The sequence below is a fragment of the Chionomys nivalis genome, chromosome 20, assembly GCF_950005125.1.
Source record: "Chionomys nivalis chromosome 20, mChiNiv1.1, whole genome shotgun sequence".
NCBI lineage: Eukaryota > Metazoa > Chordata > Mammalia > Rodentia > Cricetidae > Chionomys > Chionomys nivalis.
The window spans coordinates 22958031-23030119 of record NC_080105.1 but is presented as its reverse complement, the minus strand read 5'-3'; positions in this window follow the sequence as shown (position 1 = coordinate 23030119).

Here is a 72089-nt window from a genome sequence, read left to right as displayed (position 1 = left end):
CTTACTTGCCTGAAATGAATCTATCATTTAGATGTACTGCCTTCCGGTTATTCTTATGGATGATGGGTTCTGTCTTCTAGATAAGAATGATACTTGTTCTTTGAATAGATTATAGGCTTGAACAAGGAAAGATGCTGATATTTTACTAAGAAAACAAGTCACTTCTTCCTTAGTACCAGCTGTGCTGAGCAGAACAGTCTTCCAGGCTGAGTAATCCATTCTCACTGCAAATCGAAACTATGTTTCTAAAATCGAATTTTCTAACCCAAAACAGAGCTTCAGACCCCTGTGTCGTGTCTTGTTTTATTGAGTTATCAGCTAAAGAGTTTTCCCATGGAATGCATCTCTGTAACAATTTAAATGTCAATAAACAACTTAAAGTGAAATTATTTTAGAAACATGGACCGTTGATGTCGAGACCTCTAGGAAATCACGCAAGCGACAGAAGCAGCCGGGTTCGTAGAATTTGTATTAAGCTGTCAATGCTGTTTTCTTTTCAGTATTTCACATCATTCAATAAAAGAAGGCAACCCACAATAAAAGAAAATGCTTTAGATATGCATATTGTGAAGAAAGGAAAGTGTGTTTCCTTGTTACATCAGCAAAATATTGGAACACACAAAAAAAATCTAAATCTGTTTCAGCCTTTTCAGAAATTAATAGGAATTCGACATCAGTTATCTGTCATGTGTCTTCTGGATGGAATCATAGAAGTAAAAAAAAAAAATTAGCTTTACTTTCTCAAGTTTGCAGTGTATGCTTAAAAACAATGTATCACACCACTCATTTGCTAATCACATAACTGTTTAGTAATTTTAAAAACTACTCATAAATATATTAGTGCTTATAAATTAGCCCATAAATATATTAGTGCTTGGGACCATATTAAAATTTCTTCTAAACATGTCAACGTTTAGAGTCATTTAAAAACTATGGGACTTACATAAAACAACAGGCTTCCCAGGCAGACCCACGAAATCGCCTGTCTTAAACATGGTATTTTTACACTTTAATGACTGCATTATTTTTTTGTACTTCTTTTCCTAAAAAAAAAAAAAAAAAAAAAAAAAAAAAAAATTGAAGAAGTCCGGCTCTCTCAAGGTCCGGTTACATAGTGGACGCTGAATGCGGTAAGGAGCGGTCTACTCAGTTGCGGTTTGATCTGACGGAGGACAGCATTTTTAGGAGCCCAAAACGCATCTGTTTTACACATCAGGTATAAAGATTATCATGGTAATAGGATGCAAATGGTGAATTAAAGACAATGAAACTTAAGGATGCAACTTGAAGTGATTTTAAGCACACGCTTTCGATCATATTTAACAGCTGATACTGAAAGTCGTCCTCAAAGGAGCTTTCATATTTTAGAAACCGCAAGTCGATCTCATGTCAGGGCTTACTCTTTAGATGGTAAGAATGGAGGAGAAAGGGGACCACTACTGCTTTGCCGCAGGAGAGGAGGGGAATAGTTTACAGGCAGCTGTTTGCCAAAGAAGGGAGGTTGTGATTTGTCCCTTCCCGATGAAAAGCAAACCTAAAATTCCAAGGGGTGGAAGGCTACTTTCTGATTTTTCTAGAATCCAGAATCGAGACAGGGAAACTATGTGTTAGAGGAACTGCAGGGCTATTGTTTTCTTCTCTGCTTTTAAGCAGGTCATAATGTCTGTCTTCAGTCCTTAACAGTGTCCGGTATCCTGATCCGCACCCACAACATCCCCTTGATTCAGTGGCTGCTTCCTGCACACTTTGCTGCCAAGCCACACGCTGCCCCTCACGCATGGTACACGCGGCAGGCTGGAGGGGCACACAGGTGGGGTTTCTTTCTGCTCCTCCATGTGGGGATGCTTCGCTTTACTGTGAGAGGTCTCCTGGAGAACACTGTCAATTGAGGAGCAACTGAGATCGAGTCTTGTTTCTGGCCTCCGCTTTGATCTGAATTTGTTATCAGGACTTCAGAAGTCCAGCGGATTGTTGAGAATCAGCCTGTAAACGCTAGGCCAAGAACTGTCATGCCAATTTTTCTTTTTGTAGTTTTAACCTAGGGATCTCCATGGAGGTCACACAGTCGCTGCCCATATGTTACATTTTTCCTTCTTACAGAGCAGAGACAACTGTCCTACATTTCAGGCAAAAATAGAAACAGGAAGGCTTTGAAAGGCATTTGGCTTGCTTATTAGAAGGGGGAACTCTTTGCAAGCTGTCTATTTTGAAATGCTTGAGGAGATGAAAAACGGTGATTATAGATAAGGCAGCAGAGTGGGGAAATGGTAGCTTGGGTGCCTTTCAGAGAGTGTAGTTGTGAATTAACCACGCCATTTTTAGCATTCTGTCTTCTCATTTCAGATCTCGCTTCCTTTCTAGACTCACCCTTGCTGCCAGCCAATATTTATTGTGCATTTACTATGTGCGCAGTTACACGACACACTAAGCACATACTTTGTAAGTGATTTCCCCTAATCCTCTGCGCTACCAAAGTTTATTTTCGCAATCAATTCTTACTACGGACTGTTCCCCAAGGAGCAAAACTATTTATACAAACCCAACCGGTTTGACTAGGCCCTAAGCAAGACAGATTTCAGTGACAGAGATCTAATATATCATGATACTGATATCAAGATATATTATTTATTTATCTAGTTTGAGATAGGGTCTCCTATGTGTTGGCCTAGAACCCGCTAGGTCTGTGTGTGAGTGTGTACACAAATGCACACACACACACACACATGTGCCTGTGGTGTGTGTGTGTGTGCGTGAGTGGGGCACATCTATGCCACAGTAAACATGTGGAAGTTTGAGGACAACTTTCAGGGCTCAGTTCTCACCTTCCGCTGTGGGTTACAGGACTTGAACTCAGATCATCAGACTTGGGTAGCAACTGCCTTTACCGCCAAATCATCTCGCTGGCTTGAAAGTATAACTTACTAACTAATCAAGGATCCCTGGGACTTCCTATGGGTCTCTGGGTGCCTTATTACTTGGTTACTCTGTCTTCTTGTATTGTTATCGGTAGGAGAGGAAAGGAAGTACAGTTTTCTTAGATAGTGTATCTTTAGTTAATTAAATGAATTCTCTTTCCAGAGCCTCTTCAACTCACCAAGATGAAAAGCAACCCCAGGTTTCTGCTCTTTGCACAACACATTAGACCATACAAAGTACATTATCTTTTCCAAAGATAAAGTTAGAATATGCAGCCATCATAGTGACCCCGTAACGCAACAGAAAGAGCCGTCATACTATGCAATCAGGTTGATGATTATGTTTTATGTGTTCATTGTGGCCTTCTGGGGCATGGCAGCTGTGTGTCCCACAGGTGTGAGAAAAATATCTACATGTTAGTGAAATTTAAAATAGAAAACATTTGTCCATAGGGAAAATAGATTTTGCTAGAAATGGAAAATGAAGGCAATTGTTTTCCTGGTAGAAGCCCAGGTCGCCCTTGGGATGCTGGTGACAGAGTGATTTTTCCCTCACCTGTCTGAGAAGCTGCATGTCCTACATGGGTGGAGGCTCTGTGCTGGTTGAATGAAGCTTGGTTTTTGGCTTTCTGTACATCACTGGTTTTGAACATCCCTCTCCCAACCCAGTTGAAGAAGTCAGTAATTGACTTCCTTATGATATTTTTATCTTTTCGTTTTTACATCTATTAAAAACTTTGGACGGTTTTATTCACATTTAATATTTATAATTGGATTTTTTTCTTTTGTGATCATTTAAGTTATCCCATTTTTTCAGACATTTATTTTGCATTTCCTCTTGCAAAATTTCTCAGTTTTATTGCAGTAACCCATACTGCTGATCCTCGTGTGCTCCCAGTTCTAAGTTAATACACTTTAAAGTCTCTCGGTGAGTGACATTCGTTGTCTTCTTGCCTAGCACCAGGTTCCAGTCACTTTATCTCACAGCCAATGAGAATTTATTTCATCTTTCAAAGGGGGTGAGAATGAGAGTTTTAGTGAATGGAGGTGAAATCCTAACACTATCGAAAGGAGATATCCAAATTCAACACCCAGCTTTCGCATTTTGTTCAGGAAACACACAGTACGTTAGGGACCAGTTCATGCTCCCGATGGAACAGGAAGCTCCACGGGGCCTATGCGCAGAGATTCTTCAGAAAGTGGTAGGCAGGCTGTTGCCAGAGAAATCAGTTCTGACAAAAATTTTTAAAAAAGGATTCAAGAAGTTTAATAAAAATGAGCTTACTTTACAGGATATTAAGAGTAGCATGATCCAAGTTAGAAGGATGAGAGAAGAAATATTCAAGAAATAATTTCACTTTTCATGCCCTCTTCTGCTTACTTTGTTAATCATTATATTAGTACTTGAAAGTGGAAGAAGGTTATAATATTTTTGCCATGCGTTCTCCTTTTTAACTGGGAATCATTTATGATTTCACATTGGAAACATTTATAATAAAAACAAACCCAATATCTAATTTTAAGTGAAATGCAATTAAAGTAAAAAAGGAGAAACTAACGCATATCTTGGCTAAACACAGATTTAATTCTTACATACCTTTAAGCCTACTTTCTTTCTTTCTCTCTCTCTAGTTAATTTTATCCTATAAAACCGTGATTTGATTTTGTAAAGATTGTGTTTCGAGTTTTTCCTGATTATATTCTAACTAGTTACATTCAGTTAAAATTGACTATTCTAAAAATTGACTTTGATAAGCTTTACATTTTGATTTTCTCTGAGAGAGATGGGGAGAGAAAAGGAGGGAGGGAGGGAGAGCGAAAAAGAAAATAAATGTTCTTCATTAACAGAATTCTGGTCTGGTCCTCTTTGTAACAGGGCAATGCTGTTGTCTCATGTGTCTTGTGTCCCGCGACCTGTTTCCTTCACTGCAGTTCAGACTGTAGTGTACGTTTTTGGTTCCCAGACCAGCGGTGACTGGTCCTTCCCCATCCTCGAGAGAGGTGTGCAGACTTGCACACGGAGCTTATTTCCACAGTGTGCAAGGGAAGAAGGGTTTGTGTAAACAGCTGCAGTGAGCGATCAAGGCTTAGTTCTCTGGGGGTATGGGGAAGGCTGCACTGCTTGCCACTGGAGCTGCCGAATGCTTGAGGAATATGGTTTCTCTTTTGGTCTTTTCTAAGTCCTTAAATTTAACCATTTGATAAAGTACCTAAAAAATGTTAATAACAAGCAAGTCCTGTAAAAGGTTGACATCTTAAAATGGGGGCAAGTGAAAACGGTGACACTGAATTGAAATAATGACTTGGATTTTTTAAAATGGAGGTCTATTGTAAAACTTAAAAAACAAGAACGCTTTCAGGCCAAGAAAGCATATCATGTCATTCAGATTTGACTCCCCCTCCTACTTATTAATTAGAGATGCATTGTGACCAAATGGGGTAGACTGTGCTTCCATTCATAAACAGAGAGTCAAGAAAAAAATTTAAACGTTTTCCTTAAATGTTAGCAGCAAAGCATCTTCGTGTACAGGTAGACATTGGCTTGAAAAAAGAAAGGCATTGCTCCCATGGTTACTGAAGTTGGGAGCAAGCATGTTGGAGTTGAACTAAGTGAATTTTCCAGACGTCATTCTGAGCACAAGAACTAAGAATGTGTTTCTGAGTGGAACACACTTACTGCATGAGTTTTGTCTTACAACTCATCTTCTGCTAGACTAATGTGGCGTGCAACTTGAGCATACAGAGTTCCTGTCGAGAGGAGCTGTGCTCATTCTTTTCAAGCACAGACTAACTGGAAGTTACGCCCACCTTAGCAGCAGTTATTGTTTGACCCCACAGAAAGCACTGCCGTTTTCATCATGAAGGAATCTTTATTAATTTAGGATTTTTCCAAAAACATGAAAGTACTGATAAGATGTTCTGGACCCTTATGGAGAAAATCCCAGGTATCTCCAATGCTTCTGACCATTTTCCAGATTACCATGAGCATTTGACCTCTTAGGTTTAAAGGTCTGCGTCCACGGCACACTGCTGCAATACAGTTTTTCTTGACACGACACATTATCAGACTGTGTCAAATCCTAACCCCTGAATATCACCTTATGTGGTAAGGGTCAACTTGGATGAGATTTCTTTCTGTCTCTGAAGAACTGTGGGGATATCAGGACATTGAGGAACTGTTTTCAGGAAAGAAATGTTTTTGATGAAGCTAATCTGGTTTTGATATTTATCTTTGGATGCATTTCTCTCAAATTTGATTTGCCCAATAGCTCGGGGGATGGGTGGCAGAAGCTTACTTGTTTTAGTTAATAGGCGAGATGAAAAACAGCAGCATGTAAGACAGGAAAAGATGGTTTTCAAAAAATTCACATTGTAATTTATTACCAATATTGTAATGATCAAGTCTCAAAATTAGAGTCTAACTGGACTAATCTATCTCTGCCTAATAATTTCCAAAAATGAATGCCAAACCACAGTGAATCCATAGCTACCCACTAAATATACATGAAGGGAGTGTTCAGACGATGGCGCTTTAAAGTTTAGTCAGGGAAAGCCCCTCCTACTTGTCGCTGTGTGTTATAACTTAGGAGCAAAAAAAGAACCAAAGTTAGCAAGGGAATTCTTTAAAAGAAAACGCTAAAAATATTCCTTTAAAAACACAGAGTAAAAGCTGACATTTTCAAAAGAAAAGTGACACTTGGCAAAGCCCCAGTCTCATGATGTGTTAGCTATGTTTAACTCCGATACTTTCTCTTCTTCTTTTTTTCTTCTTCTTTTAACAAATGACTAAACCTGGACCCTGCGTTTCTTGGGCCAAGCCATCATCTTTTATGACACATTTCTACACAAACATACTCCCGCCAAGGTCATCACTCACCTTCTTAAACACCAAAGGATCACAAGCCAACATTTTAATTTACAGAACAAATTTCTACGTGGGACCGAAAGATACGGTGCTCCTACTGAAGACTGCTGCTGGACAAGCGGGAACATATGGAGCGACTCAGGGCACTTGCAGATTCTTTTCTATTTCGCCCATGCATTTACTCTCGCATTCCTGCTTCCTCTTAACCTCTCTCCTCTTTGCGATGGTGCCATCGCTCTCCTTGGAAAGGCTCAAGGGGTTGTTCAAGAGCACCATGTTGGAATGGTGGGTCCTTGCTGTAGCAGCAAGAAGGAAAAATATGCTTATGAACAAACACATTTCTTTTAATTGTTATGCTTCATCAAAAATACTTGGGACCACAGGCACATTCCCGGGCCACTGAATTTAGGAATAAGACAGCGTTACTAGCTGCTGGTTCAAAAAGCTTCACTGTTTAAAAATACTACCGTGAACAACTTTGTTTCCTAAACAGATTTTCATTTCCATGTGCATTTGAAAGTATGTCGCCAGAAATAGCTTTGATCCCTTTCCTTGCTTGTCTGGTTTGTTTTCCCCCCTCTCCCTCCTACTCCTCTCCCTCTTCTCCCTCCTCTTCCTCCTCTCTCTCCTTTCCCTCCTCCCCTTCCTTTTCCTCATTCTCCTCTCCTTCTTCCTCCTCTTGTCCCTCCTCCCCTCCTCTCCTTCCTCCTCTCCCACTTCCTCCTCCTTTACGTCGTCTCCCTCTTTTCTTTCTCCCTCCTCTCCTTTCACCATCTCTCTAATCCTCCTCTTTCCCTCATCCTCCTCCCCCTCCTTTCTCTCTGCATCCCTCATCCCCTCCCCCCCACAAAAAAAACCTACTACATTGAAGGGAATCTTAACAAGAAAAGGAAGGGTAATTTGAAAAATAATCATAATAGAGCAGAGAACACCAATAGGAAACAGAATGTCTGTGTAGGAATGAAGAGAAAAATATTACAAAAAAAGTTTACTAAGGCACATGATCAATTGTCCTTTGGCATATTTGTCATGGGATTATTCAAAATTATGTCCCAAGTTTCCAAACATATGATAAGTGTTTTCATGTCCTAAATAATTTTCTTTCATGGAGATGGATGGCTAAAATATTCGAGTATTTGTCTTGGTTGACTAAGAAAACTTTCTGGAAGATGTCTAAGTTGTGTGTGTGTGTGTGTTTATTCTTTATTACCTTCTTGATTCTGTCCCAGTGTCTTTCACCCACACATACTTCCTTCTTGCTGAGATTATCTGTATATATTCTTTCATCATTTATAAAATAAAGGGGCAGAAAAATAGGTTTTTGTTTTTTTTTTTTTTTCAGTGGCAGGAATTGGGGATCCATCCCAGGGCCTCATGCCTGCTAGGAAAGTGTTCTAACATTGATCTACATTCAAACCTAAACATTTTTGCACAAGTAACTTAATTTCAATAGAGACAGAAGATTCTATTTGTTTTTTCTAACTTTAATTTGTAACGGATGAGAAAAATGCAGTGCCTTTTTTTGTTTTTCAAACAGAAGAGCTAGTTTATATCCATCCATTCAATCGCTACTTCTCATACATGTATTAAGTTTCTGTTGCAATGCAATCATTGACACATGAGAGCTTCATTTTTAGTACCTTTGATAGGATCATGTCTTAGGTTTTTAGCTTCCTCTTGGTTGCCTGGTATTTATATTAATTTGTTCTCAGCTTTTATGTGATTTCCCATTGTATCTTGTATTTTTTTTTTAAAGAAAGAATTATTTTTAACATTCTCTGTTGACAAGTAGAAGCCTGGGAACTGTTACTAGGTTAAAAACATCTTAAATATATTTGGTATGGCTATGTATACTACAGCTGCTCAGGAAATACATGATAATATTGGAATATTGAAAGTTTTTAGATGTTATCCAGTCATGCACACAATTTATTATTTCTATTCCACTATTTCACATTTAAAAATTGAAAAAATTCTTTTAGAGACACTTACTGATACCATTCCAGACCCTTGTGGGGCTGCTGGGTTCACTTAAGTAAGCATTACCCAGAGTGTGAGCATGGGGTCAGCGGAGACTTGTGAGCCTTGGGAACACAGCACCTCATAATCACAGTCATTCTAAGGTTGTCCTGGGCATCCAGGCCTTGCCTGTCCCCTGCAGCCACCAGCGTGCTTAATCAGGAAGATCACAGAGGAAAGGAGGAGTGAAAGCAGAACATTCATTGGCTGCCTCGCCGTGGAGTGGGCATCTGCCCAGGCAGGGGCACCTGAAAGGCAGAGTTGATGAAGGACAAAGGAGAGAAACGAGTGATGGTGACTCAAAGCAACCAAGGTCAAAACCAGACCTCAGGGGTCATCAGGATTAATTCAGTGCCTGTATCAAAGCCCTTTCACTGGATCAAAGGGGGAGATAACTGTGGCGAGAAAACAGACTTGTCATGGAGTTGGAGAAACTTTGAAACAGTGATGGTGTCTCCCAGGTCTCCCATCTCACCCACTCAGCTTCTGTTTTGTTTGTTTTCAGACGTGGTCTTACTGTGTTGCTTGATTGCTCTGGTGGCTGTAGTGGCATTGCATTTATATTTTAATAAATAAAGCTTGCCTAAAGTTCAGAGAATAAAACAGCCGTATTAGCCAGACTTACAGACCAGGCCGCAATAGCACACACCTTTAATCCCTGTAGCCATATTAGTTTGCCATAAAAACTGGGCGGTGCATGCCTTTAATCCCAGTCGTGTGTGTCTATAATCCCAGAACTAGAGAGGATTATAAAATGGGAGGAGATAACTCTCAGGTACAGTCTCCTTCTGAGGTTTCCTGGAGGCAGGATCACCATTTTCTAACTGAGGTCCAGGTAAGAACCAGTGGCTGGCTGCTTTGCTTTTCTGATCTTTGGGTTGAACCCCAAAATCTGTCTCTGAGTTTTTATTAATCATATTTCAGATTACTCTCTTAATTTCTTATCCCCTTACCTTAGCCTCCTGAGGATCAAGGTTTCAGAGGTGCATCACCACCACACCCAAGTTGTACACAAGCATAATCTTTCTTAAACTTTTTAAAATTTTATTGATTTTTATTGAGTTCTACATTTTTCTCTGCTTCCCTCTCTGCCTCTCTCCTCCCCTTTAACCCTCTCCCAAGGTCCCCATGCTCCCAATTTATTCAGGAGATCTTGTCTTTTTCTACTTCCCATGTAGATTAGATCTATGTATGTCTCTCTTAGGGTCCTCATTGTGGGGATTTCTTATAAAATTAGGAAACAACCTTCCTCAAGACTCAGTAATACCACTTTTGGGTATATATCCAAAGGATGCTCAGTTGTGCCACAAGGACATGTGCTCAACTATGTTCATAGCAGCATTGTTTGTCATAGCCAGAACCTGGAAACAACCTAAATGCCCCTCGACCAAAGAATGGATAAGGAAAATATGGTATATTTACACAATAGAGTAGTACACAACAGAGAAAAATAATATCTTGAATTTTGCAGGCAAATGGACGGAACTAGAAAACATCATTTTGAGTGAGGTAACCCAGATTCAGAAAATGACAGTTATCACATGTACTCACTCATAGTGGTTTTTAAAATAAAGCAAAGAAAACCAGCCTACAGATCACAATCCCAGAGAAACTAGACACATAATATTTTTTATTTTTTTTAAATATTTATTTATTTATTATGTATACAATATTCTGTCTGTGTGTATGCCTGCAGGTCAGGAGAGGGCACCAGACCTCATTACAGATGGTTGTGAGCCACCATGTGGTTGCTGGGAATTGAACTCAGGACCTTTGGAAGAGCAAGCAGTGCACTTAACCTCTGAGCCATCTCTCCAGCCCCTACATAATATTTTTTAAAAGAGAAATTTTGTTTTTGACAAATATATATGCCAGAAGTTAGCAATCTCCAGAGGGATAACAGACAAAAAGTCTGTATCATTTAAGGCCTAAACTGACACCACAGGGTTAATTCAAAAGAGCCCCCTTTCCCTGGAGAGAAGGTGGGGATGATTGTTGAGGAAAGGAGACTGAGTTAGTCTCTGACTTTGAATACCCACAGACACTCCTCCTATGCAGCACAAATCACACAAGCAAGGTTCTAAAGGTCCACTTTTACATGCTGATACTTTGACCTCCACTGACTGTTTTTAAATTTCCCAATGCAGCGGGGCAATGATGGCGCACGTTCTTAATCCCAGCACTAAGGAGGCAGAGGCAGGCGGATCTCTATTATGAGTTTGAGGTCATTTTGTTCTACACGAGAAAGTTCCAGGACAGGCACCAAAGCTACACAGAGAAACCCTGTCTCGAAAAAACAAAACAAAATAAATAAAATAATTCCCAATGTGTCACACTGTCATAAAGAGAGCCCTGCACTGTGAGTTTAGGAAAATTTGGATTTGATGCCAGATTCTCTTTATTTATTTTACAGTGACAAAAACATGTTTGCCTATAACTTTCCATTCCGTGGATATTAGTGCTGTGTGTCACTCTGGAGTTCCCCACATTCCTCCCTGAGATCATCCACTCTAAGTCCTTCTCAGCATCACTAAATATGAATGTAAGTGTCTGAGTTCTTGGCTCAGCGTGTCATGTCTTACAAATAACCTGTTTAAACCATGTTAAAGGTCTGTAGGCTGCACATCTGATGGTTGCAGGGTCTTTTCGCCCTCTGGGACACCATGGCTACCTTTTCTAAATTCAGATGCCATTCCCGACTATTTCATCTCTCTTGCTCTTTCTCCACCACAGTACCTAGTGACAAGAGGAGGTCATGATCCAGGAGTGTTTGAGTGCCAGTTGAGAAAGTGGCCGAGTTTCACTTGCTTCTGGCTGCCCACATCTAGAGAACTTGCTCTTCAAGCTACAGACAGAGGGTGAGCCTGGCAGCTCACTTGCTTAGACTGGAAAGGATGCTGCAGAACTCAATTTCTCTAGTGGACTTCATGCGCTTGCACACTGGCCTCCGCGCGTGGTCTCGACAGATTGTTGGAATGTAAACAGAGTGATAGTCCCCCTTGCACAAGGAACTTAGGAAACATTTTGAGGGATTCCAGATTTTCATTTTCTGTTTGTTAAACAGGAGGAGATAAGGAAGACATCTTGAAGAAGCAGTGTTCTCTCTGTGGAATTTTGATACCATAAGCTTTGGGGGAAATGGTTGATCAGCCTCCCAATTGGAAAACAGAAGAAAGCTGGGATTTCAAACCGCTGACATAAGGAAACCCCATTCCTTCTTCTAGTAACAATTCCAATCGAAAGACCTTTTCTTGGCTGGAGCTTTGGATCTTTGTCCAGTTCATGACTGTTGGTGTCAATACCAGACCATCTGTTTGCTATTTGTTTTGTCCATCTGAAGGCTATGAATATAAGGGAGTCAGAGTTATGCTCAGAAGTAGGAACCAATCCTCATGTTCAATCACGTTTATTTATGGGATAAATAAATATGGTCTATGGAGAAAAGAAGATGGAAAAAAACCAAACTAGTTCTTGTAGAAAATTCGTGATGCACCACACATAGTCCCAGATGCTTCTTATGGTTATAACTACCACGTCCTGTTCTACACCTGCCTGCTGTCACTCAGTAGACTGCTTTTTGTCAAATGCCAAAGTGTAAGGAGAAAATCATTCCATTTACAACCCAGAAACTTGTAGGAACTATTGACTCAAATCCAAGCACCAATTTCTAAATGTACTCCTGAGGAAGGTGAGCATGAATTCATGTCTAGGCGAGTTAGCTTCCCTGTTTCACCTTGTACCTGTGAACCACAACAGGTTCTCTAGAGTTATGCAGCTGGATAGTTGTTAAACATGGCAATTTGAACCCATCAGTGCTATGATCCCATTATCCAGTTTCTGGACCATTGGGTAACAGAGATGGACAGCAAGTCAAGCCCAAGTTAAGGGGGATGGGTGAAAGTCAGGCAAACGCAGGGATGCCCATGCCATTTCAGAGTCTTTCCCTTTCTGGCACAGCTCAGCTCAGCATGGATGTGCTCGATTTAGGATGGAAGCCACCGCACCCTGACAAACCTAGGACCACTTTCCAGCCTCCAATCTCGGGTTGAAAATATATTCTTTGCTCATGTATGTGGCAGAAAGTCTTCACAGAAACGAGTTTTACTCAGCTGTAGGGAGACCATGGCTATCCTGTTAGTGGCCACGGGAATACAGATAGATAGGGCTGGCTTTAGCCAGAGGAATTCCTTAACGTAGGGGATTCTCCTTGGGCATGGTAGGGGTCTTGACTTTTGCTGCTGAAAAATAATTTTAGTGTGAGTTGGAATAAATCAGAGCTGTGTTTATTAGGGAAAGATAAAGGAAAGAGATAGCACGGACTTTACATTTGAGCACAGACCTCCAGAGACATGCGCAAGGAGCCTAACAGCTGTGTATATATTTATGTCTTTTAAGTTGCATTGCTCAAAGGATATAATTTACAACAGAGATGGGGCATAAAAAGGGCATGCCTAATCCTCGCGTTTGGGGTTTAAAGGCAGGAGGATAAGATGTTCAAAGTTATCTTCAACTACATAAGAAGTTCCAGGCTAGCCTGAGATACAAGTGACTTTGTATCTCAAACAAAACAGAAAAAAAAAGCCAAACAAAAGACAAATATTGAGCAAAGTTTTGAAAAATAAAGTTTAATTTAAAAGGGAATCTGAATATGAGAGTTATGGTATGATGTTCTATGAGATAAAGTGGCTGGGAGGTTAGTGAATCAGAACGTGAGTGCTGTGTAGATGCTGTGTAGTTATGGGTACTGTGCACTAAGTTGAATATTTCCCATGGTTTAATCTCATTTTGGTTTTCAAAGTTGAAAATCCAGACTAAATGACAGCAAAGGCTGTGAGAAAAGGAAGGAAGAAATGTTCTGTTAATTAGGTAATTTGGGGGTAAGTGAGAAGTGGGGTAAGTGAGTTTGATCTAGGCAGATCCAAGCACTCTGAGTTCCTGGTTGTAATGTCTGTGTCTTTTCTTTTCTTTTTTTAATTAATTAATTTATTTATTAAAGATTTCTGCCTCCTCCCCGCCACCACCTCCCATTTCCCTTCCCCAATCAAGTCCCCCTCCCTTGTCAGCCCTAAGAGGAATCAGGGTTCCCTGCCCTGTGGGAAGTCCAAAGACCATCCACTTCCATCCCGGTCTAGTAAGAGGAGTATCCAAACTGCCTAGGCTCCCACAAAGCCAGTACGTGCAGTAGGATCAAAAACCCATTGCCATTGTTCTTGAGTTCTCAGGAGTCCTCATTGTCCGCTATGTTCAGCGAGTCCGGTTTTATCCCATGCTTTTTCTGATCCAGGCCAGCTGGCCTTGGTGAGTTCCCGATAGAACATCCCCATTGTCTCAGTGTGTGGGTGCCCCCCTCGCTGTCCTGAGTTCCTTGCTCGTGCTCTCTCTCCTGCTCCTGATTTGGACCTTGAGATTTCAGTCCGGTGCTCCAATGTGGGTCTTTGTATCTGTCTCCTTTCATCGCCTGATGAAGGTTACTGTTCAGGAGGATGCCTATGTTTTTCTTTGGGTTCACCTTCTTATTTAGCTTCTCTAGGATCACTCATCCATTGCTGGTGGGAATGCAAACTTGTGCAACCACTTTGGAAAGCAGTGTGGCGGTTCCTCAGGAAATTCGGGATCAACCTACCTCTGGACCCAGCAATACCACTCTTGGGAATATACCCAAGAGATGCCTTATCATACAACAAAAGTATATGCTCAACTATGTTCATAGCAGCATTGTTTGTAATAGCCAGGACCTGGAAACAACCTAGGTGCCCTTCAGTGGAAGAATGGATGAAGAAAGTATGGAATATATACATATTAGAGTACTACTCAGCAGTAAAAAACAATGACTTCTTGAATTTTGCATGCAAATGGATGGAAATAGAAAACACTATCCTGAGTGAGGTAAGCCAGACCCAAAAAGAGGAACATGGGATGTACTCACTCATATTTGGTGTCTGTGTCTTTTCTAAGAGCTGATGCTAGCAGTCCTTCTTAATCCTTTGACTGTTACATTCTCTCTGTCCCTTCTTCCTCAGCGTTCTCTGGTCCGCAGAGGAACTGGCTTAACTGTTTTGTTTAGGACTGAGATTTCCTTGGGCACTTATACTGAGCGCCTTGTGAAGCCATGAGTTTCTGCATTCACCGCCGTTTACTGGAAAGAGGAGCTTTGTTTTGGACTGAAAGCATTTGCGCTGGGTGAGTATAAACATGATAAATATTTGGAGGGCAGCTCTATTATTTGCTAATGTGCTAAGTAACAGAATTCAGTCCCATTTTGTATGACATTTATTTGTGTGTGGGCTACGCATGTGGAGGTCAGAGGACAGTTAGTGTTAATTCTGTCCTCCCATCTACCATGTGGGTTGCAGGGACTGAACTCAGGATGTCAGGCTTGGCAGAAACTGTCATTGTCTGCTGAGCCATCTTGCTGACCTAGAATATTCTGTGTTAAAAGATATACAGTACAGTGCTTAGGTCAATAAACTACTCAATAAAACTATTTCCCTTTTTTCTTCTTTTTAGCTTCCTTTCTGTTTTTCTGCCGGGAGACACCGATTTTTGGCAGGTTTTTTCCCCCAAGATAGCATCCCAAAATAGAAGCCAAAATATCAAAAGTACAATCACCATATAAAGTAAAAAGTATGATTACCCATGTACATGCCTGCACATGCATGTGAAATCCTTTAAAATGCACATGGTATTTCCCACATAATTTCCCACATTATCCCATCATTCCTCTGTCCTGGTTCGCTACCTGAGAAATATTGGGAATAATTATCTTTTCCCCTTCCATACACACCTTTTTAATTTTTCTTGAACTTCCTCTGACTCCCCAAGGTTATTCCTCCATTGACCACAGGTGGAAACAATTTGAGTGAAGGAAGCAGAACAAGACTGTGGGATATCCAGGTACGTACAGAAGCAAGACAGGCTATCTCCATCCTCTGTTACACTTGCTCTTTCACTTGGAGCCCACCCTAGCCCCAAGTACATCCTGTCACTGGCAGGATGCAATAGGAAGCAAACGCAGTAGGTTTTCACGAGGAAGGAACAATAGACATACAAGGTCTATTCTCATTTATGGGAAAGGGCAGAAATGAAAGAGGCAAGTAATTTCTCTACTTCAGGTTCAGGCTTACAACACTTCCACATTGCTGGGAACTTTCAATGAATGCATATTAAAATAGGCAGAAAATATTCCATAGCGTGCTTTAAGCACCATAGAATGTTTACTAGTTGACTATGTAAAACCCGTATTTTTTAAAGCCAGAGGAGTCATGAAACCTCTTGAAATTCTGGTTCTCAGTTTTATAATTAGTCTCTATAGTGCAAACCTGGTCTCTGAATATTTTCCAAGTTCAGAATACTCCACTGATGAAATCATTTTGATCTGTCTTGACAGTAAGCTAAAAGATTTGTTGGAACCGTGTTCAAAGTATAAAGATAGCATAATTACAATAACGTGCATGATAAAACTTCTATAACCAGGTAATCTCTTGACAAATCATCATGTTTGTGCTGTCAGTTGTTCCCATTCGTACGACATGGCAGACTTCCTTTCTTTCTTTTCCTTATTTATCAATTTAAGCCTCATATACAATGAAGGAACATCATCCGTGTTTGACTGAGGGACTCAGAAGATCTCTTTTGAGGTTTACATGCAGTTGATCTGCATAGAAGTGTGCACCAAAAGTGGGAACAACTATATCAAGAACAACGTGTTTTGCAGTGGTACAAAAGTCAGTAGTAGATATGTAGATTTCCCCAGTAGAATAGATAGATTGCAGTGTGTTCATATGGCTGTATACTGCATAGAAATGACAAAGAATGAAGCTCTTTGACCTGTAGCGGCCACAATAAATGTCACAGATGCAGTGCTCAACAAACAAACAAGACCAAAGACCATCGTACAAGAGCTGTCTTCTAAGACTCCACTTGTAAAATCTTCCAAAACAGCTGATTTATAGCTTTGGTTGTGGGCTGTAATGGTCTTAGGACATGAATATGAGGTTGTGTCTTGAAGGCATCATGATGACGTGTCCTGGCATGCAGACAGTAGGTAACATATCGACCCAAGCATGACTTAGCTGCATTTACCTTGTAGAAATTAAGTTGCATGCTTTTTGGCAGGTGTATTAGACTCCCCCAAAGTAGTTTTATTTAAAAGATATGGAAACTTGAAACATCCTACTTACCTTCCAATTTTACGAGGCCAAGTTGCTAATGGAGGCTCTAATACCAGAGGACAGAAGAGCACCAATATTGGTTTTACTCTTCAAATTATTCAGGTTCTCAGTAAGGAAGCCTGTATTTTCTTTGCTGTTGTTAAAAAAAGGCCCATTTGTGGCATGACTAAAAGCCTCCCGATAAACTACTTCAGATGGTATTCCCAGGACATCTCTACTTTTTTCTTCTTGTGTAATGATTTTTAGTAAAATTTTTTAGGGAGTCTGCTGTGAATTGAACCCAGGGTATAGGTCCATGTTCCACTACTGAGATAGTCACTTGAGAAGATTAATCGGCCTTATCAGAGGTGATTTAGTGACTCTCCTGTGGTACATCTCATTGCAGATCATATTGGCACCCAGAAAGGGTTTGGCTGTTTTGGAAGTGAACTCCGCTGTACGGTGTGATTTACAGGCCAGGTTTTTGGAAAGCAGTTTGTTTTATTCTTTATATCATTCTATTATTTATATATGGCTTCAGGACAAGTGAAGCATATAGTCTGGTTATTGTCAGGATACGGAGGGAGCCAAAACAGTGTGGAAATGTAACTTCGCAAACTCTTTCATGTGACAGTTGTAAGCATGACTTTCCAGAGTGTGTATACAGTGTGCTTGGATATCCTGTCCTGGGGAAGAGGCACTGTCACTTCTCAAAGGGAAGAAGACATAAAACCAGCGCTGGAATTGGGCCAGATCCCATGAGGGACACCTCTTGGCAGTGCCAATTTGCTTAGCTTCTAAGCTCCAGCAGCTCTTAAGCCAAGGTTTCAGGAAAGCTGATCCTGGTATTCTCAAAGATAAACAAACTTACAGAAGAACCTTGATTCCTGCAGCCCTTGGATTATTACCTACATCTTTTGGCACAGCGGAAAATACAAGATATACAGGTCAATGTGCTACTGTGGTAGCCAAACATAATCAATTCTGAAATACCCCCAAGTTCAAAATCCTCTCTGGAGAACGGTCTTCTTCTCTTTTTCTCCCTTCTCTGCTTCCTTCTCTTCCTCCGTTTTCTTCTTATTTATTCTCCTTCCAATATTAATTTATTTCTATTTTATATGTGTGTTTACCATGTACATGCCTAGTGATTTCAGAGGCCAGAAGAGGGTTATGGATTCTCCCTGGAACTGGAGTTACAGCCATGAACCACAACTAAACCTGGGTCCTCTGCAAGAATAGCAAGTGCACTTAACCCCTGTGATGGTTTGAATAGGAAGAGTCCCATAGACTTATGCGTGTGAGTGCTTGGTCACCAGGGACTGACACTATTAAGAGGTGTGTCACTGGGTGTGGGCTTTGAGGTTTCAAATGCTCAAGCCAGACTCATTGTCAGTCTCTATTCTGGCTGCTGGTCGGGTTGCAGAACCCTCAGCTACGTCTCCAATACCAGGTCTTCCTTCATGCTACCATGCTTCCAAGACATCATGATAATGAACTAAACCCCTGAAAGATATGCCAACTAGTCCTAGTTAAGTGTTTTCCCTTGTAAGAGTTGGCATGGTGACAGTGTCTGTTCACAGGATTAAAATCCGTGATCAAGACACCCCCTCAGCCCTCTCGCCAGCCTTAGTATTAGAATTTTCCTCTCGTTCTCTTTGGACAGGGTTTCTCTGTATAACCCTGGCTGTTCAGGCTGACCTGGAACTTACAGAGATTAACCTGCCTCTGCCTCTGAATTGTTAGTATTAGGTGTTTGAAAACACATCCAGGTTTGGAATTCTTAGTTAAGTCTCTGCAGTAATTGAATTGTGACTTGCCAAACTTATGCTATGCAATCAATTTATACCTAATAACTTCATTTTTATTTTATGAATAATTCTTAACACATTCTAAATGACTGTATCTCTAAAGATAATTTTCTAAATAACCTTCCATGACAGTAATTCAAAACCAGCTAGAAAATTTGTTTGTATATTGACTTAGACATCAAATCCTATGCGAGTATAAAAAACTTGTGGGGGTATAGGTACAGAACTTGAAATCAAAACTACTTTCAAATAGCCAAGCAAAAATGAGGGATGCTGTTGCCAGATGGTCAAGCCAAGGGCTTAGTGGAAACATGCAGTTTCCTTACAAAACCATCTCACTGCCAGTGCTTCCAATGGGTGCAATGCATTTCCAGTTCGTTGTGAATTCTGTGTAATGAGCACAGGTAAACCTTTGAGGTTCGACTTGGCTTGAAGTAGGATTCACATGATTAAATGCTTGTTCAAAACTCTTTCATCTGGAAGCCTTACAAGAAGCCTTGCTTGGTTTTACTGCCTTCCCTAAAGTGTTTCAGTCTTTCTAGTTTGACTTCCATCTCATTCCAGAGAGTGGAAAGACATTGGGAGTGATTGCTCTTTCATGGATTTCAAAAGAGGATCTGGGTTTGATTTTGAGTAAACATTTGGCTTTGTTTTCAATTTTCTGACCCGGATGCCTCAGCCTTTTGAGAGATCTTATAAAATATATAATTTTATCATTCTGATGGTGACTGTATTTACAAAATAAGTTAGAGAAATTGAGCCAATTATCTACATATTTCAAGCTGGAATGTCATTTTGTCTTAATTACACAGATGTTTCATGAAAATTGAGGATATGAAGAAAATGCTCAGTAATTGCTCAAATTGTTTGCACAAAATGAAGTTATTTGCTTATATAACTATTCAATTCAGTTTAAATATTATTTTCTCACATGTGGATAAAAATTATTCTTTAAAATCTTCAAATATTTCAAACAATGGTCAGGAGAGTTGGCTCAGTGGTTTAGAGCACTTGCTGTTCTTGAAGAGGACCAGATTTGATTCCCAGCATCCACTTGATGGTGCACAGTCATTCTGTCTCCAGTTCTATGAGATTTGTTGCCATCTTCTGACCTCCACAGGCACCAGGCATACATGTGGTGCACATACATATATGTATGCACAACAATCATATACATAAAATTAAAATAAATTCTAAAATCTCAAGCAATTCTTCTACTTAAATTCCTTCATGGTTAGTATTTAAATGTTGGAGAAAGTAAGTTGCCTTTACTTTTGTTCTTTATTTTAGGTAGCTTCTTTTACATAGAATAAGAATATTCCAAGGAATAATCAGTATGTTGTAAATAAAAAAAAGTATGACAGCAAATGTAAGTTAGATGATCAACTGAAAAGAATTGTATAAAAATGAATGAGCAAGGAATTTAATGATGTATTATTTATGTGTAACTATTAGTGGTGAGGAATCATACTTAGGCATAAGACCCTTTCTGGAAATACAGACTTGAACTTGCCTAGGTACCTTGGCTTTGTTGTCAGCTAGTATTGTTTACAGTAAGTGGGGCTGTCAGTTTTTTGCATGCTTTTCTGAACAACTTCTAACAGTCAGGCACAGAGGAATGAACTCTAATGGAGGGAGTTCTGTCTTGAGATGATGGGTTTTTAGCATAGGTGACCAGAGTACAGCAGAATGGTAGGGAACAGTAAAGGAAGCCACACTAGTGGGAGTGTCACTGAAATAAAGAGTAGAAGGGCCAGCAGGGGTGCCAGTCAAATTCTTAGCTTGTTCTGTCATAAGGAGCAGGAACAGGCTTTCTGGAAGAAATTCAAACCATTGAAAATCAAGTTATCCCGATAAAACTGCCCTTGTATGTCTCGTGTATGTTGTTAGTTCGCATTGATTACAGCACCTTGGTAACTTGAGCAAAACCACATATTCTTTATCAATACTACTTTTATACTCCCTTAATTCAAAGCCTTCATTTTAAAGGCATGCAATGTACTGCATCTCTTTTATTTGGGGCTTAATTTTATGTTAGCCTCAGCAGGTTCTTATTTAGAGGTGGAATTTCCCTGGTTCATTCCCTTTAAGTGTATTTTGTCAGTTATTTTCATGCCCTAGTAGTATATATGAAGAGCTCCGGGAGTTTTAAACAATCTTTTGTTAGCACTTCTGTTGTCCATAATTTCCCTTGGGCAATATCCAGGAATTCAGTGTTTCAGTATTCCAAAACATGGTCTTCAATCTTGCCTAACTTTGGTTGCAGAAACAAATTAAATGATAGAACGTAACATGACATGTTAATAAAAGATTATTGCAAGGACAAATAATTGAGAAATGTTTTACTCAATGAGATCTGGAGAAAAGATAAAGAATAAATGTTTGTACACATTTAAAACCGGATTCTTGCTCAGCATGAAATATCTAGTCATGAAATACTTGGGCGTATTTCCTCAGTGATGAAATCCAAATATCTCACTCTGATCAGAAGAAATCTCCACTCGTGATATGAATTCTTGAGTTTAAGGATATAGTCTTAGCTGTTAAAACACTGCAGGACAAATTGTTTAGGCCTTGAGGTCAGACAAACACATCATTGATGGTTTGTGGCATGTAGTAACCAAAGGATCCCATGGCTTTGCTTGGGAGCTGGGTGTCTCTTGAGGAACCCTTAAGGCAGCCTCCTAACCATTGTATAAATCAACCTCAAAAGTAAATTCCTTCTCTTTCCCAATTGTGGCTGTAAATGGTCATCTCTTATTTTGGAATCGGTTTTGTTCAGAGAAGCAGCAAGCACAGTCCTTTTATGGTGTGCTGTAATGGGAAAGGTTGGCATAATAACGTTGCCATGCACTTGTAAGCCTGTTGCTGTGGCATCTGTGCCATGACCTCACAGGGTGGTGGTAAGTGTAATATCTCATGTTAACCAAACACCTATTATTCACTCAGGAGTATGCTGAGCAATTTCTCTGTGCTTCCACACTTCCTTCTCCTAATACAGAAATCATCCAGGTAGTTATTGTGGTACCCAACAGGAGCTCAGTGGTACACACCATGAGTCAGCAGGACCAGAACCAGGCCTGGAACCCAGGCAGTACGTGCGATGCTAGCACAGGCATTAATTCCTAAGTTATATTTCCTCCCTGCTCTATGATTTATGGCTGTTTTACGGCTGTTTAAGAGCCCTGCAGTCAAATAGGAAGGATAAGGAATGTTATCAAGAACACTGAAGGCTTGGGGGGAAAAGGAAATGGAAAATCACAGAAGAGATGTTTCCAGGTTGCCTGAACAATGTTAGAGATGCTCATTTATCCCAGTGCTGAGCTGTACTAGAGTGGCCCTCTTTTTATTTCCTTATTTTCTTAAAATAAAAAGTATTATAGAGTCTAGGCTGGCTACTAACTCAGAGAAATCCTCCTGCCTCAGTCTCGCAAGTGATGAGGTTTCAAGCATGCGCCGTCATGTCCAGATAAAACAGACAACACTTAAATTCTTTTGAATCTTTTCCCGAAAACCTTGAGAACCGTGTCAGCACTTGAAGTATGGACAGAGACACAGGGTTTCTTGTGTTTTGGAGGTATAAAGGCAGTAGTATATGACCTATAAATTTCTATGACTGGATCTCTTCATGCTTAAGGTGTGCTTCGATGAGAAACAGATCTAGATTCTCTCTGTTCTTGGAGAGGAACTCAATAGTACCTCCATGGATTGAAAACCTGACCTCTGATGAATATATACCAAGGAGGCCCTCCTCTGGCTCCTTGAGTTTCTTCTGTGAATTTTCATTTCTCCTTCTCCTTCTCCTTCTCCTTCTCCTTCTCCTTCTCCTTCTCCTTCTCCTTCTCCTTCTCCTTCTCCTTCTCCTTCTCCTTCTCCTTCTCCTTCTCCTTCTCCTTCTCCTTCTCCTTCTTCTTCTTCTTCTTCTTCTTCTTCTTCTTCTTCTTCTTCTTCTTTATATGAACTCATATGGATGGTGGGAAAGAATAAAAAAAGAATAAAATTTAAATATGGAATGACTCTGATAGTGTGTCTGTAAATGTGGCTAGAAACCCCCCTAACCTACTACAGAGTATTTTTCCAACCCAAGAGTCTGTAAAGTTATAAAATGGAAACTTCTGCTATATATTTTAGAAAAAACAGGTTAATCCACATAGTTTTCCCTCCTGCATTCTTGACAACTGATGGTAGTGTTCTGTTTTATTTTATTTTGTAATGTTAGTAAATTGCATGTGGTGCCTTATACTTGAATATCAATATTTGAGAAGTTGAGGCAGGAGAATCACTATGAATTTGAGACCAGTCTAGACTGCAGTGAGTTTCGGATCATCCTGGATTACAGAGTAAGACTCTGACTCAAGACAAAACCCCAAACGGAAGAAATAAATAAAACTGTTGATAGAGAAGGATGCCATAATTATGAGATCAAAAGAAATTTCCACAAGTTTATATCTACTACTATAACAACATAAATTATTCCGTTGGTTCCTTTGAGCATTTCACATAAAACAGTAGTAAGTCATAATAAATCATCAATAAACATGACCTTCATGAGCCAATGAAATATTATACAGTATGAATATCATCTAACTACACATTCACATATTTTAATGACTTTTTGTGATTGTTTTAAGACAGGATATCACTGTTTATTCTACCCTTGGCCTCAGGGTCCTCCTGCTTTAGCTTGTGAATGCTAGGATAAGAGGTGACTACCACTCCATCTAGCTAATATATTGTTTGGATCAAATTTAATTGAGAAAGGACATTATATTAGTCAATTGCATTTGCTATTGCACATTGTATCTACTTAACAGTCCCTATTATGTATATATAATTTGGAAGTGAAGAGCATTAATTAACCTGGGATATTATTAAAGCTTTATGTTCTGATGTTCTTTGCCATTAAACTAATGGACTGGGGGAGTAAAATTTATAGCCCCATACCAGTACTTTGTTTTCATTTTTTTCCACTTTTTTTTTTAATCTGTAATTGGGTAATGAAAATCCTTTGTAATTTTTCCAGACTTACTGGGAACTTTAAGGGATTAGAAATATGAGGAACACTAATGCCATGGGATCAAAAGGCGGGAAAAGATGTGCCCTCATGGCATTAAAATTTAAAGAAAGAAGGGGAGGGGCTAGAACTGAATATCAGGCTCATCGGGCATCAGGAATGAGCATATGAAGCTCCTCCCTCCCTGAGTGACTGTTGGCAGTTAATGGTTCTTGGGAGGGGGTTTTCCTGTTCTTCCATGGTCTCGCCACTTATACATTACTTTGGGTCCAGTAGATACCCCCTCACACACACACAGGCAAGAAACTTTAATTAAAGTCAGAGGATCACATCCACAAAAAGGAGCCCTTTAAGTGGGAGAGGACTTGTGGGGAAGTGGGGTTCCAGCAGGAGAAGGGGTGTGTGTGTGTCTGAGAACAAGATGGGGGTGCAAAGCACTGAGTTCACTATGTAAACAAGTGAAACTGTCAACAACAAAAGAAGTTGAAGGCACAACTCACTACCTTTGTACATACACAAAATCTGGGATATTGGACCTTCATACTTTTTAGGCTGAACTGTTTGCTTTATGTAAAAAGGTTTTATTTTTGCCTATGTTGTCTTGTTGCAGAACTTATCTGGATAATGGATAAAATTATGAGCTTTTATGGAAAGATGAAATCCATAGGGTGAGAGAGTCGTGATAAAGTGGACCATTAAATTAGTAATATACGTTCTGACTTAAAACGCACTAAAGCATACGCCACATTACGAGGTTTATACTTTGGCAGAAAAACCTGGCTGTAATCTGTTTTCAAATAAATAGATTGTGTACAGCTGTCCTGATATCCCTGGCAAAACGACGACTTAATGTTGATTAGGAGAGAAGGCCTTTGAAGTGAGCTAGGCAGCAGCCCCTAAGATGTCTTTAGTGATCATTATCAGTCTCTCCCTGAAGGATGACTTGGTGCCAAAAGCTCTTTGCTCCAAGCTGGTTAAGGTGGATTCGGGAGCGGAGGCTTTGTAAGCCTGAAAAGGCCTTCTCATTCACAGGCCTCTGGTGTCTGATCCCTTTAGGATCGTGAATGTCTGAGAATAAGCAGATGCAGCCCTTTTCAGAGAAGGGCAAGATCCGCATCGTGGCATTATTTATTCATCATGAGAACAGCGAGTGAACACGTACTCTGCAGAAAAATCAAATCAGTGTTCATTTGGTGGAGCAGCTGCATTTGGCAGAGAGAATGCATTTAGTTCTAACTTTGGAAACTGAGCAATTAGAGATGTTATTAGTTAGAGATGCAAATGAGTGACCGACTGCATTTTCTTCCAAGTCGTATTTCCTTTGCAGTGCTGAAATTAAAAGCAGCTCGGCTCTGGTAAAACTGAATACCTGAATGCTTCGAGAGGTTGGAGGTTTGTTCACAGACAAGTAGTTTCATTAAAAGTGTTTAGGAAACAGTCACCCTTGAGGACTAAATCTACATTTCTTCATCTTGATGGGATAAACAGATTTAATTCAAGCCATTGTCCTTAGCTGCCACACATATATTTTATTCAGATAATGTTGAATGTAGAAGACTTTAGGTGCTAATAAACTTAATGTATGTATTGCAAGGACATGTTCAGAAAAATGTAAAGAATACATAACGGGCATATATTACCTGATTTGTGAAATGGCCGGTATTACATAGAATTTTGAGAACATTGCTTCTATTTCTTTTGTTTTTTTTTTCTGAATCTATTGCACAAGTGTCCCATCATTGTTCTCTGACACCAGGCCCACAAGAACTTTCTGTAGCTACTTGGTTTGTATGTGCCTATATTTGAAGTTCTGGGACCTTATACGGCCACCAGCTCAGTCTCAGAACCATACAAATGAGGATAAAAAGATGCATTCTGTTCAAATGGCTAAAAACATTGAGAAAGTGCATGTCAAATATTTTGAGTAATGCATGACACAGGTACAAACCAAGTATAGCTTTGTCAAAGCTGATTGTTTGTATAATAATTATACGTCTACCTATCCCTCCATCATTCTAATTACCTACCCATCTTTCCATATTTTAAGGCAGTAAAATTATACTTTGGACTTATTATTGATACTGTAGCTAGCAGTGTTTGTCCATTCATGCTGATGCAGCATGCTAGAATGGATTTTGATTACTAACTATATATACTGACTTTTGAACTTTAAAGCAATGCCTTCCTAACTTGGTGATAAAAAAAAAATCAAAATTTGATTTTTTTTATTATTTTACCCACACATTCTCTTTATTTGATGTTCACAACAATGCATGAGAAAAAATGTTCTCAAAAAGATATTACTGAATGAAGCTGAAATTATTGCAAAATAAAACTGCCAAGCCAGTCAATGGGAGAGCAGCCCCAGGCTTCCTGTCTTCCCCTGGTCATCCATTGCCACAGCCAGCCGCCTCACCAGCTTCCACTAATAAACCCTCACTAAATTTCTTGAAGTCATTGGTTCCTTAAGTTCAGCCTCTGGCCTGGTACATAAATCTCTCCAACAGACTTGAAGCATTTTCAATGACCTTATTTTTCCCATGGTTTCTTTCTTATCCATAACAACTCACTAAGCTCTGTTCATCTGCAACATTTTTTGGTCTCCTCTCTGAAGCTCCCGTGCCTATATTTTACTTTCACTTTGAGATTAAGCTGGAAGCTTATCTATATGTAAAATTCCCATTAAAATGCCCCTGGAGTATGTATTCTAGGGCCAACTACAAGATGCGCTTAACTCATGGAATGCGAAGCATTTGTTTGGTACAAATGGAAACATTTTGGAATTGTACACAAATTAAGACATCAGAATAGCTGCAATCCTTTTGTAGCAAGTAGAGAAAGGCTAAGGTTTTAATGTGTGCAGGCACTGGCAGATGTTGTTGATGGTGTAAGGGCATCTTTCAAGATTGTTGTCAGTGACATCAATATTATGTATGATTCCTGTGTTTCTGCAGTATATTCTTATTTCTTGTATCTTCACCTATAACCTTCTACATTTAAGTCCATCTTATTTCTCAGTTTTAATTACCGTATTAAAATTAGTCTTACAAATGAATTTAAACAGAAGCTATTATTATGACCTCTTATGTTTGTTTATTTGTTTTTAGTCTGCTAAAGAAATGTCAACCTATTGTTTGTAAAATCTCACGCATGCAATATGGACTCAAGGGTTATGACTCCAATATATTTAATCTACAGATGTATTCTGGGAGATGATTCAGACCTTCCTGAACAAGAATCTAGAAATAATGGATAAATGATTTTTTTAATTGCCCGGTGGTTTATAAAAGTGCTCAACAATACAAATTCCACATGTGCTTCAACTGCAGACATATAAAACCAGTGTGACAAGGAAGGATCATTAAGCAATCTGATTTTCTTGTGGGGAGAGTTTAATGCTGTTGGGTATAGTATTAAAATGTAGAATTTGATAGCATGTCTTAAACTTTTAATGATGTGTTCATGAATATAAAACATGCTTCTCCCGGTGACTTTATGACTTCTCCTCGGCATAATTAGTAGTATCTGTTTTATGGGCTTACTGTTGTTTCCTTGATCCCATGAAAATGTGAAACCACTGTAATGATTTACACCATTCCAGGACTTTAAAGATAGGAGCTGTTTCTTAAAATAAATAGCAAAAAAAAAAAAAAAACCCACAAGTATAAGTCTAGAATTGAGGTCATAATGTCTGAGGTTTGAAAATAAACAGGAAGCTTAAATAAATATCTTTCACTGTTTTGGAAGATTTAATAAATAGAAACATGAACTATATTAGTCTTTTATTGTTCACAGAAACCTTTGCTCGTTATACACAAATGCTTCTTCCTTACAGTTGGAACATTTAGGGAAACTCTCTTTAAAGACTGATTATTTGGATCCTGTATAATATTAAGCTTATGAATTCAAGTAATAAAGAGATACTCATTATTAAGCATTAAAGTTCAACATATCCAGGCAAACTGTTTTACTCATTTAAAAAAATATTAGTAAATTCACAAGAGTGCCTCTATATTGGTGAGTTTTAGATTTTAATTAATTTGCTTCTTATGATATAATATAAATTTTTATGTCGTCTCAAGTGCTGAAATAACCATGGCCTTTTTTTTTGATTATTTTCATTATTAAGCATCCAGAAGAGTAACATTTTCAGAGAGCCTTAACTATGTTCATGTTTTTCTTCTAAGTTGATGTGCGGTATAGAAGGTCTAGAAGTCAGTGCACTACACATTATAGAGTCAATACACTACACATTACAGTCAATACAATACACATTACAGAGTCAATACACTACACATTACAGTTAATACAATACACATTACAGAGTCAATACACTACACATTACAGTCAATACAATACACATTACAGAGTCAATACACTACACATTACAGTCAATACAATACACATTACAGTCAATACACTACACATTACAGTCAATACACTACACATTAAAGAGTCAATACACCACACATTACAGTCAATACACTACACATTAAGGGTCAATGCACTACACACATTACAGAGTCAATGCACTACACATTACAGAGTCAATACACTACACATTACAGTCAATGCACTACACATTACAGAGTCAACACACTACACATTACAGAGTCATAAAGGTTTTTTCTTTGAAATAGGAATGTAGCAAATTGTCACAATTTGCATATAATTGTTAGGCTTTCTGTTTTGTCGGAATGGAGCTTTGTGTAAGTTTTGAGGGATACATGAACAATAAATTTTTCCACTCCAAACAAATGCTTTGGATTAACTTCTTTAATTAGATTGGCCTTTGAAAAATTAATTGGTTAATTATCTGATACTTTGTTCAACATACATAATAGTAAAAATCCTGTGGTTCTTGGAAGTAGCAGTTCGTAAGGTAAGATTAGTATGGTGTTATTTAAAGAGCAGGTTTTAAGTTGTCCGTTTTCATGGCATTCAATAAATAAACACAGCACTCTAATTCACAATGCAAGCAATCAAGACATTTGATCATTTATAGTGAGTTATATAATTGGTGAGCTTCCACTACTTTCCCTAATATTTTAATTAATAATTAACATCATTTTAGAATTATTTTAAAATATATTTTAAGTAATCACACGGTAAAAAAAGTGGGACTCTTAAAATGAGAACAGATACCAGAAATATGAATCTGTGTTTTATTTAGCTTGCATTTAATGTTTATTTCCATCTGAAAACATAATTTTCAAAAGATTTATTTTAGAACTCTTTGATGTAGAATATTTAAGATACAAACATGGTTCATATATTCTATTCTTAGAAGTCTTTGTACCATTTTTTTGCAGCATTTTCTCATTTTCATTTTATTTTCAATTGTAAACAACACCCAGTACCTGAGGTGAGAGAATCATGGGCTTCTACAACAGCAGAAAGGGTGTTTCCCAACACCTTTACTCTACTATCTCACACTAACAACCCATCAAAACATCTTCCTTTGTGACCCAGAGGGATTGGGTCATATACTTCCTTAAAGGAAACGTATTCCAATTTAGGGACATTAAGATCCCAACAGAGTTGCATAAGCATTTATTTTTGGTTCCAACCCATAATGATTGATTTCAGTACTCAATCCATCTCTATAGGAATGTTTAGTAGCCATTGCTCACATTACTAAATTCAATCCACCTGATTACTGAACTGCCGCCTTTAACAATTATTTGAAATCAGCAATCAGAAAGAGAAAGTCAGCGTTCTGTTGACTGTAGTTGTAAATAAAAGTTAGGTTCAGATGAAGAGAAGACTATTTTAAAAAGTTGTCCATTGCCACCCACATCTTTGCTTCGAAAAGCAAATACAAGTGATAGAAATTACAGTTTTAAAAAACATTGTTTAATTTTTAACTATGGGCATGTGTGTGGGGTAGTGATATGTTTATGCACACAATTGCATGTGCCCATGGAGTCCAGAAGAGGGTGTTGGATTCCCCTGGAGCTGGCGTTAACGGGCTGTTGAGGGCTGGGTTCTCTAGGAGAGTAGCATGTACTCCTTTTCCCCAGCCATAGGAATTACAAAGTTAACATAATACAAGGTCTTAATTTCAGAAAACCCTTTTGACCACCATAATCTCATTTTTTAGTACCACCCTTGCTTCCTCTCAGAAGTAGCTTAAGTAATAAAGTACTTCAGTTTCCCAGAAGTAAAATATTGGACAATCTCTTATTTACCCACTAATTCTGGGCTTTTAAAACTCATTAATTCTTTTCTCTTGAGCAATTTTTAAGTAGTCTTGGGTATAATAAATGTTATATAGAAATCAACACTTACTGATATTAAATCATAAAGAATTAAATCTTGGCCAGACAGTTGATAGTGCCGGAAGTATATCACCTGTGACATTTTTTTCAGTCAATCACCATTTTGATTTTATAGCAATCAATACTGAGATTATTACCTCACATACAGCTTCAATATAGCAGGACTATACTCATGGACATTTCACAAATTGTTGGAAATCAATTTCTAATATACTAATATTAATACAGTACAAAAATTATATGCTGAGGAATGATTATAGGAAGAAATATGTTTTTGTTTTCTACAATGAAACATTATGTTTGAATAAGTGCAGAAAACTTTGGATGGGCAGTAAACCCATTGCAACTCATGCCATAAAACATGTTGCCAGAGTAAACTTCTAGAAAAGTTGTTTTTAGTTATTTTATTTTATATTTTTTATTTATTTTATTTTATTTCTTTATTTTACATTCCAACCATGTTCTCCTTTCCACTCCTCATCTTGACCCCATCCCTTTCAGTCCACACCCATCCACTCCTCCCAATGGGTAAAGGTTAGCTAGCATGGGGAGTCAACAAAGTCTGGCACATTAAGATGGGGCAGTACCAAACTCCTACCCCTATATTAAGGCTAAGCATGGCATCCCACCGTAGGAAATGGGATCCAACAAACTAGCTCATGCACCAGGGCTAGATCCTGGTCTTACTGCCAGGGGCCCCCTCAGATAAGCAAAGCTTCACCACTCTCTCCCACATATGGAGGGCCTAGCTCAGTCCCATGGAGACTCCACAGCTGTCAGTCTACAGTTCATGAGTTTCCATCAGTTTGGTTCAGCTGTCTCTGTAGATCCTTCATCATGATCTTGACCTCCCTTGCTCATATATTCCCCCCTCTCTCTCTCTCTGATTGGTGCTTGGCTGTGGATCTCTTCATCTGGTTCCATCAGTTACTAGATGAAGGCTGTATGATGATAGTTGGGTTATCCACCAATCGGATTACATGGGAAGACCAGTTCAGGTACCCTCTCTACTATTGCTAGGAGTCTTATCTGGTCATCCTTGTGGATGCTTGGAAATTTCCCTAGTGCCAGGTTTCTCCCTAACCCCATAGTGGCTCTCTTTATCAAGATCTCTCTTTCATTGCTCTCCCACTCCAATCCTCCCCCCCACCATCCTGTTTCTTCATGTTATTATCCCCTTCCCAGCCCCTTCCCCGTTACCACCCCCCTTGTCCCCAGTTTATCCAGGAGATCTCCTATAATTCCCCTTCCCAGGGTATTTCATGTGTCGCTCTTAGGGTCTTTCTTGTTACCTAGCTTCTCTGGAGCTGTAGATTGCAGTCTGGTTATCCAATTTTTAACAGTTAAATCTTTAGTATAATACGACCCCCACATCCTAAACTATATGGGCATGAATACAAATATGGAAATATTAAGAGCTGTGACTGTATTATTTAGTAACTAATGCAGAATCAGGTTTAGCTGACTTAAAAGTGGCTAGGAGCATACTTTATGTAGTGTTTAGAAGACATAACTCATAAAACTATAGCCAATTGGAAAAAAAATTTACTAATTTACTATTTTTTCTCTGTTTTTGCTTGTTTGCTTGTTTGTTTTGAAGCTGCGCTTCACTTGTTTCTGTGTTACTCAGGTTGATGTTGAACTTACCATTGTTCTGCATTAGCTTCCCCAACAGTGCATTTCTACATGTGCACGTTGCTGCTTAGGAAATACATTCCTTTCTGTGTCCTCATTTAATTAGTATGGTTTCTGCTAACACAAAGTACATAGCACTAGATACAATTCAGTTAAGTAAGAAGCAACATGTTAAAAATATGATCTGTATGATGTGCTATTATTTGAAGTTTTATCAAAAATTTGTTAAAACTTTGGTAAAAATTAAATATCTTACACAGATAAAATAACAAAATTGTAATACTTTTGGGTACTGTTACATTAAATAACTCTTAGCTCTAGCTTCCTATATTTGATATTCAGTCATTTTGCTAATAATGTTATTAATTCTTTTTTTGTTTGTCAGTTTGTGTAAGAAGATGCTACTATTTATTTCTTGTGCCAAATTTGGGAGCCAAGATATTCATTTTAAATAGTGTTTATTTGGTGAATATATAAGAATATCATGAAACAAAACCAAAGAAATACTTCTTAAGTTTTGTATTTCCATCTAAAGATATAATTTATTTATTCCGAATACATGCTCATAAAGTGAATGTTTGATGTTCCTGATTTCTAAGAACACATGCCACAGAAAAATTGACATAGTGCCAAATCCCATCCTTGACTTCAGAACTTTTTTGTGCCTTGCATAGTTCCCTTTACCCTGCATCATGCTCACAGCAGTGGAGAGCTGAGTTGAGGTGAGTGCACAATGTGTGCACTGGTTCCCTTGCTTCCTATAGACACAAGTCTTTAGGATACGAGGTACTTTCTTCTCTAAAGCGATAGTCCATAATGAAGCTCCTGGATCCTGAGACTGGTTTGCCTTAGTGTGAGGCTTTTAAAAAAACATCCCATCTCAGACAAAACAAAGACTTTAAGTGGACAATGACTTTGGGTGTTCAATGACTTTTTTTTTTCTGCAAAGCATCACTACCTGGATGTCCAAGGTGTCAAATTCCTTGAGGAAGCCATCATTTTAGCAGCAAATGTGGACTATGGGAAGGTGCCCTGTCACTGCCAGCAGAGTACTGCTTTCAATGAAGATTCGCAAAGGAGCTTCGGGCTGGGGGTGAGAGTTGGGTGGTATTCCTCCATTTTGACTGCTCCTCTTGGAACCATATGGGCCTCTGTTACAGATCTTCCCATAAGGCACTACTATCTTTAGTGGTGAGTTCAGGAGTGGGTTCAGTACTTTCTATGAGGCACAAATCCAAAAGGTTGTAATTCATGGTATTTGGCGAGTTCATAACCATATTCCAGGTCACAAACTATGTTAGGTATGTTATGAAACTTTAAAACAGTGTCATGTCTGTCTGTCTTTAGATTCAAAACCAACTTTACAAACTGCTCTCTTTGATGATCAACTTAGGAAACTGAAAACTTTATTTTAATTTGGTAGTACACACAACGTCTTGTTCATAGTTTTTAGTTCTACTTTCAGAGCACCTGTTCTTATGGAGGTGAAATATCACAACCTCCAAATGGAGAAATCAAAAAAAACAAAAATCCCACCCCTCGAACATGCAAACACAGCTTCAGAGGCAACATATTGCAGCCACGATAAACACATTTTCTTTATTGAATTTGGATTTTTACAAAGAGCAGCAGGTGTGAAGGGCAGCCATTACCTTCCTTGCAATATTTTTTAAATATTATTTTACAAAATCATAAAATATCTAAAGTCTTTTTAAAGATTCCTTTCCATTTAAAACATTGTAGTAGTATTTGTTCTACAGGAAAACAAGACACACATGCGTGCATGTACACACACACATCTTATTCAGAAGATAAAACACAGCTTTTCTCTTAAGCGAGGTAGCTGAAACACACCAGATTTCTGTTTTCTTAAAGTTGAAAATGGTTGAAGTTCGGTACAAACCCATCCACATATGGATGCCATATTTACTTATTAGACTAAAAGTTGTGAAAACATGCTTTGGTGAATTATTCTCCGTGGTGAGGTTCATGTGAGTATACTTACTTGAGCAAACAATTTAGAATTATATATTTTGTTAAAGGATGGAATGATATAAAAATATGAAGGACCCTTTTCTGACATACCTCATCTCTGACTGACTGATTTGTTGCAGAAAATGCTGATCTGTTGTGCTGTTTCCCATTATTCTCAAGGCTTCGCCTCTCAATAAAGCTCCGCTCTTTTTATTGATTCCAAATACCCCTTGGCACATCTCTGTAAAGTCATCTTTATGGTTTTATCAGGAATTGTTAACTCTTTGACCCTTTTCTCTACCATGAATGATAAAATTAATAAGCAACTGCTTTTGATCACTGGATACGTACTTGACACTGAAACAAAAATAACAACGTGTCTGTTTTCTTTATATTTGGAATACTCATTTTCCCTCTCAATAAATTTTGTTAATTTTATTCCCCCGTGTCATATGTAGATGCTTTTGCTTTAGGCTGATCCTGTGGTTTCTCAGAATACAACGAGCCAGAGAAAGAAGGCCTCTTTTAAAAGGACCATACAGTTAAGGGAAACAAACATTTCTAGTTGAGCAGTGGTGGCGCATGCCTTTGATCACAGCACTTGGGAGGCAGAGGCAGGAGGATCCCTTCAGTGAGGACAAAGCCGCAAATAGCATAAAATATCCCGGAGTAACTCTAACCAAACAAGTGGGAGAACTGTATGATAAGAACTTTAAGTCTTTGAAATAGACACCAGAAACTGGAAAGATCTCCCATGCTCTTGGGTAGGAGGAGTTAACATAGTAAAAGTGTCAATCTTACCAAAAGCAGTCTACAGATTCAATGCAATGCCCATCAAAATCAAAGCAAAATTCTTCATAGACATCGATAGAATGGTACTCAACTTTATATGGAAAAGCAAAATTCAGGATAGCAAAAACAATCCTGTAAATAAAGGAACTTCTGGAGGCATCACAATCCCTGACTTCAAACTTTACTACAAAGCTACAGTGCTGAAAACAGCCTGGTATTGCCATAAAGACAGACAGGAGGACCAATGGAACTGAATTGAAGACCAAGATATTAATTCACATACCTATGAACACCTGGTTTTTGAGAAAGAAGCAAAAAAAATCAAATGGAAAGAACAAAGTATATTTAGCAAATGATGCCAGCATAACTGGGTATCAACATGTAGAAGAATGAAAATAGATAAAAATCTATCACCATGCAAAAAATTCAAGTCCAAATGGATCAAAAACTTCAACGTAAAGCCAGCAATACTAAGCCTCATAGAAGAGAAAGTGAGAAGTACACTTGAACACATTGGCACAGGAGACCACTTCCTAAATATAACCCCAGTAACACAGATACTAAGAGAAACAATTAATAAATGGGATCTCAGCCGGGCGGTGGTGGCGCACGCCTGTAATCCCAGCACTCGGGAGGCAGAGGCAGGCGGATCTCTATGAGTTCGAGGCCAGCCTGGTCTAGAAGAGCTAGTTCCAGGACAGGAACCAAAAGCTATGGAGAAACCCTGTCTCGAAAATCCAAAAAATAAATAAATAAATAAAAATAAAAAATAATAAATAAATAAATAAATGGGATCTCCTGAAACTGAGAAGCTTCTGTAAGACAAAGGACATGGTAGATAAGACAAAATGGCAGCTTACAGAATGGGAAAAGATCTTCACCAACCCCACATCAGACAGAGGTCTGATCTCCAAAATATACAAAGAACTCAAGAAATTGGTCATCAAAAGAACAAATAATCTAGTAAAAAAAAAAAAAAAAGGAATACAGACCTAAACAGAGAACTCTTGACAGAGGAATCTAAAATGGCTGAAAGATACTTAAGGAAATGTTCAATATCCTTAGCCATCAGAGAATTGCAAATCAAAACAACTCTGAGATTCCATCTTACACCTATAAGAATGGCCAAGATTAAAAACACTGATGACAACTTATCCTGGAGAGGTTGTGGCGTAAAGGGAACACTTCTGCATTGCTGGTGAAAGTGCAAGCTGGTACAGCCCCTTTGGATATCAGTGTGTCAATTTCTCAGAAAATAGGAAACAACCTTCCTTAAGACCCAGCAATACTACTCAATCATGCCACAAAAACATTTGCTTGATTATGTTCATAGAAGCATTGTTTGTCATAGCTAAAACCTGGAAACAACCTCAATGTCCCTCGACCAAAGAATGAATAAGAAAAATGTGGTGCATTTCCACAATGGAGTACTACACAGCAGAAAAAAATAATGACATCTTGAAATTTGCCAGCAAATGGATGTATCTAGAAAACATCATATCAAGTGAGATAACCCAGACCGAGAAAAACAAATATAATATGTACGAACTCATAACTGTTTTTTGGATATAAAGCAAAGAAAACTTGCCTACAATTCACAATCCCAGAGAACCTAGACAATAATAAGGACCCTAAGAAAGAAATACATGAATCTAATCTGTATGGGAAATAGTAAAAGACATGATCTCCTGAGTGAATTGGGAGCATGGGGACCAAGGGAGAATGCTGAAGGGGAGGGGAGAGGCAGGGAGGGGAGCAGAGAAAAATGTATAGCTCAATAAAATCGATTAAAAAGGTGTTATGTAGTTGAAGATGTTCTTGAACTCCTAATCTACCACCTCTTCTAACATCTGGAATTGCAGGACTGAGTTATCATTACTGACATAGTGTTTGCAGAAGACGCAGGAGTCGAAATTAGGAACTTGTTATGTCTCTGAGTACTGGCTCCACCAAGTACTATCACCTTGGATAAGTAAATCTTTCTAAACAGATTTATTTTAATCTGAAGAACTTGACTAATATTGTTCAATAGTGTAGAATGTTTGTGAGAATAAAACTTGATGATAGGTAATAAAAAATCCAATATGGTCATTTGAACATAAGTCTAAGTAAGTAGCAGTTACTGCTGCTGTTATTTAAAATCATCAGACAAGCAAAGCAACAATTCTTAATCCTTTTTGGGAGTCCCTTCATATTTTATTTTAGATGAACTTTTCTGTCCCATTAGCCAGTTCCATATAACTACACAGAAACTTATTATTAGTTATAAACCCTCGGCCAATAGCTCAGGCTTGTCACTAAATTAGCCCATATTTCTTATCAACCCTCTGCCACGTAGTGGTACCTTCTTTCAATAGGGTACATTCCTCTTGCTTCTTTCTGAGTCTCTCTACACTCCTGAGACTCTATTCTTCACTAGCCAGTCAGCTCTTTTATTAAGCCAATCGGAAGGCACCTTGGCAAAGAAACATCTTCACATCACACAAAAAGATTATTCCATAACATTTTATTATAAAACTATATTTTCTTTCACCTAGTTTAATTCTAAATTGCTTCTAGTAGTATCATGCACAGAATACTTGAGAATTTTTCATGCATGCATACATCTTTGGGGTAAAAGAAAATCTTTAGATGACAGTGTCAAGATAAAGATTGGTACAAACAACAAGGTGTACTGTCATCCTTGTGGTGTGCACAATCTACTCAAGTCAGAGTATTTTTACAGCTAAGGAGCTAAAGTGACAAAAAGGGGGGCAGAAGTTTAGTGAGTTTAGAGGGGTTTCTTCTGTTGCTTTTAGTGTCAAACTTGTCTATGCCTCAATTAGTATTTACCAGGTTATTGTATCTTATTCATATCTACTCAAACAATTAAATTACATAGCCTTTTGATTCATAGAGTTAGCTTCAAATAAAATCTAGCAATCATCCCTTCATCTTCCCTCCCTTTTTCTCTCTTCCCTTTCCCTCCCCTTCCTTTCCCTTCCCTTCCCGTGTTTTCTTTTTCCTATCTGTATTTCTTTGTGTCTGCATACACATGATTATGCAGTCATGTACACACAAACATACATAGAGGTCAAAGGACAAAGCTGTGTATCAGTTGTCTTTCCATCTTATTTAAGATGGGGTCTCCTTGCTGGTTTTTTTTGGGGGGGGGGCATTGCATACATCAAGTTATCTGGTCAAAAGGTTTCTAGGGATTGTCTCACCTCTACCTCCTGAATAGTAGAGAAGGAGTCAGGGTAAAGCAGGCTATGGCTTCTGAGGGATTTAAACTTAGGACCTTCCCTGTTGTAATAGGAGCGGCGGGGCTGCGTCCCCTGCAGCTGGCCGCCTACATGGCTAGCTTATGCCCCGAAATAATTACACGGAAACTGTATTCTTTTAAACACTGCCTGGCCCATTAGTTCCAGCCTCTTATTGGCTAGCTCTTACATATTGTTCTAACCCATTTCTAATATCTGTGTAGCCCCACGAGGTGTGGCTTACCAGGAAAGATCTTAACCTGCATCTGTCTGGAGTGGGAGAATCATGGTGACTCACTGAATCTGCTTCTTTCTCCCAGCATTCTGTTCTGTTTACTCCACCCACCTAAGAGTTGGCCTATCAAATGGGCCTAGGCAGTTTCTTTATTAATTAACCAATGAAAGCAACAGATTAGAAAGAAATCACTCCCACATCACTTCCCTACACTGAAATACTTTTGCCACCTGAGGCATTTCCCTAGTCCCACTTCCGTTTTTCTACCTATCTGTCCACATCCCATCCATTGCTCCAGAGTCCTGACTTCGGTTTAGAAACATGCTAAGATACATGAAAGTCAGATATCTGACTTTCAGTCCTGCCTCCCTCCATAGAAACAGGCGTATCTTTTATGGGAGCAAGCTCAATTACTCTTTGATATTCCCCCCATGTGAACCTCTCGTAGAGTAAGAACATCAACAACAGTAAAATAATTTGGAGTTTTGGCCATAATTTTACTATGTTGAATTGTTGAATTCAGCATCTTGTGTTGAGAGATCTTCTTACAGTAGGTGAATAGTGAAAAAATAAAATATTTGAAAGAAATGTAAAAGTCATCCTGGTCCAGAACACGTAGAGAAAGGAGAAAACTAACTTTAACTTTTGCCTCTAACTCTTGCTTCAGAGCTCATGGAAGGCAGCTTTTCTAGCCTCTCCCCAGCTATTAGGAGTGTCCATCATCATCACCAGAATACACTGATGTCTGTACTTTGAAAAGAAAACCAGGAAAAGCAGTCTTTGTAGTTGCAAGTGGAACTTCTAGAATGTCTGCTACTGAGAAGCCACATGCAACCTGGAGGCAACAACATGTAGTCCCAGCATTAGTAATATTTTCTGTTTAAATTAACAGTCTATTTAATTTAATAAAGGTTAGTAAGTGCCTATTACATGCCTGCCGTAGTAAACCCTAGGTTTAACATAAGCTCCATGCCTCCTGTAATTAGGCGTTTAATGAGATGCAAAGACAAGTACACACACATAAGGATTTGAACGCCTTAATAAAACCATTACAGGGTGCTAGGAGAAAAAAAAATGAAGTTGTTGGATAGATTTTTATGCATGCCGAAGGCAGAAGTGAGAGGTTTCAAAGATATCAGGGGAAGACAAAGGAAGGAGTTGAGAAGGATGTAACTACAGTGACGAGCATGTGGATACCAGGGGAAGACAAAGGAAGGAGTTGAGAAGGATGTAACTATAGTGACGACCATGTGGATACGAGGGGAAGACAAAGGAAGGAGTTGAGAAGGATGTATAGTGACGAGCATGCGGCAGCACAGTCTGTCTTATTCACAAGTTGGTATCAGAAGAATGTCAGCATATCACATGACTAAACTCTAGCAACTGCATGCTCTTACAGAGAGCTAAAACGTGTATTATCTCATTCCTGGGCCCTTTCAATTTACTTTCAACTGTCTAGAGAAAATCCCAGGTTTTTATGCACAATCTCCTCTATGACATGTTTTGTTGTCAACAATGAAAACATAGCAAGACTAGACTGAGGACTCGAATTAACTACAACTATGCTCTTGCATTAACAATGAATGTCCCTTAGAAAATTGCATAACATTCCTGACATGCTAAACTAAGGAGTGAAGGACAAAACTTGAGATGAAGCCATAGTTAACTGTAAAGAACTCTTTGCAGATTTTCGAAATTTTGAAGGGAGTGGCTTGATAAAAGTGCCACTACTTTTCCATCATATTCGCAATTCAAATATTATATTCTCCTTTTTTTCTTTTAGAATTAAAGAATTCTTGATAATTTTATTCAGTTTTGGTTGTAGAGATATAATACTTGGCTGGAGATTTAAAATTGTACATGGTCCTGAGTGGATTTAAATGTCTTTTGTAAATCTGGTCAACAGGGTCTCTCTTGGGCATATGTGATTAGTAAGAAAGGGAGCGATCATCACACTGTGAATTCCATGGACCACTGACACACAGTACCAGCTCTACTTCCTTGGTTGTATGAGTAGTGTTCTATCCGGTTTCCAAGAAAAAGGGAGAATGTGTGTCATGCAAAATGGGAAAATATCTTACAAAAGTGCAAAAGTGAGGTTCCCAGACGTAAAGACCTAATGCCGGCAGTGAACAGCCAGTTATCTGGCAGTGCAAAGGAGCCTCAGTGAAGAAGTCCCGCAGTGCAGAATCTCTAAGACGGGACTGGAGGAGATGGAGAGCGTGGAGCACATGCCCTAAAATCAGAACTTTGGTTGGAGGCACCACAACTTGACTTTGTGACAAGGGACTATGCTAGATGAGTGCCTTTATTATGGGGTTAGCAGTGAAATTTAGTATCTTCGTATTTCCTACTTGTAGGAAACAAAGTTTGGGAACTAGCAAATATGGTACCAACCGCTTACAGAGCAATGTGGAAACTGAATGAAGGATAGCAATGAGGGGTTTCTGTTCTGCCCCTTTCTGGAGGAAACTAGGCTTTGGGGTAATGAAGTAATCCGGCAGAAAATGGGAATAATAAATTTAACCTTCCCCATTTTTCTTAATAGAACTGAGGATGAGAATTGGAATTTCCAAGTCAAGATTCCAGTGATGTCAATAGATATATCTGATTTTCTAAGGAGAGGCAAAATTAATTTTGATTTAAAGAAATCAGCTTTTTCCAACCACTAGGTGGCATGATGTGTTTTATCCCAGACACTTTCAAAAGAACTTTAGTTTCTCCCTCTACCCAGTTCCTTCTCTTTCCCCCTTCTTCCTACACACACACACACACACACACACACACACACACACACACACCACTTGCTTTTGTAGGCTTTATTTTTACTCTATGTATTTTGACTTGGATATCTGTTTGCAAAACACCAATAAAGCCAAACTCTTGTTTATCTATTCTTTGCATTTGGTGGTGGCAACTTCAGTGACACATATCTGTGTCATGTGTGAGGAGAAACTGAGGCAGATTTTAGTTTTTCACTTTTAGGTTAGTGGGATGGTGCACAAAGTCTTCATTTGTTCCCTTTCTTTGAAAAGACCAAAAAAAAAAATCACAGTTAAATTTTAAGTAGCAACTTATTTGTTCATTTTTTGTGGAGTTAGCTGATTAACGAGGGATTATTAATGACATTTGGCTACTTCTGTGGATCATGGTATCTGTCACTTTTATTCCTTCTCTAAACCCAGTAAAGAGAAAAGCTGAGGTCAGACTCCTCAAGAGATGCTAACAGTATAGATGAAAAGAATGGGAAATAATTTAACATGCTTATTCTGACAGACCCTAAAGATGGAGAACAGTGATGGAAATCTAAGAAACTGAACTGAACAGCCATACCGTCAGTCCCACCGCTACGGAAACCTAAGAACCTGAACTGAACAGCCATACCGCCAGTCCCACCGCTTCCTACATTTTTTTTCTTTTCATTTTGAGTTTTGATTTTTAATACTTTTGAGACTTTTTACTAATTTTTTTATTTATTTTTAATTAAAAATTCCCACCTCCTTCCATTTCCCTCCCCCTCCCTTATCCCCCTCCCCCTTCCTCTCCAGTCCAAAGAGCAGTCAGCGTTCCCGGCCCTGTGGGAAGTCCAAGGTCCTTCCCACTCCATCCAGGTCTAGGAAGGTGAGCATCCAAACTGCCTAGGCTCCCACAAAGCCAGTACATGCAGTAGGATCAAAACCCAGTGCCATTGTTTTTGGCTTCTCAGCCCTCCTTGTAATCAACAGATGCCTCAGTTGTCTGAGTAAATAATATAAACCTTGGGAACAGGGTTCTAAACACCCTGCTTCTGGGTACCGAGAAGAGATTTTGCCTCGTTTCCATATCAACCCCAAAGCCCTGTCTTTGTTTTCTACTTAATGTTTTTGGACATAACAGTTCTCAAATTTTCTGCAGACTGTTTTAAAAGGAAATATCTTTTAGAAAGCAAGCACTTCATGGCAGTTCAGATACTCAAATGAAGCTTGCTCTTAACACTGTCAAGATAGAGAGGTCCCCGTGGGCATGAACTTCTCTCTAAACTGTTAATAAACAAAATCTCCTCTCAGTCAATGAAGTAAGAGCCTCTGGGGGATGAAGTAGGAACGTTTTAATCTTCCAAAACCTTTCCAGATTATAATGATGCACGCCGAGAGCCAAGCCTTTCTGAATTATAGAAGCAACATACTCTAATGTCTTCCTTGAAGCAACATTCTGGTATTGCACCATTTTTCTAGTGACTCAAGCCCAAAATCAATCATCCTCAACTATTGTATTTGTGTGCAATTATTCTCTAAGTTCTGTATCTTTTATCTCACTAAGTTTTTACATCTTTCTGCCTTATCTTTGCATCAATGCTGTCATCCCACTTTCAAGGTTCCCATCCCGTTCTCTTTTCAACATTAGTAGATGCAACTTATTATTCTGATATTTTAATTAAAAATGGTGTAACCTCAAGTTGCAAAATAATAGAGGAAATAGCAGAGTAGGACAAATGATGTTCTTCTGAGAAAGAAACACTCTTGTTAAAAGTATAATTAAAGAGAAACCATCACTACATCTTACCCTACAAGCCAAAGAAAGGTCAGCCTTCGGTAGCATTTCAAGGTCCTCTCTCCCCCTTGCAAAATTATTGGACTGTCAGATGCTGATCTTACATATAATGATAAATGATAAATGTTGTGTATCTACTTTTAATCATTATACCCTTGGGAGTGGGGAGAGCAGGCATGACGCCTTATTGCATTAATTAAATTTACAACAATTTTGAGCAACAGTAGCCATCTTGGTAAAGCATCTTGGTAAAATAAAGCAGGCAGCATGATGCTGTTAGGAGAACAATTCAGCTTGGTTTCGGGAAAGAATCACAATCTAGCCATGGAAATATTTGAGCATTTCAGGCGTATTGGAGTTCACTTATTTCATTTTTTGTGCTTGATCCATAGCTCTTTGGACTTGTCTAGTCACTGTATCCCTACATAGCTTCCAGCTGCTCCTAAGTATATATGCAAAATGCTTGTTAAAATTCCAAATATAATCTTAGATTAATGGGCTATTTCTTAGCAGTCTTTTGGGGAACATAATATAATCAACATAGCTCAAGTGAGAGAATTAATTCTTGCTAACCAATCCTTAAGAGTCAGGTTTATAGTTGTTGGACAACCCCTTAAGGATGGAGGACCTCAAGAAAGGAGTCAATGGGAGGTAGCTCTAGTGGTGTCTACTGCACTTAAGTGAGGTTGGGATACACAACTTTGAATAAGTAAACAAACAGAAGAATAAACGCGTTATGCAAGAGGCTGTTTAGGGTATTATATTAGACTCAGGCTGATAGTTATTGGGTCTTTTAGGAAAGCATCTAATATTTTTCAGACAAATTTTCATTGTACAGCTGAGGTTGGCCTCAAACTTACTATCCTCCTGCCTCAGTTCTCTGGGTACTGGAATTACAGGTTGCCCTCACTATGCCTAAAGCATCTGCCATGTTCTAGAGATTGTTTAATACTGTGGGCAACGAAGGCAGAAAAGAAAGTTGTTTCTGGTCACGGGGAGAAAGATGAGAAGATTAAGAATACACCTCTCCCCACACTGTGTGTGTGTTTATTTATTTATGTGTGCAATGCAGGTTCTTACATATGTGCTAGAGTGTGTGTGGTTGTGATACATGTACATATATGCCTGTGAAGGACAGAGATCTATCTTGTATGTCATTCTTTGGGAGATATTCAACTTCTTTTGAGACAGTGTATCTCTCTGGGACGTGAGGATGCTGGTTATGTTAAGCTGAAGCTGTCAGGTACTGAGCCAAATTTTCTCTACCTCCTCAGTGCTGGGATTATTAGTGTGCCCCACCAAGCTCAACTTTTTATGTGGGTGTTAGGGATTGCCCTCATGTTTGCAGATCTACTTTACAGACTGATCTATCTCCCCAGCCCAAAAATCTATCTTTTTAAAATTTTTTTATTAAAAATTTCCGCCTCCTCCCCACCTCTTTTTCCCTCCCCCTTCCCCCACTCCCCACACCCACTCCCCTCCCCCTCCCTCTCCAGTCCAAAGAGGAGTCAGGGTTCCCTGCCCTGTGGGCAGTCCAAAGTCCTCCCCCCTCCATCCAGGTCTAGTAAGGTGAGCATCCAAACCGGCTAGGCTCCCACAAAGCCAGTACGTGCAGTAGGGTCAAAACTCAGTGCCATTGTTCTTGGCTTCTCAACAGCCCTCATTGTCCACCATATTCAGAGAGTCCAGTTTTATTCCATGCATTTTCAGTCCTAGTCCAGCTGGCCTTGGTGATCTCCTAATAGATCAGCCCCACTGTCACAGTGGGTGGGTGCATCCCTCGCGGTCTTGACTTCCTTGCTCATGTTCTCCCTCCTTCTGTTCCTCATTTGGACCTTGGGAGCTCAGTCCACTGCTCCAATGTGGGTCTCTGTCTCTATCTCCATCCATCGCCAGATGAAGGTTCTATGGTGATATGCAAGTGTAAAGAAATCCAGACATCTCAGCAAATAAATATAATGAACCTTTTCAATCAAAGGCCTTTTGCATGCCATGCAAGGGGCCTACCTCCGAGCTATACCCCCAGTCCTCTTTGCAAGGGCTCTACAACTAAGCTACCTTATTCCTTCTGCTCTTTATTTTGAGACAATATCTCCCTAAGCTAACAAGGCTAGCTTTGAGTTTGTGGTCATCCTGCCTCACTCTCTCAAGTGTCAGTGATTATAGCCGTGCTTCATCAGGACCAGAACAAGAGATTATTTCATGCTACATAAAGATGAGTTGCCAGCAGGGCATAGGACGGGGGACAGTAGAGAGTAGGGAACAGATTTTCTTGCCCAGTCTTCATAAATCCCATGTGCCACTCACAGCATGTTCCTTTTGCTATATTGACAATAACATCCAAAAGAGGAAAGAGCAGTTCACACAGAAGGCACTGAGTCCCTCTGATAGCCCATTGGTCTTCCTACTATTATGTGACTTTACTTTATTGAAAAAGAGACTGGCAGATGTAACCTTGCTGTGTCCAGGAAGAAAGTCCAAACATTTGAGAATGGTTAGCCTGTGTCCACTAGAGCAATGTGATTTCAGCAGGAGGGCGGAAGAATCAGAAAAAAGTTTCCAGCAGGAACACCATGTAAGATCATTGGAGGCACTGATGTTAACTGTCAGAAAGAGAGCAACAATTCTTGGAACAAAAAAAGTATTCAAATAGCTATAGTTGAGGAATAAGTGTTTGAGGATTGGTAAACATCGCCAAGTCACTGAGCAAGAAGTGTGGGAAAATTGGGTGAAATATAAGAACCTTTAATTGGATCATTCGGTCGACCTGAGCACACCAGGCATCTCCCCAGAAAATGATTAGACATTATGCTAGTAAATAGAAGGGAAGTTTGAAGAAGAAGTATTTGAAAGAACTTGATTATGAATATCTATCTTGATTATATTGTGTATTCCCAATACTACAGTTTAAAGTTAAACTATCATCATTTTCTTTGTAAAGTATAAACGTCTCTTGAAGACTGAACAGCAAAAATTTGTCAACAAAGATGAAGATTTTAAAATAATCATGGCCAGTATAACATATTTTTGTTCACTGTGTTAAACCATATCCATATTATTGCATTTATCTATAAATATGCTGTTCTCTTGGATGGCATTTAATCTTAAATATCTTAATAATGAGAGGGTTGGTTTTATTTTTCTTTTTGTTCAGAATTTCTTTTAAATCCCACATCTGGTATTTGGCACTCAACTTCTATTATACCAATTGAACGCTTTTAAAGGAAAATAAATCATATGACTTTCATTTTAATTTTTACTGTAATGGTTTAATGTAGCCAACATATGCTGAGTAATAGCATTAAAATAAAATCAATAAATGAGGATTAAAATCTGTCTGTGTTCAATTTTGCCAAGACACTAATTAGAGAAAGATTTTTCAGATCAGTATTGGATAAACCATGAATTTTTTTCGAAATTATAATGAGAAATGCTTGGAGTTTTGCATGCTACTATTTAGAAAGAAAGACTGTTTTACTGATTGACTCCAAATTTAGGCCATGAGAGAAGAAAGTACAGTAATTCCTTTGCAAACGTCTGTTTTCTAACAAACATCCACACACAAATTTTAAGCCATTTCACAGCAATTTATTTTAATTAGATATTAATTGCAAACTGGAATGATAGAAGTTTGACCAAGAATGGTGGTAGTTTCTTGACATCTTAGAGATCATTTAAAGTTTCTCATTTCACTAGCTTGGATATGAGAAAGTATTTCTTAGTTCTTGGCAGCCAACCAAAGGTTTCTATGTCTGTAGTTAGTGGGGGTGTAAGTTTTGGAGTTAAGCTGGAATTTTATTTGTAGCTTTGGAATGTCTAACTAAATGTCTGTAAATATGGTACTTCTCTGTGAATTGAAATGAAACCTCCATTTTTCCTACATAGAAAGCTGACAAAGAGGAAGTTAATGGAGCAGTATTTAGTACTTGCCTTAATTCCTTCAGTGATAGTAATATAAAGAAGAAAATTAAATGGATCAGTAATATCATAGAGATTCTAATTCTACATATTTTCAGTTACTACATATGATTGATAATTCAAAGAAAGTTTTAATGACAGACTCAAAGTGGAAGAGATAGTCTTATGACTTGCAAGATGAGTAGGGAAGGTGTTATTGTGATTAAAAATAATTGCCTTTTCAGTTGAGTGAGAAATTCAATATCAGCCTACAAACTTGGTGTTTTTCAATAAACAAGAAACACGATTGGTTGCACAGTGCTATTTTTATGTATTCGCTACAGTTATGTCTTTATGTTACTGAATTTAATTTATTATACTTTTTATGTTTATTAATTTTAATTTAATAATTTTTTTAGACTACAGAAATAGAGAGCAGAATAAACTAAACCACCACTTCCATACACTAAATTAGTATATTTGACACTTGAAGAATTTGTAGAAAATGACCTTTTCAAATGCAAGCCTGTCCTTGTTTTCTTATATTACGTAAACCAATCTCCCATTTCCCCACAAACACCTGGAAATTCAGAATCACTTCTCCTTTGAGTTTTTCCTCTTTTTATAGGCAAACTTAGAAGCTTGGCTACTGTAGGGGTAGATTGCAGGAGGCACTGATGGTTATGCGTGGCTGATGGCTGCTCTTTGGCCTCTTGCCTGCTGCGTTTCTCTTCCTCTGATGTGGACAGCACTCCCCAAGATAGTTCTAGCAGAAATTAGGTATAAAGATAAGAGAATTACCTTAAAAGGTACAAAACATAAAATGAGAAACCATGACTTGAAGCTGGTGTTTCCCCCTCTTTCAAATTTCATATTAATTTTTATTTTTCATGGCTCTTGGTAGAACCAAAATTATGTAATATTCCTTATGTGTTTTCAAGAAGTTTACCTGGAAATAATTTGAGGTATTTGACACAGTCTATGATGCTAATGACAAATAATAAACTAAACATAACTATTTCAAAATGTGTGATACAGACACTGGCCAAGAAAGGGGTGGGTCTTCTTAGGCGCAGGAGTTTATTAAACCCAACTTCCACGTGCAAATACTTTAAATTGGGCTTCAGGTAGTTGCATTAAGGAAAAAGTTGTCTTTGACACCAGCTGAAATTCCAAATACAATAACCTCTGATACAGCAGAACTAAACTGGCCAGGGATCACACAGTTCAGACATGCTCTCTGGAGGCTTGTGTGTTGATTGCTTGATCCTCAAATAGGCCTTGTTCAGATTTGGGCAGACGACAGAGCCAGGAAGTCACAGCTCACCAACTATTGGCAAGTTATAGGAACATAGCTAGAGACGGCAGGTTCTTACGGAGATGTCTTTGGAGTGAGCATCTTCTCCTTGACCCCTTACCCTCCAACCTTCTTTCCTGGAGACCATAAGGTAACTAACTAGCTTTGTTCACTATTCACCATGTGCCGTGATATGACACGATGAACCAAAATGAACCTCTCCTTTTTCATTTTTTTCCCAAGTATTTTGTCACAGTGCACCAGAGCCGACTCAGTCGAGAGTATTGTGCCAAACGTGCTAAGTAAGCCATAAAAATATTTCCCAGCTGCTTCTCACCTAGCAATGGGCCACAGGAGGCAGATTCAGACAGCTGTGTGGCTGCAAATAAAGATCAATATATCAACTTTTGGCTACTTTAAAAGTTTACTTTATTCTAGTTTTGCTGTAAGCGTATTTAATCTACCTTCTTTTTAACTTGCACATTTAAAGACACTTTGGTGAGGAGAAATAAAATTAGATGTCTCGCTTAGATAGCGTCAGCACTCCACCACAGTAACCCGTACTTATTAGAGATGTCCACAAATAGAGAGAAACAGATCGTGCGATCTTTTCAGCTGCCCATGGAGGTCCCGCTTCAGACCCAGAATTGCGTTAGCCTTGCCAGTCTTCAACACCCGACACAGGGTACGAATCATCTAGGCAGTTTGTGAAATGGCTTAGAAACATGACGAAAATGCAACCACTAATATTCGTTCTCTCTAAAATGCTGTTTCCCTGTCTCGAAAAACCAAAAAAAAAAAAAAAAAAAATGCTATTTCCAAATCGGGCTTATACCTGCTTTAGAATATTTTAGCTACTTTTCTGTGCTCAGCTTCATGCTTAACTGTGTGGCTTTCGTCAAAAATTCTTTGGGGGAGTATTTTTGTCCAATATATTTTATCTTTATGGTTTATTATTCTTAAATTATTATTAATTTCTTAAGTAAGTAATTTCTGAGAAATCTTGAAGAGTAAATATAAACAAGTAGAGATGTTGGACACCAGGAAACCCTGAGATTGTTCAGTGCTGGGAATTCACCAACTGCTAAGAGAATGAAGGATTAAAGCAAATGAAGACCTGAAATATTTGAACCTTATGCTGCCTCCACCTGCTCCAGGCTTGCTTTGGAACAGTCACAGGGTACTTCACGATACACAAAGCAATAGAAAACTTATTTAAAAGGTCAATGTCCCTTACTGCATATTTTTTTTAAATGTCAGTTTCCAGGTTTCCTATTCTAGCGTCCACATTGTACTGAACTGAGGAAAGAATTCTAATGTCATTGATAATAATAAGCCAAGCACCACTGAAAATAGTATTCATTCTTCCCTAGGCAACATCCTAGGCCCATGGATGTAGCATAAACATATTTTTATATTCAAACTAACAACTTTACCTGATCTGACTTCTTACAGTTTGATAACTCGGATTTTCTATGGTTTTTGTTCCTCACGATGTTCATATAATTTAGATTTAAACCAACAAGTGAACACTGAATCATGGAGTCTCCTTTAGACTACCAGGTTCTTGTTTCCCACTCCAAGGCTAAAGGAATCTGAGACTTGCTAGAAGCAATCACAATTAGAATTTTTTCATAGACTTTCTTGAAAACCCAATAAAAAGAAATAGAAAGGGGAGGCTGAGCCTATTATATTTATTATGGGCTCCTAGCCTGGTTTCTATTAAATTTAATAGAATTTAGTTTTGAAGCTAAAGTTGGGTGCCATAGAGTAATGGTAAATATTTTCCCTAAATATGAAATACTTAATATACAAAAATAATGAAGCAGATGAGGAAAAGGATAAAACAGAATGAACCTCTCAGTAGCTAAGTCTCAGACCCTCCACTGGGATGGACTGACTCTACTTTTGTCTCAGTGTGGAATCTTTTCTGCTTGTCTCCAGCTCTCTAATTTTGTCTTTGGTGTGATTTAAATTGTATTTAATTAATAAATTATTGCTCCAATGAAATTGCACATTCTGCTATAAAATCAGGGCACATTTTGCTGTAAAAATGAGTTTCTCCATCATTGTCCTTCAAGTGCAGCATACACTTGTCTTAAAACGTCACTCTGAATAGAAGATCATTTTCTATGAAATTTTACCCCAATTCTAGATCCTGTCCAAAACATAACTTTCCGACAGCAACTCCCTATTTGAGAGCTAGTCATGTATGGGAAAAGTCATGTTTTACGTTATACATTTGTAAGTGTATCTTTGCATGAGCAAAATCTTGGTCCAATGTTCCCCCAGCTTGGCCTGAAAGCAATCTTCTTGGAATGCTGTAGAACATCAAGTTCTCATATGGGTAAAATTTCCTCACAAATGTAGACAATTTCTTGTTCATATTTTCCAGTTTTTCTCTTTTCCAAGTGGAAGACTTTAAATTATCGAATATGATTTTTTTTTCCTGCAGGTTCCGTTAACTGCAATACATGTTTGAACACTCCAAGCAGTGTAGCTTCTAAACTGGCGAACTGTGACTGCTGATGCTACCTGGTAGACAAATGTTCCTCATTTAAGGTTGGGTTCTGTGAACTGGAGATTTTACAAGAACCCTTTGGCTTTGGAGCAGGAATGAGAACATCTCTGGATTGTCGCACCCCTTTTAACTGTGGGGCTCAGTGTACTTTCCATTGAAGGAGTGAGCACTGTCAACTAGTTAACATAAGGTATCGGGAAAAAAAAATTCCCTGAACTTTGTAGGGGTAGAATAATTGCACACAAATGCATTCAGGAACCCTATGGAAAATATAGTGCTGTTAACAGGCATGGTTACAGCACAATTTAGCAAGTATGTTAGAACAAATTACCCCTTTTAACCGTAAGCCATTCTGCTTCACGCTTTTTAATGAAGGCCTGTGCCACACACTAGAATACTTCTCACCTCATTACTTCTCATAAAAAGCACTGATCCATTCAAAGGCTCCTCATATCTCCCATATGAGTGGTAAAAAAAAAAAAGACTTTCGCTCGCGTTCTGGCAGGACTAGGAGGCTTCTTCCGACTCTGCCTTTGAAGTAGATCATTAGAATGCTGACTAGATAAAAGAGCAAAAAAAAAAAATCTGTGCAATCTCACTGCTGTCATGCATTAATGTTCTGTCCTTCCTTCCAAAGCAAAGCAAAACAAAACAAACACAACAAAACCCCCGACCCGTTTCTGCCCTTATTTAGAAAACAGGAGATATTTGTAAGACCCTTGGTGCCATTTTTTTCCCCTGTCAGTATTCACAACATATTTTCAAAGAAATGCTGAAAAGCAGGAAGAACCGAATGGACTACTAAAATATGAAATATGGATTCAATAAAAAGGCAGGCAGGGAAACAAGCTGATCAGAAGCAAAGGCTGACAGGCACTGCAGCAGAAATGGCCCGGCTTGTGAATGAAATGTCTTCTTCTTTCCATACAATGTCTGAGAGGGAAAGATGTTGACTAGATTTAGAAATAACATTAAATAGGTTTTTGTTGAATATAAATTTTCTTCTAGAACACAATGTTAATCCCCCACCAATTTCGCACATGTATATTACTATTTAACATGTATTGTGGCTTCTGAGGTAGCTCAGTGGTAGAGAGGTTTCCTAGCATATACATGTTCATGGGTTCAATCCCTGGCATGGCTTTGTACATGTTCAATAAAATGTGAGGTGAACGCCTTCTATTTAAATTGGTGTGGTTAGTTAGGAAGGACAACTTATTTTACGACTCTAGGGTAGCGTATGGAACTGTCTCAGGTCTAATATAGCTACAAGATTGGGCACATGAGGGATGGATAAAGTCTGATGACCTGAATCCATCTCAGCGGCATACATAGTGGAAGGAGAGAACTCATTCCCACATGGTTTCCTCTGTTAGCCACTCATGTCTTGCAACCCATGAACACTCACACCCACAAAATGAATTATAAACCAAATTTTAAAAGGACTGCACATGTATATTCAAGCAGAGATTTTAAGATCTGATTTTGATGAGGGTAAAAAAACTCATAGAAGGAAAAGGACACAGCAAAAATGTATAGACATGATTGCAGTATTTTAGCTAGCAGGAAAAAAAAATTACATGTTCATCTCTGTGACATAGATTTCCATTTGGGTAATTAGCTTAACAGTGTGTAGTAGAATACCAGGGATTTTTTTTTTTTTAAGAAAAAGTCCATACCAGGTATTAGAACAGTTGGAAAGTAGGCAGTCAACAACCTAAATTCTGTAATGTAACAAAACCCTGAAATTTGACACATGTTCTACATTTAAATGATGTTTAAAATCAATGCCTTTGTAGAAAAAGTCCCCTTAATGTAAACCTCTCTGGTGACGTTTCCAGCTTTGCTTGTGCAGTATCTCCGAGAACAAATCTGATCACCTGGTGTAATGCTGTCAAGCCCCACCGAGCACTTAGGCTGACCAGTTTCTAAATTAAGTTGGTATTCTCCAGGCACTTTCCCAGAAATACAAGCTCAGCTCAGCTCAGGCTCACAAAGGTACGGGAGGAAAATGTCAGGACTGTACATTAATAGGGTGAAGGAAGCATGTGGTGCAGGCCAGGCGATCCCCGCAATAATAACCCCACAGCTTTGTTTCATTTGAAAACATAAATCTGTACACACATACTTACTTAGACATATATCCATGTATACAGAAAAAAAGTGGAGCTCATAATAAAGGAAAGGATGAACGTTGGCACTGTAGATGTTGACAGCATTATGCAAACTTTTCAATATTCCCTTGCATGCTCAACTTTAACTTTTGTTTATAAATTCCACTTAGACGTAATTTACAACTTCTGTTAACTTAAGCTGGGTTCTGTAAAATCTGTCGAAAAAAATCAACTCAGCGGGCTTTGAGATGTCACAAGCGTATCTAGATATCAAACGCTGGGCTGTGCAAATTATATCCACTTTGGAAACTCTGAGTTTTTTATTTACATACATAATATATTTAGTTCTGATGTGTTCAAATGATGAAATAAGCCTTGTTTTCCACATCCCATGCCTTTCCCAAGCATTGCTGTAGCATCCTGAAAGAGGCAGAGAGCCCAAAACGAAATGACAGGTTCTGGAGGCTGTCACTATTTAACAACGTTTTGTAAGATGATTTGGGGGAAGGGCGTAAGCAAGGTTAAGCAAAAGTTCTTAAAAACCACCTGAAGTTTGTAATTTCATTCTAGGATAGTTTAAAGACTTAACAGTTAAAAATGGTTTAAAACCAACTCAATATCTGCTATTTTGCCCGTGTACAGTCCTTACGGAGATCTGACCCCATCCGCCTTTAGGAACAGTTAGACATGTCAGTCAATCTAGATTAATAGGAAAAAGCAAATCCCACCTCCATTTACTCTTTGCACTAAAATTTCATTCAACATCAAAGGCAGAAATTGAAGGTCTTCGTGGTGTCTGGATTTTAAAGAGCAAAATAACAAAAATACTCAGCTTCAGTTTTCCTTTCCTTGTTTTCTTTTTTCTTTTTTTTTTTTTTTTTTTTTTGGTTTTTCGAGACAGGGTTTCTCTGTGGCTTTTGGTTTCTGTCCTGGAACTAGCTCTTGTAGACCAGGCTGGTCTCGAACTCACGGAGATCCACCTGCCTCTGCCTCCCGAGTGCTGGGATTAAAGGCGTGCGTCACCACCGCCCGGCCCTTGTTTTCTTGAAAGAGGCTGGATTCCCCTCTCTGCAGAAGTATGAAAAAGCGAGAGCCCTGATTTACGCCTCTCCTCAGGCTTCACTGATGAGGAGCATTTCAAAATAAGTGGGCATGTTTCGTTTGTTTCTTTTTTTCTGATACAGAGTTTCAAGTGTCCCAGGTTAGCCTCAACCTAGCTACGTATCTGGGGATATCCTGAATTCCGATCTTCCTCCTTCCATCTCCCAAGTGCCACTATGCTAGGCACTCACTATATTCAGTTTATGCGGTGTCAGGGGTTGAACCCAGAGATTTGTGCACACAAAGCAACTTTCAATTAACTGAGCTTCCTTTTATGTTTTACTCTGTAGCTCAGGATGACCTCACACTTGGGGTGATCTTCCTGCCTCAGTAACCCAGTTGCCAAAGCTACAGGCATAATCCATCGAACTCAGATCAAAGTAAAATATTTTATTTTATTTTATTGATTTTTGTTGAGCTCTACATTTTTCTCTGCTCTCCTCCCTGCCTCTCCCCTCCCCTTCAACCCTCTCCCAAGGTCCGCATGCTCTCAATTTACTCAGGAGATCTTGTCTTTTACTATTACCCATGCACATTAGGTCTATGAATGTCTAATCCAAAAAGTGAAGAAACTAAATAAATGGTAAACTAATGGAGAATTAAATAATTTGATAAACTTTTATAGATACAGTGTGTTTTGTTATGAAAATATAGATATTAACAAATTTTTAGTATACAAAGGGATATAGTAGATAATTACATATGACAGTGCACCTGTTTGTATTCACAAAGATACCCTAGAGAGAAGTGACAGTTTAATTAGCATTTGTTTAGTGACAGAAGATAGTGATTGATAAGAAGGTACATATTAGTAATTTTATATTTCTATGAGCTAAGTAAATAGGATGGATTGGAGGGCTGTTCTTTCTCTATTGGTAAGCTACTAGACTTCATGTCCTAGTGCCAACTAGGCTCATGGCTGAATGTGTGAAGCAAGAAGCATTTAAGTTGGTCTAAGTTAAGAAACTCAGCATGGTGACACAGATCTACAATCCAAGAGCTCTGGAAGTAGAAGCAAGAAGGTCATGAGATCCAAGTTAACCTGGGCTATACAGCGAGGAACTGTCTTAAAAAGAAACAAGCCAAGAGCCGGGTGGTGGTGGCGCACGCCTTTAATCCCAGCACTCGGGAGGCAGAGGCAGGCGGATCTCCGTGAGTTCGAGGCCAGCCTGGTCTACAAAGGGAGTTCCAGGACAGGCTCCAAAACCACAGAAAAACCCTGTCTCGAAAAAAAAAAAAAATAAGCCATCATTATTGTTGAATATGTATATATAACCTACTGAGTCTCTGTCATTGCTCCAGTACATGTGTCCAGGGCTGACCACTTAGGATTGAGCAACCCATGCAGAAACTCATTTTTGGAGCAAACTGATTACACTGGAGGAGTCGGCTAGAGAAGGACAAAGATGATGTATATGCAATGCTCGTGGTTCAATTTGCAAAAAAATAAGCAAAATAAAATAAGCCTCAAGCTCAATTATTATATAACACCCTTAGAATTTTGCTCTTGTATTTTTAAAGTAAATTAATATAAAAATTAACATATGTGTGAAATTTTACATCATATTTATACCACTTCTTCCCTTACTCTTTTCTTTTCAAGTCCTATCATACCCCTGACTCTCTCTAAAAGCTCTTATCTCACTTAAAATTATTTTGCTTCATATTAATGTATGCATTTGCATATAATATATGTGAATGAATATATAAACATAACCCACTGAATTCATTTAGTTGCTGTATTTATATCTTGAGGGTTTACACTTTGGGGCCTCATACAGGGAGAAAACTGATTCTTTCTCCCTTTCAACAGTCACCAATTCCTTGTATTTTTTGGTATCTCATAAGATTTTCCTTATCTATTTTGAGATGACATCAGGTGTTGTCATTGCTCAGGTCATGTTTATGTTAACATATTGTTGATGCATTTTATGCATTCATCTTCCATGTAATACACAGAAGACCCAATCTCACAGCAGACATCCTGGATTTTTGGCTCTTATAATCTTTCTCTCCCCACTTCTACAATATTCCTTGAGCCTTAGATGTAGAGGTAGCGTTGTGGATGAATCAACTGGGTAGGGCACCCTATAGTTAGTTATTCTCTGCATTTTGAATTGTGTGGCTTTACTTATCTTTGGATACAGGATTAGTTTTTAGATTGCAATTAGGAGCCTCACTAGTTTAGAGAAACAGGAGCAGTAGCTTCTCCTGCAAGACCCATAACCTCACTAGTCAGGTGTAATTGGCTAGGCTTGCAGTACCAGTTATGAATCCTCTCCTATTGAAAGGGTCTTGAGTCCAGTCCAATTAGACAGTTATTGGTTGGTGCCAAAATCACCTGTCACTCCTGCATTTTTAGGGTTATCTTGTTATGCTGCTCACTGTTAGGCATCACAGCTAGACAGGACTACTGACTGTTTTTCAGTTTTCAGTTTTATGAAAATTAGTCCCCAAGGAGGAGACTTTTAGGTCAAAATGAGTTTTATCCCTCTAAGTCCTGTGGCTGAAATGCATTGTATCTTCATCAATAAGACTTTATCTTCAACTTCTGGAAGACAAGCAAGACAACAGCCTGTACTTTTTTTGGGGGGGGGGGGATGTAAAGTCGAGTCTGCATGTTCATTTCCAAGCTGCCCATGACTGAATAATCACACAAAAATTATATTAATTGGAACACTGCTTGGCCGATGGCTCAGGTATAGTTTTATCAAGTTTTTATGTCTTAAATTAACCCATTTCTATTAATTTGTGTATCACCATGAGGCTGTGGCTTACTGAAAAGTTTCTGGTATTGTTCACCTTCAGCAACTACGTGGTATCTCCCTGACTCCACCTACTTTTTAAAATATCTTTGTTTGGATTTTCTGCCTGACTTTACTCTGCTAAGCCATTGGCCAAACCAGCTTTATTCATTAACCAATAAAAGCAACACAAAAGAAGAGCATTGCACATCAGGGGTGCTTTGAATCCCATTACCAACAACTTGAAGTAAGGTTTCTCATTCCTAGTAGTGTGTGTGTGTCTGTGTGTGTGTGTCTGTGTGTATATATATATATGTATATACATATACATATATACATATATGTGGAAAAATAAAATAATATGTGTTCCTATGGATTTAAAAAAACATCCTTAGTGTAATTTTCCATATTTCCCCATGTTGTCTTCCTCCCTCCTCTGCTGCAGACCCCACAGTTTTCGCATTATTCCCCATGTTACCTGTATCCTGCTATCCCCCTCTCTAGAGCTTTGTATGTGTTAGGACGGCCTCTTCTGTGACACATTATAGCATCCACTTCCAGACCTTCTGGAAAGCAATGTAGTGTCTTTGTTTCTTCCTTTCTTTCTGTTTTCAGTGTAACCCATCACTAACAGCCAATATTCCTCTGTGATTTTTATTTGCTAAATAATGTATATGCTACTTCAGTGCAAGCTATGACCTTCTTTCACATAGCTGTTAGTTGCTGTAGTGGTATGTGGAAGAGATAGGTGCTCCTGACACTTACTAGTTGATGGTGAGGGCAGTCAGGACTGCCTCATGTTTCTCCTGGTGGCATACTATCACCCCAGCAACAGATCTTTAGCAGTAACAGATTCTAACCTATCTCATTGTGTCCACATTCAGATACAATCAGGGTCTTCTGGACCAAGACCTCACTTCTGTTTTTTTCTTGAAGCTAATTCTGTCTGACAGTGGGTATCATAAAAAGGCTCTCTCTCTCTCTCTCTCTCTCTCTCTCTCTCTCTCTCTCTCTCTCTCTCCCTCTCTTGCTTGTTTTTCTTTTGTTTTGTTTTTGGTCTTATAAGGTCAGTTCAGAAAATTATTTCCAGTGGTTTGAAGTGTTTAAAATTTATATATTTACTAATTTGTTGATATTTCTGCATTAATGGGGCAATCCAAGAAATACTCCTTTTGCACCAAGAATAATTTTATACCCATGACCAGAGCTTCTTTAACACAAAACTCTAAACTGAGATGTTTTTGTTTCCTGCAGCTCTCTCTCATTTGTTCTGCACCATAGGAGGCTGTCTGAGGTCAGCCCAAGTCTATTCCTACCATTGGGTAATGTGACTTCCCTCCAAGTTCATAACTCTCAAGGTTGCTGCTTCTACTTTACCAAACCAAATTAGCTGTTCTTTGTTTCACCTGTTCTCAGGCAAAATAAATTAAACATTAATAAATTCTAAGGAATTGATGGGTGCTGAAAGCTACAAAAAGGGATTTTAAGTAAAATGTATATTTGACTAGAAAACTGTAATATTACCATGCCTTAATTGTGAATTATGACTTCTTCAGTGGACAGAAGCGTATATTTGACATCTCTGTTTTCTGTAAAGATTCTTAGAATCGACTAAGAAATAGTACATCTTCCAATAATCTTATGCTTGATGATAATTAAGATTTAATTTGTGTTGTCTCAACTGGAAGAATTAACTCCATCAATTGTGACCATCATCACCACCATCATCATTTAGGTATTGAATCGTGACGTGCAAATCTTTGCTTTATTTCCTTCCAATAATGACTGCTCAGAATAAAAACCTTGGAGGCATTTACTGCTGATTCTGTGAGATCCTGCCACCCTTAGTGTCCCCTAATAAGATTAGACAAAAAGAAAGTGTTTTTATAGCCCTGTCACTAAGTGATCTCCTTATGTGGCCGCAATTGGTTGCTAGTATGAAATTCATTTCAGTGTTTCAAGAATGGGTGTATCTTGTCAGACCAGTCACTCTCCTTGTTTACAGGGTTCACAGTTAATTAAGACGGACGATTACTTTTCTCCCCCTGCAGAGTACATGGCACCTTCTAGCACTATGAAACTAGCCGGGACAAGTGAAGGTCATTTCCCCATCTGTTGATTCAAATCTGTGGTGTCTTTAGCAACAAAGTCTTACTGGCAAGTTCTGTCGAGTATGTTGGCAAGAGATTATAAAGCTGGGGGATTTATGTGACACCACACATTTTCTTTTGTGAGGATCTCACTACGTATCTGAGGCTACTCACCTCTCTCAGTTTTTTAAGGGCTGGAATTACAGATGTGTACCTCCATAATAGCCTCTGTTATTCAAACTCATAAAGATGAGGCTTTGATAGCCTTTTAAGTCCTATGTATACAAAATGAACAACCTTTTCCCATGAATGGTTTTGGTGAGAATAAGCAGTCCATTTCCTGCTACTTCTATTCTGAATACTATAATCTGTTACCGGAACAAAGAAGCAACAATCCTAAACTCCCATGTAAATCCTCTCTTGCTCAATGGTGTATTTATGTGTATATTGATGGCCTATGTTTTAAAACTGATTTCAAAAGCCCTTGCCAGATTTCGGATTCATGTACCCATGGCATACACTTAGAAGATGTTAGAGTGTACTTTGATTAATTACAGAAGTCTTTACCTGAAGTGGAATGGAAACTTGAGAAGCTGGAACAATGTCAAGAACTGAGCCTGTAGTGAATTTGGCACAGGGAAAAGTGATGTGCTGGGTCATGGGAGCTTATGGTTGTGGATGATATGGAATTTTGTTAACTTGTCAGACTCATTATTTAAAGCGCAAACATACAAATCTATAATTAAATAAGTTATGTGAAAATGAAAGGTTGTACTCAACATTCATTACCTCTCCATTATTTTACTGCCCTGTGACACTTCTTGTGCCTCTGAGATTATTTAGTGGAAACACTTTATAATGGCATGCTGGTGCATATCGCTTCCACATTGTGCTCAGGATGCTGTTATCTTGGATCCTGTCAGAGCAGTGTACACAAACCGTGGAAATTGGCAAAAGCTAAAACTCAAGCTTTGATTTGTTTGACTGTTTTTTGGACAGCCTAGATATAGGAAAACACAGAGAGAAACATTAGCAATGGGATTCAAATTTAATAGCATGCTGCATGTATAACTGTTCCACGGTAAAGTGTGAAGAATTTACAAATTGCTGCCCAGTTCAGTAACTGAGAGGCTCATGCCACAGATGGAAGAGCAAAATTACAGCTTAATTTTTTGACACAAGACTCTCACTTAGTTTGTTGAGGTAAATGAAAATATCTACCAAATTTGTGTTAAAACTAAATTCACCAAATCCAAATAGAGACTGATAACAGGTTTAAGAATTTGGCAAAATCAACTCCCCCAGCAGAGTCTGTGTTGTACTATCCAGACTTTTAGCCTCCACAACATGACCTGAATAAAATTTATTTCTTCATCATAGGTACTTGCCTTGATATTTCATTATAGAAACAAACAAACAAAAAACAATCCTATATATTCTATTTATTCTCTTTTCTTGAAGTTTTTCTCATTTTATTCTTGTATCTAAATTTGAAAACTAAAAGAGTAAGTCACAAAACAATTCCTCACCAGTTCGGAATTATGATTAATAAAAGGGTTATTTATTTAAAAGGAAAAAGCTTACAGATCACCATCCTAGACAACAGCCCCCTGCACAACCAGGAAAAGCATCTGGTAGCCAGAAGTGGAGTCCAAAGCAAGAGAGAGAGAGTACAGGCTTCCCACTGCTTTTTCAAGCCAGAGAGACCATGCCCAAGTGGGCTGGTATCTTAAAGGCTATTGGCTGAAGGAGCAGAAGGAGCTCCCACAGCACCTCCTCTTTTTGTTTAAGTAAAAGAGTTCTAAACCTACTACAAAATTATACACAGTAAGAACAAATGTCCTATGTTTCTAACTAGCTTAAGTCTTGTATAATAAATAACTTGGCCAAGTCATGAGAGGAAAGTAACTACATTTCTCTAGTCTTCAACCCCATCAAAAATCCGAGAAGGTAAATAGTTTTACCTAAGTAATTAGGAAGTGCAATCAAACAACTTCCAAAGCATGCAACAAATCACAGAGACAACTGGCTTCCTGGGAAATCACCCAAAGTCACATTTGCAGTGTTGAAGCAACCAATTTTGGCTAAGGCCTAGAATAACTGACAGATCATTTTTAAAGGCAAGAAAAATTTCACAACCTTCTTACCCTATCTTGGCAAGATTTGACAGTTCTGCTTATCCATTTTCAGACAGTATGTATTTTGTCAGTAGTTGAGGTATGGGCAGTTCCTTGCCCAGAGGCCGGTTTTGCCAAGAGGATTCATAAAGGAGTCTGTGAAACATTCTGTGGGACACAGAAGAAAGTGACTGAACTGTCTTTACAATTTCCTGCTTCATGGAAATGCCTGCTGGATAATACGGGCCTGTAGGTTAAAGACAGATGCCCCAACGGTACAGAAAAACTTTGGGTGATTGTCCAGGAAGTGAGATGTCTCTGTCATTTCTAGAGTTTTGGAAGTTGCTTACTTGTTGTTTACTTAGGTAATATTATATCCTTCTGGAATCTTTGATGGAGTTGAAGACTAGATAGATAGTTATAGTTTTCCATTGTTATGAAAAAGACAAAATAGATCTAAATATTGTAACTGTAATTCTTGCTTAACAACTGCTTTGTTATATGTAATTTTACTATGTTAAAGCCTTCCTTTTTGTTTAAACAGAAAAAGGGGAAATGGTGTAGGAGGTTCTTCTGCATTTGTGTTGCTTTCATTGGTTGAATAAAGAAACTGTCTTGGCCTTTTGATAGGGAACAGCTTAGGTAGGCGTGGAAAAGAGAACTGAATGCTGGGAGAAAAAAGGCAGGCAGGGAAAGCTGCCATGGAGTCGCTAGAGTCAGACATGCTAAATCTTTCCCGGTAAGCCACGATCTCATGGTAAAAACAGATTAATAGAAATGGGTTAGATCAAGATGTGAGAGTTAGCCAAGAAGAGGCTATATATGATGGGCCAGGGAGTAATTTAATTAATACAATTTCTGTGTGGTTATTTCAGGAGCTAAGCTAGCCAGGTGGCAGGACACAGCCTGCCCCTTCTACTACTGAAGACCTGATTGCAAATTGATAATGGTTTAAATGATAAACCTGGCTCTTTATCATATTCCTTTGTTTATGTGTCACTTTAAGCACTGCACAGAAATCACAAGAAAGTAGCTGCCTTCTCACTTAAGAACTGAGGACTGGTGAGATGAGCCTTTCCTGTCGATGCTTTCATCTCTCTCATTTTCCTTTGATGGTATGTTAAAGGATAAAGTTGAGGGGATAGGGAGTGGACAGAGGTCTGGGAAAAATTGGGGGGGAATATGGTCAAAATCATTGTATGAAATCTAACATTTCTCTTCTTTCCCCCCCCACCATGTGTGTATGATTTACTAAAGTAGGGATAATAGGTTCTCCTTCACAATCCTTGACCTCATTACAACACAACTTCTCCACCTAAGGCTTAGGAAATATAACAAAAACAAGGTTGGAAGATTGCAAGAGCCATAGGACCAGGACATCTACTGTGGGACAGTGTCATCTAGAAATTACTGTTTCACTCATCACACCTCAAAAATATGACTGCCTAAAAAAGATATAAAATGCCCAACACTAATAGATGTGCTAACATAGAATAGGGAAATGGTTGATGACTCTGTTTCAGCCAGTGGCTTAGCAGAGTAAATCTAATTAGGTAGGAAATCCAAACAGAGATATAAATAGAGAGTAGGCAGAGTCAAGGACGTACAACCTCCACCACCAAAGGAGAAAGATAACAGAATCTTACTGATTAGCTACAGACTCATGGCAATACTTAGATTAATAGATATGGGTTAATTTAAGATGTAAGAGCTAGCTAGGAATATTCCTGAGCCATTGGTTACACAGTGTTCTAATTAATATAGTTTCTGTGGCATTATTCAGTTCTGGATAGCTGGGAAATGAAAGCATAGTCTCTGTCTACAAATGGCACACAAACAGTTGGCAACAATTTTCACAGAAACCCTCAGAAAGATTTCTAAAAAGGATTCTAGATAGATAAGAACTGATTCAAGCAGTGCTTCTTGGTAACCATCTATTATCTGGTAGGCTCTGTTTGCTGGTGGCAAGCAGTGGCATAGCTCCTTTATGAGAAGTTTCCTGACTCAGCTTTAGTTGTAAAAACCTTGTAATTTTTAAGAGACCCTACCACCAAACACTTAAATGGTGTTCATGAATAGCTGTCATGAGGCTTCTTGAAGGTGGTGTCGTAGACCTAGAAACTCCACAGAGTTGTGGCAATTAATGTGGTTCCTGTCATGTACTTCTATCATGGAGCTAGACTCTCAAAAAGCTAAGGAATGAAATGGAGCCAGCCACCAAAGCCGCAGCTTTTATCTTAGCCATGCTGCTAAGAAATAGAGATATATAATAAAGTAGACTCAGACCAAAAAAGAAACTTCTAAATGGTTTACAGTGTGTTTAAAAACATACATAGGCTTGGGAAAGAAAAGAAAAAGGATAGGGAAAGTTCTTAAAAAAGAAATAGAGTAGCTGAATGTGGTGGTATACTCCTTCAGTCCAAGCATTTGAGAGGAAAAGGCAGGCAGATCTCTGTGAGTTTCAGGTCAGCCTGGTCTACAGAGTGAGTTCTAGAACAGCCAAAGATATACAGAGAAACTCTGTCTCAAAAAAATCCAAAAATTGCCAGGCGGTGGTGGCACACGCCTTTAATCACAGCACTTGGGAGGCAGAGGCAGGAGGATCTCTGTGAGTTTGAGACCAGCCTGGTCTACAAGAGCTAGTTCCAGGACAGAGAAACCCTGTCTCAAAAAACCAAAAAAAAAAAAAATCCAAAAATTAAAAAATAAAAACAAAAGAAATAGAGTATAAGAAAAAAGTCACATAAGGATGAAAAATACATAGCATCTGGATTATATATATTATTTTTTTTAACTTTTTGACTGTGAATGAGTAACTAAAGAGAGACATTTCATTAAGCTAAGCCTATATATATATATATATATATATATATATATATATATATATATATAGTGTGTGTGTGCATATATATATACACACACATATATATAGTGTGCATACACAAACACACACACATATATATATATCTATATCTATATCTATCTATATATATATATATAGTAAAGGTATCTTGACATCAAAATTTAAGTCTAAGCACATGTTGCTTTGGAAAAGAGGTTATGCTTTTGTTTTCACAGAAGATAGAAAGTTGTGGATTCCTTGTTGGTTAATATGGTTTGATAAAACAAGACTCCCTGAAGCGATGGTCCAGATGGTCTAACATTCATGACAGCTTCAGGAATGCTGACTGGGATGGACCATCCACACAGGATACCCCATAAAAGACTTGACTAACAGCTCCCCCAATCAGCAGAAAGTGGTCTAAAAACTATGCTTAAGTTTCCAAATATTGTTTATAAATGTTTGCTTTCATTTAAAAGGGGTTGATTATAAATGAGTAATGGTCACAGTCAAGGTCTTTCTAAAAAAGGGGATACACACATAGACACATACACACACAGACACACACATATTTATATACATCTATCTTCTGTGAAAACAAAAGCAGAACCTCTTTTCCAAAGCAACATGTGCTTAGACTTAAATTTTGACGTCAAGATACCTTTACAATATACATATATATGTATATATATATGTGTGTGTGTTGGCTTAATTAAATGAAATGTTTCTCTTTAGTTACTCATTCACAGTCAAAAAAGTTATATATTCATATATATATGAATACTTCACATTGGTATGGATTTTGGTCCATTGATACAAATTTAAGGTCAATTTTGCTATACTATATATATTTCTACAGTTGTTTAAGGTATTATATTTATGCAGCTCACTTAAAAATGTAATGTATAAATTAAAAAATATAGATTAATAGATAGTCGTCTACTAATAAAACTTTTATTCATGTTAGTTAGCTTTCTAGATATACAGAGGTACATTTCAGTTAGATAGATAATATTTAACCATTCAAAGACCAACAGAATATGGAATGTGAAATATTTTAAGAACTTAGACTTTTCTCAACAGTGAGACGTGTCTGCTTCTGGCAGCACAATCCAAGAGAATGATGGACATTGAAGAGGCTCCTCATAGTGTTTGCTAGCCATTTGGGTAAGAAACTACTCTTCCCTAGACTGCTTGATAGTATGCTGTATAAACTGAACTTGCAGAACCCACAGACAAATGACTGCTAAACTTGTCAAAAGAAGGTAAGATCATGGTTTCTGCTTCATGAAGGAGTCTGCCAGACATTCTGCAGGACACAGAAGAAAGTGATTGACAAACTGCCATTATATGTGAAATAGTCTTTCAAAAGTTCTACCAAATACTATGGGCCTGTAAGCTAAAGATGGATGCTCCAATGTTACAGAAGGACTTTAAGTGACTATCTAGGCAGCAATATGTCTCTGTCAGTTCTGGAGTTTTGGAAGTTGATTACAATGCTCTTCCTGTTTACTTAGGTAATAAGGTATCCTTCTAGGGTCTTTGATGAAGTTAAAGACAAGATAGTTATAATTATAGTCTTCCTGAGTTATGATAAAAGATAAGTTAAATATAAAGCTTGAAACTCACAAAGATAGGATAGATGATAGAATATTTTTCTTAACTTGTCAAATGTAAATGGACTAAACGTTATCATCTACAATTCTTGCTTGATAACTGTTTTATATATGGAATTTTACTATTTAATTTAAAACCTTCCTTTTTAATTAGGCGGAAAAGGGGAGATGATACGAGCTGTCTTTCAGTATATGTGTTGCTTTTTATATTTATTATTTTGCCAATGGCCTAGCAAATTAAAGCCTGGCAGAAAATCCAAACAGAGATATAGAGACGAGGCAGAGTCAAGGAGATAAAACACAGCCACTGAAGGAAAAAAGATGACAGAATATTACTGCTAAGCCACAGCCTCTTGGAAATACACAGATGAATAGAAATGGGTTAATTTAAGATGTAAGAGCTATCTAGAAATGCACCTGAGCCTTTGGCCACACAGTGTTGCAATTAATATAGTTTCTGTGTGATTATTTGGGTCTTGGTGACTGGGAAACAAAAACACTGTCTCTGTCTACAGTCTGAGATAGTCGTATTTATATATTTATGCATTTATCCATAATGGGTATGTATGTGTGTGCATGTGGGCTGTGTGTGTTTGTGCTTGTCAGTGTTCCAGTAACAATTAAAGAAAAAGAAACTCCTTGAATTTAGAGGGAACAAGGTAGCTGCTGGAAAAAAGGAAGGTGAAATGTTATAATTTTATTTTAATTTCCAAAAAGAAAATATATTTTTAAGTAACCACCACTTACTATAATACTAAAACATAAAATATATATTTTTTTAAATTAGCCAGCAGGACCTAGAAAAAAGACTTCCCCTTGCATCTCTGGTTTAACATTTGTAGGCAGCATGGCTGAATACTTTTAGAGTGAGAATAGTTTTATGACCTAATCCATGAGCTGCTGCAAAGAACTGGTAAGAAATAATGCTGTTCAGGTCCTTCTCACACTGTTTGATGGATACTTGGCTGTTAACTATCAACAACAATAGTAACAGATACTTCAGAAAGGTTGAAAACAGTGAGAAATGAGTACATCAAAAACCTTTAAGAAGGCAAGGCGATGGTTAACTACCTGTAGAAACTTTCCTTACTAAGACATGGAGTTCGGAAAATTTTTAGCAAGAGTCAGCTTTACCATTCTCACCTGCAGCATGTTTAGACAGTGTGTGTGTGTGTGTGTGTGTGTGTGTGTGACTGAGTGAGTAAGAGAGAAGGGGGGGGTGAATGAGAGATCTGCAAGAGTAGATACCTGGTTAATAATAGTTCTCAATATGTCTGATACATTTTATAAAATGATGTTCTAATGAAAATTCCAGAAAGACTATGTCCTCTAAACAATTTATGAAGAAGATGAGGGAAGGGAACTGTGATCAGAATATAGTATATGAAAAAAGCTATTTTCAATAAAATAAATAAATATAAAATTTATGAAGAAACACTATGAAGAAATAAGACAGCATGTTTGTTGTTGTTTTTTTAAACAAATATTTAAACAAATATTTTAGATTTGGAATTTGGATTGAGGTTCACAAGTAAGTGTGTTGGCTTCTGAAGTTAGCCATCAGAGCCACAAAGCCCTGATGACTGACTTTTGATGTCTAGAAAGAATTTGTAGAATTAAAGATCAAGTCTTTTCACTTTTTAGCATTCTGAGTTGCTTGATAGTCACATCCATTTTAGCATTGAAAATTTTTGTGAATAAAGGAGATTATAAAATATCAAATACTTCCAAACTTTGAGTATAGTTTTGCAAAAAGTATTGGCAATGTAACAGAAATGTTAGGAATGTCACTTTGGTCAGGATTGAGTCCCAAGCACAACCATCTGGCACACAGCACCTATGTGATTTGCTCTCCCGTGCATCAATGCATGTCTGCTTTCGAGAGGCTGCCTGCACATCACCCTTAACCAGTATGAGCTTCAAGCTCTCTTACTCACACTGCGACTCTACAAGTGCAACACAAAACACAACCTTTGAGTTCTCTTTCTGTAGGGCAGGAAAAGCTTAGTTACCTCAGCAAGACTACGTGATTAGCCTTCAAATCACCAGAAAAAAATTTTCATGACTGAAATCCTTAGTTTTATTCCCCTAGGGAGAATATACAAACCAAAGTTCCTCTTTGTTCTTCTTTGCTAACCTACTGAGGAGAGCAAAGGAGAGAAACTTTGCCGATGTGGGTCTACTGTGGTCATCAAATAATGATTCAATAAATTGTTTACATAGCAGACCTTTTTACAGGTTTTAAATCTTCTCAAGCTGCCAGTGTCTGAAGCCGTGTCTGCCAGCTGTCAGACAGAGGTGCTTGTGTTCTAGTTGACACAAAGAATTAATGGCCTAAACTGTCAGGTGACAGCAGGCAAAAGTTCTTGCTCTATGGTCACAGCTGGACTCTAACAACTTGCTCCTGATTTACCAGTAAAATTAATAATGTATGTTATTGGTATTAAACTATAAAAATTAAGGGTTAGAGAAAAATTCTGGTGGTACCACACATCCACTGGCAACAAAATACTTTTCACTTCAAAATAGATGTATAGATGTATAGCCAAAGTAAAAAATAATTGGCAACATCAGTTGAATCTTATTTATATTATAGGCAAAAATGTATGAATTCCTAATGTATCAGTTTTTAAAAATATGTAAAATGATGGACTAGAACCATATTCCTGCCTAAAGAGATTTCAGATGAAATTATAGAATGCTTGATATTTGCTTTTTAAGACTATAAAGCTCGTATTTTCCAGAAAAGAGAAAAGGAATTCTTTGTTGATAGTGGGAACCTCTTTTCTTCTAAAAAAGGGACTTAAGCAGCCAACAAGGAGCTCCCCTTTTTTAAAAATATCCTGTAGTAAGTACACCAGTATTCACTGATCAGATTGAGAGTTTTCTTCAAAAACATTTGAAAAATGCTGTGGATGTAGCTCAGTGGTAGAACATACAAGAATGCAGAGAAATATAGGGGGTGGGACACACACACAGACACACACACAGGGGGCGATGGAAGGAAAAAGATGGAAACATAACTACTCAGTTCCCCTATTTTTTTTTCATATCTAAAATGACTTTTCTGTGCTGTCATTGTGACACAAATCCTTCCTAGTCACATTCCTTCAATCTTATATTCATGGAGTAAATTATAGACCTTCTGTAATTTTGCATTACCTGACAGACCTACTTGTAACCTTTAAAAATTTCAGAGTATACTACTTTTCCCTACAGAACATTGTAACATCAACTCTCTCACTTAACTCCATTTATCCTTCCTTACAGTACATCTTACATTATTAATTTTAAATCTTATTTTCCGAGCTATACCGTGGCACTAAATTTTTTTTCCACAGGAGAAACCACATTTTTAAATTATTTCCCTGCACCAAGCTACTTAACAGATGTTTATTGTGTTTAGTTGACAAGGTATATTGTTTAGAAGGCTTGTTCATTTGATCCAGCCTGATGCCCAAGAGAAGGAAGCCTGACAAGGTATGTGATGAAGTTCCTCACTCTTGAGCTAATCCAGCCAGTTATCTGCAGGAGTCTTACCCGAAAGATTTCTGTGATCATTCTTGTCTTTGGGCATATCTGTGGGTCACTTTCCTGATGACTTTTTGATGAGAAAGTTTCAGACTACTAGTGCTACCATCACCACTTGGGGGTTCCTAGGCTCTATAAGAACATGAACTGAACAGAGGCTAGGAGGCAACCCAGTAAACAGAGTTGCTCCACGATTTCTATTTTGGTTACTGCTTGAGTTTCTAACCTGCCTTCCTCCAATAATGAGTTATAACCTGAAAATGTAAGAAGTAAGCCCTGTCTTTGCCAAGTTGCTTCTGGCAATAAAGTTTATCACTACAATAGAAAACAAACTAAAACACCTAGTCTATATTTGGATAACCTAACTTCTTTGGAATTCGTGTTGTGAGAAAATATCAAATTGTTTACTATTTCCTCTGACCATACCTACACCCAAGGGTTGGGAAACTTTCGTGCACTTCCTTTTACACAGATTCATCAAACTTTTCAGTATCTTTATTCCCTTTGTTTATTTTCAGTCATTGGCAACCAGGCTGTCATTGAACTCTCAGAGATCCTTCTGCCTCTGCCTCCTGAGTGCTGGGATTAAAGGCATGCGCCACCACCCGAAGGAGACGGATGCCAGACCCTTACCAGTAAGTCACAGCCTCATGCCAATACACAGATTAATAGAAGTGGGTTAATGTGAAATGTAAGAGTTAGTTAATAAGAAGCCTGACCTAATAGACCAAGCAGCATTGTAATAAGACAGTTTCTATGTGATTATTTGGATCTGGAAGACTGGGAATGAACGAGCAGTCTCCAACTACAAGTCATGCCACAACACTTAATACAGCTTCAATATTGACCAACTGGGATACAGAGATGTATAATACCTGCACTTGTCAATGTTCTCAGTACCATACATGAATTTCTCTCATGGAGTGGACTTCACATCTAATCAAAAGAACAATTGCTTATCCCTATAAACTGTCATGTCAGTATTACAGCAGTAGACATATCTTGCCAAGAAAGATGGTATAGAAGGTAAGATCCTGCTTTGGAAGAGGTCATTGATATCATCTCTTCCTCAGCAGCCTTCAAATCACCTTCCATCATCATGAAAGTTAGTTAGCAGGGAAAAAGGGTCATGATCAGGCCAAGATGGATTTCTCTATATCCTCCATGTGTGGTGTCTTCAGAAATAGTCTGTCTATTTAGTTATAGTGGGCAACTAGGAACAGTTGCAATTATATGCATTGTTGTTTACCACGGGTGCCTCCCTGATCAATTAGGTATAGGAATCAGACCTAGTCTGTGTGTCCCACCTATGGTACTATGATACCTATGGAAGCCAGGAAACTAGAAACAGGAGTTGGCTTTGAATTCAGAAATCAGTCTGCTTCTGCCTCTGATTCCAGAGTAATGGGAATAAAGGCGAACACCACCATACCCAAATAAAAACTTACATTTTTAATAGCTTAAAAATTATTGAGGTTCATAAAGCTTCATCCCCCTTGCTTCGTTTTGGTGGGTATCCTCTCCTGTTCCTTCACCCAAACCTTGCTCCCAGCCTAAACCTTTGACTCCTAGAATATTGTCCATGTTATTTCATATCACGTTTCTCCTACCATCTCCTCTAATTCTATTTTTCACTTGAGTTGCAGTAACCAAGGTTTCCAAGCAGCTTTTTCATGCATACTTCATTTTGGTTAATTCCTTTTCTTGTCCCAGGCTTCCTCGGCTTTGACATCTATCACCTGCTTGAACCCCTGTGTCCCAGTGTCCCTCTTTGCTACTTTCACTCCCTATTTCACATATAGGCTACTATCCCCTACATACCTCCACAAAGGGCCTGTATCTAGTTTCCTAGATCCCAAAGGTACCATAGTACCATAGGTGAAACACATAGTCAAAGCCAACACTCTATGCTGGTCAGAGCAACATAGTGAGACCCTATCTCAATAACATGATTTTGTTTTTTGTTGATGTTGTGTGTGAATGTGTGGGCGTGATTGTGATTTTTTTTTAAATAAAGGAATTTAAACAGATGGTCATTAAATAAAAATATTCAGTATGTCAATAAAAGAATCACTCTGTCAAGTGGTCTATAAATGAACATTCAACTATTGGAAGCCAGAGTATTTTAGTTAATCATAGCAGATAGTGTTTAGTATATCCATATATCACAAAATCATGTTTATTTTGGCCTGAGATATTTTACCCAACTGTTACTTAGTAAGAGGATTTAAGGTAATGACTCAACATAGATGTCTGTTAGAATTCCACAGTTTGCCAATCTCTCATAAACCTAATCTCTTAGAACATTTACATTTATAGCACCCAACGATACCATTCCCTCAAAGATATCTATGAAAGCTTGTAGGGGATTATTTTTGTAGATTTAGAATTGTCTAAGTTCTGTTAGTTTACTGTTTGACATACATGTCAAATAAATATCAGTTTTTACAATTTAGTTAAAGAAGCAGTTTTCTGTGCTTAAAGCTGGGCTTTTAACTTACCATCCATTTACACTTACCAAATATGGTATTTGTTTAGAACATGCTTTTGTGTGCACATTATGTCTTCATGCCTCAGGCAAGAATGCTGTCATTTGTTCCTTATTAGACTTCTCGAGGTCATGTGGTTTATAAAGTGGACAACTACACAGCCACCCAATGTTTCTTCTTTTAGAACATTGGTTATGAATATTTTGATAATGCAATTTCTTTACACTAGTGTGTGTGTGTATGTGTGTGTGCATGTGTATACATCTACATGTTTATGTGTGTATCTGCATGTATGGGGAAGCCAGTGGTCAATGTTATGTGGCTTTCGTTTTATTGAAAATAGATTTTTTTCTCACATAATATAACCAGATTGTATTTTCCCCTCTTTATACTTTTCAAAATCCCTCCCTGTCTCCCCTCCTATCAGAATTCATGCCATTTTTGTATTTCATTCGAAAACATAAAGGGTTCTAAAGGATAATAGTAAAATAAAATAAGATATAATAAAATAAAAGATTATAAGATAAAAACTAACACATCAGAATTTGGCAAAACAAATAAAAGGAAGAAAAAGAGCCCAAGAGAAGGCACAAGAAACAGAGACTCACTTGTTTCTTCACTCAGGATTCTCATAAAATCATTAAACCATAATATATGCACGAAGGACCTATAAGATGAAAATAGAGAAGAAAAATATTAATAATTAATGAAAAGCCATGACATGAAGTTATGAAACATGGAACCTCCGATGATGTTATTGAGTTTGTTTCCTGCTAGTCCTCTATTGTTTAGAATAAATCCTATTGTCAAGAGTAGTTTGTTTTCTTAGTGAGACTCCCTTGGAGCAAACTATATTTCCATTTTCAATTGGTTATCAATTAGAGATTGCTTCTAGGTTAGGGATAAGGGCATGTGTTCAAGTTCAATTCTTTTAATTCTAGGACCCCATTTGGTATAGACACATTCAGGCCCTGTGCATCCTACCTTGGTCTCTGTGAATTCATATGTGTATAGAACGTGTTGATTTAGAAGGCCTTTTTTTTTTTTCTCTTGGTGTTCTCTTATAGTCTTTCTGCCTTATCAGGGTTCCCTGATCACTGAGGGGACAGAGTTGATGGAAACATCCTATTTTTGGCAGAGTGTTTCAACTCAAGTAGATGTTAACCAGCCCCTGTACTGGAAGCTTTATTTGCCGACAAAAGATGGCCAGTTGGGACTATGTCTTCCCCATTACTTGGTTATTACATTTAAGTCGTTTTCTTATATATTT